We start from the raw sequence: 72089 nt of genomic DNA, 5'->3' as shown, positions 1-72089 counted from the left end.
AATCAAAGTGTGAATTATCTGTGGCAGTCAGTCAGAGGCTATCATTACAGGTGAAATTTTAGGTTAGAAAAACCAAAATTAATATTCCATTATTCTATTTATACTTAGGGACAGAAATTATTACGCCCATGAAATTACTACCTGCGAATGGATTTACATTTGAACACATTTCAGTTGTACAGAGGTACTATTAAATTAACAAAACAGGTGATCTTTATCATTCTTTTGAACTGTTTCTACTGAATATAAATTGTACAAGATAGCTAATAATTATCTGCGGTACTTGCTGTGTCTAAACAAAAGTACAACGAATTACATTTCTCCAGTTGTGTGGTTTACACATAATTCAAACTATTTGTAAAGTAGCACAAAGCATACATCAGGAAGAGGGAAGCTCAGAGATTCATGGCTCTACTATAGGGTTTTAAGAAATATACTTTATTCCTTTAATTGACATGGATAAAGGGAGAAGCATTCAGATTTATTCATTATTTATTGCATATCTGAGAGGCATTTGAAAACTTACCATCGAATTTAACCTCAGAGCAGCTGCCTTTTATTATCATTTTTTCTAATTAGAGGGAATGCCAAATCATGACTAGTAAAGTTAAACAGAATTGGCAAGATCCAATTTGTGGTTCAAATGTAGTTGTATTATTTAGATAATCATTTACCAAACACAGTTATTGGGAGAATTTACCCTTGTAAATACTCTGTATTAGTCAGCAGATGGCATACATTGTACATTAACCATTCCACCCTGTTATCGCACGTACTTCAGAACAGAAAGCATCTGGTTTTCTCAAAAAGACACATTATTCCCTCATTTGTAGTTTAGGGTTAATTTGTGAGCTATTTACTGATAATCAGAGAAGGTGATATGTCATCTTCATTTAGTTTGTATAGCAGATTCAGTCAAGTATAAGATGGGGTAAAAATACACGAGCAGTTCCTTAGCAAGCTTCAGCATCTAGAAAAAACAATCCTGAGCAATTGTTTTCCTGCTTTGGCTAGAGGCCTACACAGGAGGACAAAAGCCTTCTGGATGCAATTTGAGTGCCTTCCATGAATTTCAGGAATATAAAAAACATTTCCTGCTGCGTATGAATAACCACATAAATTCAAAATCCAAGAAACAAGTAAGTCAACAAAAACGGGCAACTAAATTTACTTCCAAGTCATCTATTTAAGTTAACACTGGAATAGCCTAATTGGAAAATCTCTTTATGTATAAAAGCATGCATGTGTTCGCAGGCTTCCCTTTGAGTGGTTTCAAAGGAGAATTTGGCTGGTAACGCTCTAACCTAACATAGCCTATAGCATATTTCTTGTCAAACTGATAACCATCTGTCAGCCTGGCCTGATGCCGATCCCCAAGGCATTGGGTCACTCTTTGCAGGGTCTGAGTTGTGTCTGTTAAAATTATCGCCAGGGAGCTAAGTTCTATAATATATAAGAGAGTAAAGACACAGAGAAAGAGAAACAGGAACTGCATACACCTCACCAGTCAAAATGGAGAGAACAGACATTTGCCTCCCTTCACACTAGAGTTTTTTTATACGTTAAACATAGAATGACCCTCTTAGGTTGGGACTGATGCCCTTTTAACGTTGAACTTGCTTAAAGTTCTATTGTCTTGGGGGGAAGCAGAGTAACTACGTAATATTAGAGTCCCTTATTCCTAAAGTTAGATATTGATTAAAGAACCATTGAAAAGGAAAACAAAACCAAAAACAAACTTAACATTTTTCTTTAGATTACAGAAATAAATTGAAATATATTCCCCTGAGGAAGTAGCACATATATCTCTGTCTCCATCTCTTAGTTCTTGTATCCCTTAACAGTTTAGATCTATGTTTCATTTGAAGGAATATTTCCATTTTCAAAGAAGAGTAAGATATTTCAAATAACAAACATTACTTTGGTGCTAAAGGGCTTTGGGGTTTGATTAATTCAGTGTCTGTGTTTAGAGTTGTAGGAGATCAAGGACATTAATGAACATGTTACTTATTCAACTTATTGATATGCTTCAAAAGACTTTAGAGATGTTAAATAATCGACCAAGAAGAAAAAGCTTCTCGATCTTACTGTGTAGGTAGGAGCCTGGGTATGCACGTGGGAGTTCTGAGTGGGACTAGCTGCTGGCTTCCAAAGACGCTAAAAGTTGCTCAGTGGTGGCTGTTATTGATAGATGACGGTATTTTGCTGTCCATTCCTTCCGTACTGTGGACTGCCAGGAGCATTTTGTTGGGCGGGGTATTCCCCTTTTATCGATTTCTTAAGGAAAACAGAGGAATATACAGGAAAGGAGGCGATATGTATGGACCAGGCAAAACTGTAGCTGTTCTGTGTACCTAAAAGAATTGGGAGAAATCTGTATTGTAAAATGAGCTCTCTGTACTTGAGGGTTTAGCCCTGAGTCTCTCTTTGTTGATTGGCTTGCATTCCAAGTTTCCTCTGGCCTAAGGCTGCACTGATTCAACAGCTTGAGAAGAAATTACGTCCATATTTTGAAGGAATTTGTCCCATACAGGGCCATTGAGGTTACTGGCGCCTTCAGGAAAACCTGTTTTCATTGGCAAGTAAACTGACATGGTTTTAAAAAAAAAGTCACCAGTTCCTTCTCCTAATGACAGGAAATGGATGCCGTAAGCGCTGTGAGTCTGTTTCATTGTAATGACAAGAGATACAAAAATCAAATTGCCACTCCTGCCTGGTGGCTGTAGGTAGCCTGTAGGTGCCAGATACTCCAGGGTTTGGCATCAGGCCCATGTTATGCTCTGAAGCCAGCTGGCTGGGCACTAGGGAAAAACAAGGAAATTTCAGCTAATTGGGGGTTAAAATATGGCTGTATAAAAGATGCATTAAAAAGCAACGTGTCTTTTCTAACTAAATATAATCATTTGGATTAAGAGAATAAACAAACATCAAATGCGTGAACTCACTCCTCATTTCTCACATTCTCCCCTATCTCATCATCAAGGCACTAAGCAGCGTGTAATCATGTCACTCTGTCACCAAGTCTCCTTCTCAATGAAATCCAGGTGTCTAAATAGAAAGGAGTGAGGGCAGATTTTTCCCCTCTTTCAGCAGAAAGCCAAGGAAATGCTTTCAGAAAGATGAAAACTACACTTTTGTGTCATCACAAGTCATCTGTATAACACTTGGTGCACAAATATTGAACCTCTTTGTGTCAGCTGTTTATTGCTTGGGTTAGGACAGGAATACATTTTCTATGTCAGTACTTGATTAGGTGAAAAATTCCCTGCAGGTAGAAGCTGAGTTACTTGTGAAGAAATGGGCTGTACTAAAGACAGAACAGAAGCCCTTGTGAGATAATTAATATTATTTGCTTAAGAAAAATCAGTATTTCATAAGAAAATGGTATTAACAGACTTGAAGTTTATATTTAATATGCTTTTCAAAAACTTCAAATCTTTTAAATAATCACTTAGACAATTGGCCTGTGACAAATGTGGATCAAGAAATATCCTTATTAATGGATGAAGATACAAGTGTTACAATAAAACTAATTTAATGCTCACCTTCTATGCATGTGCCAGGCATTTTTACATTCTATGAAAATTCTGATACTATCCCAATCATGCAAGTTCTTCCCATTCTGGAAATGATTAACCCGGAAGCAGAATCTGATTCAAATTTAGGAATCCCTAGTTCAACCCCCAGGTACCGTCTTTAATATCAAAACCAGATATCGTTCGTCCACATTTATGTTAGTCTTTAACATGCAACCTTTGCTAGTATCCTAAATCCAATTTATATGCTTTAAAATTTGAGGTCTGTGTGCAGCTTTGATTGAATTCTCCGTCTCTGTGATCACTGTCATAGCTTAATTTACTGCTAGAGTTGGTAAAATATCTACTAGGACATCTGCTGGAATGTTGCCATTGGAATGTACTAGTATTTTTTCCAACTGCCCAGAAAAATATATTGTTTGCTTTACTATGGAACCTTAAGGCAATGGAGTGACTTTATTTACACGTAAATAAAATTGCCATACTGCATTCTGCATTTGGTCTTAAGAAGGCTGGCAGGTAACAGCATCTTGACAGTAAGGGAATTACTATTAATGGGTGACAGTCTTTGAAATACTGAGACTTTCACTGAATTTTTTATTTAAAAACAACAAATGCGTACCATTAAAAATTGATAATTAGGTCATATGAACTCCAAATACCATAGATTCCCATCAGAGTTTTCACAACTCTGCCTGCCAGGCTGACATCTGTTAAGACAGAGCAAAAGCCATATCGGAACCCCTACACTATGAAGGGATCCGTCACAGAAGACCTGCGGCATATTAAGAAATGAGTAACGAAAACCTTTAAAGAGCGTGGGAAGTTTTGGATCACGGACCTGGAGGGGCAGATACAGTATAGAGGTGTGAAGCTTCCTTTAAGTTAAAGGATCCATAAAGTGTTAGAATTTGCAAAAATGTCTTGATAGTGGCATATCTTCTTCCCTCTTGGATCGGTTGTAAGTTTAAGGTAGACAGAGACAGACTTTTTTAAAGAAAAATTACCAATGCTGTCTCTACATAAAAAACAAAGGTCAATATGAAATACGCTTTAGCTTGGCATTCAAGTTCACCTATCATTTGCTAACACTATCCTTAGCAGGAAAAGCATAATATACGCACTTACTACTTTTTAGCTCCAGATTTACTCTCTATTCTACCATATTTATACCATTTATTTTTTCCAAACCTAACAAGTACAGTCTTGCTTCCTTCTCTGCAGTGCTACTGCCATTTGTCTGACATGCCCTACCCACTGTCCCACTCCCTCCTCCTTTCCATCTGTTAAAATGTCCCCAATCTTCAAAAGCCATCTCTTCTAAAGAGCCTTTGTGGATGTCTCCACGAGCTGTGTATGTTCACTTTTTCCTGCTTTGATCTCTCATATGTACAAATTATCTGTATGTCTATATAATGACAAATCCTAGTATTTTTGCCTTTGGCATTATGGTTCCTAGATTCTATGATCTTTCTTTTTTCCCGAAAATTAAGGTGATTTTCTTTTTCTTATGTTTCCTGGCACCTTTCCTATTTTTCTATTAAAAAAAAAAAAGTCTCAAAAGTTACATTTGCTGGGTTTGCTAGTTCTTTCTATGCTCTGGGAATTGTTTATGTATCCTGTGTGAGTTGAATTTGTTCTCTCTGGTCACCTCTCATGGACTTCAAGTATCTCTGGACCATGTTTGTTTTATTCTTTTTAGCTTGAAGATCATGATCCTTGATAGCAAAGATTCAATCAAAATAAATGTTGAGAGGTTCTGCATTCTCAGATAAAACTGCCTGCTTCCAGACACCATGCTTTTTTGTGGATTCATAGAGTCCTCTTTCTTGCCCCTAATATTGTAAGTTGAACAAATTGTGAGCTTTAACTTTCCCAGATAGCTTTTATCCTTTAGTATGTACCTTCTGTTTGTAATCTCCAGCCAGTACAATGCAGTGGCTTTTACCCTGAATTTTCTAGAAGCTGTTTTCTTGTGGTGTATAGCCCATTTCGGGCTCGGTACATTCCCTTAATTTCCGTCGGAAATTTTCATCTGACCCGTCACTTTCTCCCAGAGTTTTAGCTCTTCTACTTCATCCTCAATTTTCTAGTGGGTGGAAATGAGCGTGTTTGCATGCCGTCTCTTCAGTTGGCAGAGTAATGGAATTATCAGCACTGAAAGTCACAAATTTATTGTATAATCTGCACTTAACAGAATGTGACTTCTGGCAGATGACCAGATGCTGCTATGTTGTGTCTCTCTGACAGTTTTAAAATGTGCATTAATGAGAGACTGTCTTTGTTCCCACTTGGAGGTTAAGGGAAATCACAATAAGTATTAGATTTTAGTCCATTCCTTCTCTTCAGGAATCATCTCCATTCCCCTGTTAGATCTGCTCTCCTCTCCCTTGTCTACTTTCTCTCTATATACTGAATGCTTCCTCTGCTTAAAACATATTCAGAAACTGTCACATCTAGAGCACATGTCCCATAATAAGCAGTGTCCAACTTCTCTCCTTCCTTTTCAACCAGGCTTCCCAATGAGATAGGTTATATTTATCGTCTTGGCAATAAAGGTGGCTTTTGTTCTCACCTTTCTTAGAAAAATGTCCAACAAATCACTTAATCCAGTGACTTTTCTGTTCTTATTTCCCTTAAAAATGTTTCTTTCTCAGATTTCTGTGAGACTACTCATCTTTGTTTTCTTTATATCTATCTGCCAGTGATTTTATTTCCCAATGTGAGTTTCTCTTCCTCTAAGCTCAATTTTAATTGTACCTAAGGCAAAATCCTATCTTTTAGATACTGCCTAAATCCTATGTATTCATCCTGTGTATTCTTCCAGGGTAACCTCCCCCTTACCCATGGCTTCAGCTCATTTGTAAATGCTGTTGAATTCCTAATGAATCTTCTAACCTAGAATTCATTTCTGAGCTCCAGGTACCTATAGCCCCTGTCTACTTGCTTTGCCTCTTCCGAAGGCTCCACAAATTGCTACAGACAGAATCTTAGTTTGGTTAGTCACTGCCCTCATGTTCTCCTTTCCCAGTCTTATCTCTTGCCTGTCATGCTATCTAGTTTTAGATCTTTGCCTAGATCTGTCTCCCCTCCATCCAAATCCTAATTTCAGTTCTCTTTTGAGGATACTGGTGTTGCCTTTAAGTGGGAGCCTCATGCCTTCTGAGGGTGTGGAGGCCATGGCGGTACATGGAAGAGTAGAGGATGGGAGGATGGAGAGCATACAATATTGATTCGGTGCTGGTAAACATAATTATTTTCCCACATACTGGATATTACCTCGTACTAAATATTTCCCTTCCCTTGTCTCTTGTAACCATGTGATAGATTTAAATAATTTTGGTTAGTTTTAGTCACTATGTGTCATATATGTGACAGGCAATTATTTAATTCTTTCAACAACCATAAACAGGAGATCACTGTTGTAAAGATTAACAAACAAACAAACAAGAACAAAAGAAGAGAAAAGAAACTCAGAGAGGTTAGTTAGCTTTCCTAAAGACAAATAGGATTCAAACCCAGGTATTTGGATTCCACTGTCCACCCTCTTTCCATTTGAGCACATAGCTTATTTATAGGTTTTGACAAGAAACCTTGTAGGCAACTCTTTTGTTTGTTAATGGATTCAACTGTTGGCATAATTACGAGAGAGACACACAGTCATTAACCTAAAAATTTTTAAATAATCTATGTCCTCAGACCAATGTCAATATCTGTAATTATGCTTAGAATCACCTAGTGGTATAACCCATGGAGTAACTTTACTTTGAGCTCTGCGATGAGACAATCTTTAAGGAGATGATGCCCAAGTAAAGCTTTTATTTGGGGATATGTTTGATTTGCTCCGGGAAGGTTAATGATTTTTCCACTATAACTGTACAAGAGTGAGTATTACCTAAGTTTGGCTATAATTAAATGCTGACAGAAATGGAGCTTTGAAATCCCTTGCAGATTATTAAGTATCTCAAACATGATTTGAAATCAGCAGGTTTCCTCATGAGGGACAAGACAATCGTTTGGAGAAAAGACAGAAATTAAAACAGCATTTTAAGATGTAGTTTAAAAAAATTCAGAGTAAAAAAACCCACATATTTTGAAAACAGACGCATTAACTTTGTACTAAATGTTTCACTGAAACAAAAGAATTAAGCAAATATTACAGTTTGAAGACAAAAGAAGGACGGTTTTCTTTATTTTATTTTTTGCGGTACGTGGGCCTCTCACTGTGGTGGCCTCTCCCGTTGCGGAGCGCAGGCTCCGGACGCGCAGGCTCAGTGGCCACGGCTCACGGGCCCAGCCGCTCCGCGGCATGTGGGATCTTCCCGGACCGGGGCACGAACCCGTGTCCTCTGCATCGGCAGGCGGACTCTCAACCACCGCGCCACCAGGGAAGCCCGGTTGTCTTTATTTTTGTGGCAGATGATTAGTGTGTGTGTATCCTCCTAACACAGCCAGTTAATGATTAATAGCATCAATCGTGCAATGAATTGTTCAGTTTATGTCTAAAATCAAATCATTATTGTGAAATACATTGCAACTTGGTGAAGAGAGAGTATTTCCTAGTGCTTTGGGGAAGCTGGTATGGTTATTTCTCCAACAAAGATTTTAGCATTTCACAGATTGAATTAGAGTCACATTTGACCTGCTATGAAGGAAAGATGCTCTTGATGGCAGTAGAATTCTTGTCATCGACTAGCCAAGTGCATGGCATTATTTCAGTTTCAGCTTTTCATAGTATCTACCTATGCCGTGTGGGCAGCCGAACAACACCTCACCTATAAGATTGGTCTCTATTAGGAGAGCATCTAGATTGAAGCTGCAGCTTAGAACAGTAACAATTGATAAACTTCAGTTGTACGAAGCAGTGTCAGCGTATCTTTATTTTAATAATGTTGAAAGGGTGGCATTCACATTTCTATTTCTGGGTGTACTCACTCCAAGCCCACCCTCACACACAGAATTCCTCTAAATAAACTCAATGCTGGTAATCATCTGACTCATTAGCAAGTGTTTCTTCCTCCTTGAAACTAAGTGGGTGCAGTGGAGGATAGATTAATCTTTAAATCCCATGGAATACACATCTGCTCTCTTTGCTTTCTGATTTTTTTTTTATGTCAGTAGCATAATTAAAAATAAAAATGTATGGTTATGACAGTAGAGACAAGCTGGTTAATATACTAGAAAAGGAATATAATCATCCAGTAGTTAATAATCATACTGGTGAAATATTTTGATATTTATGGAGAATTTATGCTTTAGATAGAAGGAAGAACATCTACCTAGAAACTCAGAAAAGTTCCTTAAATTTTTATCTTTCTCTCTGCCTAGATTTGTTCTACCCCTTTTCATTGCTTATTTGTCACTGTTTTCAAGACAACTCTTCAGGAATCCCCAGACCACAGTTATGTATCTCTCCTCTGAGCTTGTAGCTTCTTAAATATACCACCCATGTGGTACTTGTTTAAATAAATACAGCCTTAAGTGAATCGTATTATTTTTCATTTTTATAAAATAGTCCATTATAGAAATTCTCATTTATTTGGCTTAAATCCCCAACTAAATTATTATTTCACTGTAGGTGAGGGTCTGTGTTTTGTTATTCTTATCCAACTCCTTCACATGGTTCATCCTCAAGGGTTCTTTGGAAATTTATATTTCAAAAACCATGGCACACATTATATTTCAATCGAATGACATCATAATATCACTTACCAAAATATTAGATCACTAGAATTACTAAATGATGCCCTTTAATTTCCTTATATCAGTGATAGAAGAAACAAGGTTACCCCTCATTACCCTGACTCTCATCCCCACGTGACTCTGTACATCCCCTAGGCTATCCTCATATCCTAAAGCCCACCTCCCCCAATCCTTTCCACTGGTCTCTGGAGCTCATGTTATTTCTGCATCAGAAAAAAATTCCATATGTCATAACTCTGTATACCCTAATTCCCCCCCCCCCCTTTTTTTTTTTTTTTTTTGCAGTACGCAGGCCTCTCACTGTTGTGGCCTCTCCTGTTGCAGAGCACAGGCTACGGACGCACAGGCTCAGCGGCCATGGCTCACGGGCCCAGCCGCTCCGTGGCATGTGGGATCTTCCCAGACAGGGGCATGAACCCGTGTCCCCTGCATCGGCAGGCGGACTCTCAACCACTGCGCCACCAGGGAAGCCCCTAATTCCCTTTTTATTTTTAACTTTTATTGGAGTATAGTTGATTTACAATGTTGTGTTAGTTTCCGCTATGCAGCAAAGTGAATCAGTTATACAGATACTAAGTCTCTTTCTAAAACTGTCCTTTCATCTTCTTACTCTATCCCAAGCCTGACTTTTCCCTGAGAACATACTTCCTCTGCAACTTCCTTCTTTACTGCTCTGTTATTTCACAAACCCCATGCTTGTACCATGGTCCTAGAGATGGGTACCCTCCTTGTTCCTCACTGGTGCTTCCAAAGTACCCCTCCACCATCCTCCCTGACAACTTTCCCCCTCCCCCCACATGTGCTCCTCCCAATCTCAAGTTGAGTTGCTTTGGCCCCAAACCTTAGAGGGAGTTTTGATTTTCACTCTTTCTCTCTCAACTCCTCAGCAAATACTGTTGGTTCTATTTTCAAAATATGTCCAGAATTCAACCTTTTCCCACCACTTCCACTGCTGCCACCCTAGTCCAGTCATCACCATCTCTCACACAGATTATTACACTTTCAGAAATGGTCTCGGGGCTTCCCTGGTTAAGAATCTGCCTGCCAATGCAGGGGACACGGGTTCAAGCCCTGGTCCGGGAAGATCCCACATGCCGCGGAGCAACTAAGCCCATGCACCACAACTACTGAGCCTGTGCTCTAGAGCCCGTGAGCCACAACTACTGAGCCTGCGTGCCACAACTACTGAAGCCCGTGCACCTAGAGCCCGTGCTCTGCAACAAGAGAAGCCACTGCAATGAGAAGCCCGCGCACTGCAACAAAAAGTAGCCCCCGCTCGCCACAACTAGAGAAAGCCCGCGCACAGCAATGAAGACCTAACACAGCCAAAAATAAATAAATAAAATAAATAAATTTAAAAAAAAAAAAGAAATGGACTCCCTGCTAAGCCGCCTGTCCACAAACGACTTATTTATGACTCAAGAGGCCGGAGTGATACTTTTGAAACATGTCAATCCTTTTCAATTATGTCACTCATTTTCTCTTTGTCGTCCAATGGCTTTTCCATTTCATTCAGAGCTAATACAAATCTCATACAGTGGCCTAGGGCTTGCTCTTGATCTAGTCTTCTGCTCTCTGTTATTGTCCTACTACTACCAACCTTGCTGCCTCCACTTCTCCCCCATTGGCATCCTTGCTCTTATTGGAACACATCACACAGGGGTTTTGTACCTCACCTCCCGATGCATGGAACAGCCAGTGATCCTCTTGGCTCTCTGCTGCACTTCCTGCAGGTCACTGCTCAATTCGCGTGATCGATGAAGGGTTTGCCAATAACCTTCTATGAAGTAACAGTTTCCTTCACCAGCATTCTCTAGCCAATGCATCCTAATGCCTATTTCTCCCTAGCACTTATCACATTTGACACATTGCATATTTATTTATTTTTCTTTCATTTCCACTGGAATGTAAACTCCGGGAGGACGGGGACTATATCATTCCTATTCACTCTTCTACATGGAGTCCAAGGAGTCCCTGACATATAATAAACATTCAATAAATACTGTTGAATAAGTGAAAAGTATATTCAACTATGTTATTTATTTTTCACTAAGCACTATTGTGTCCCACATCCATTTAATGAACTAGTTATACTTGTATAGAATTTGCTTCTGAAGTGATCTTGGAATTTCAGAAACTTATTAGTCAGTACTCCCTAGCTTCACTTTGTCAAAATAAGTGTGATTTTTTTACAATGGAGAAAACCCAGTTGGATATTCACTTGATATATCTACTTTCAAATAAAAATAAAGCATACGTAGAGTATAAATCTCCCAACTGTTCTATCAGGCCCTAATGCCAGCAAAACAGTTTACAGCATCTCAGTATACGTGCAGCTATTTAATTATGCTTTATATACACATGTAATATAATAGTGTACGCATTTTTGGAAAAACACCAAAAAAGAAATGGAAAAGAAGGTAATCATCAACTTAACATTATTTTAAATAATGTTGTCACTAATGTACATAAAAAGCTTTTTATTACCAATTATAGAGGTTTGTTTTCATGTTCTAGATGCTTAGTATTTTAGTATCTTATAATTTTTTATGGCTTGAAAGATTTATTAGTTAATATCTCAAGGCAAATTATACCTTCAGGTCAGAGGTCACTGTGAACAGTAATGAACGTAAATTCATTCTTCTAATAGTATTCTCCAGGATTTCTGTTTTTTAAAACTTTGATCAGAAACAATTGACGTTGTTTTCCTTCCTATCTCAGACGAGAAACCCTTGCTAGAGGTGCCAGCTCTGCCACTTTATTGTTCTTTGCTTGTGCTTGAATTTTTCATATCTTCACTCTAATGTTACTTTTCAGATATCTTACTAGGTCACATCCATTTTCAAAGGGTTAGATTGGTTAAAACTAGACAAAATAATCAATGAATCTTAACTAGGCACACAAAAGCTACAGATTGTCTCAAGATGCTTTAGATGAACAGAGGTGGGAGGGCATGGCTACTATAATCCCTCTCATTATGGAACTCTACCATTGCCCTCAAAGTAGTTCACATACCAGCTGTGACATGTGACCAATATAGGGTGACAAAATTACTCAAATTAATCTAAAAATATCAATAAAGCTTAATTTCTTATTTTTAGAATTAAAATAAATAGCAATATAAACTGCATTTTCACAAAGTGAGTATCTTGCAAGCCTGCTGGATTACACACAATCCACTTTGGAGAACAAAAGTATCATTTAATGTGGTTGTATTAAGGTGTTGTGTTAAAGTCCAAGTGGATCAATAGATATTTGAACAGTTATCTAACATAAATAAAACTTTAAAGAAGTTAGTGTATATCAGCCTAATTGTTGTGTCATTAAAATGCCATGAAGAGTAAGATGTCTGGATGGAATTGTAGAAATCTAGTGAACACTTTTGAGGTGGGTATGAAGTATATTCTGGGCATGGGGAAGGGAACAGTAAATATCTTTTCATCAGTTGAACTAATTCATATCTTTTGTTCTTCGGAAATGAGAGTAACAGATGTCCACTAATACTTAGGGGCTCTGCACTGACCCTCCGTAAGGTTTTGAAATCTTTCCTCTGTGTGGAACCCAGAATTGTATACAAATAAAAGGTCCTTAAGCTGATTCACTGCTGCTGATGGCAGATTCTGCTCATACCCAAGTACACAGGAATTAAATATCTCTAGTAACATTTTTATGTTTCTACTAACATTCTCTATTGGCTTGTATAGCATTCCAAACACATTTTATTTTCTAACCACTACATCAATGATAAACATTCTGTTATGGATTGAATTGTGTCCCACCACAAATTTATATGTTGAAGTCCTAACCTCTAGTGCCTCATAATGTGACCTTATTTGGAGATATGGTCTTTACAAAGATAAGCAAATTAAAATGAGGATATTAGGGTAGGCTGTGGTCAAAGATGACTGGTGTTCTTATAGTAAGAGGAAATTTGGACACAGACATGTATAGAGGGAAGATGATGTGAAGAGAGACAGGCAGAAGATGGCCATCTAAAAACCCAGGAGAGGGCCTGGAACAAATCCTTCCCTCACATCCCGCAGAAGGAACCAATCCTGCTGATTCCTTGATTTCAACTTCCAGCCTCCAGAACTGTGAGATAATAAATTTCAGTTGTTTAAGCCACCCACTCTGTGGTACTTGATTATGGCAGCCCAAGCAAACTAATACACAATCTTAGAGTAGTTTCAAGGTCTCATATCTACTTTATGTTCTTGCCATCCTCTCCCCAACCTGCCATACAAATCTTCATTGGCGTAACTGGTTTGTTTTCTGCTTTGCATCTCAGAACTGTCTCTTCCTTAATATTTTCTGACATTGTGGTATTCTCTCTCTTTCTATATACATCACCACAGTTGCTCCTTGCTTCCAAACTTGGTTCAAACCCAATCCACATTTAACCACTCACTGTACTTAATGTAATTACTGATATATTTGGGTTTGAATCAACTATCAAACCATATACTTTCTAATTTCCCCCACCTCTTCTTCATTCCTTTCTCCTCCTTTTGGTTTTTTAAACATAGCCCGTTTCCCCTGTATCAGCTTATACATATGTTAAACTTCGTTGAGTATTAATTTTAGCGATTACAATATCGATCACTGATTCATTAGAGTCTATCACAAATTAGTACTTTAATCACTTCCAGAACGACACAAAGACCATAGAATACTTTAACTCCTTTCACTATCCTCTCATATTTTGTTACCATTTTTATGTAATTTTATAATTTATATATATTTTAGACCACACACCACAGTATTTAAATTTTATTTCTTAAATGGCCACTATTGATTTAATTTTTTGGTAACACTTTATTTCTTCCTGCTTCCATATGAGTTCATTTTGATCTGCCTAAGTATTTCCCTTAATATTTTTATTGTTGCATATCCTGTAGAGATGATTCCACTCACTTTTCGTATCTCTGAGAATGTCTTTATCTTACCTTACTATTTGAAGGACAGTTTTTTCTGGGTATAAAGTTCTCTGCTTGCAGTTTTTTCTTTCACATTTTGAAGACTCATTGCACTGTCTTCTGGCTTTGACTGTTAATGTTGAGATGTTAGCTGTTAGTCCTAGTTTTGCCCCTTTAAAGGCACCGTGTCTTTGACCCTCTTGTTGCTTTTATGATTTTACTATTTTTTGGAATTTTTACTATGATAAAACTTGGAGTGATTTTCTTTGTATTTTTCCTTCTTGGTGTTTGGGGTGTTTCTTGAATCTGTGGCTTGATGTCCATGAATTTGGGGAAATTCTTAGTCATTATTTATTCATATATTGCTCTTGTCCCTTTCTGTCTCTTTCTGAGATTTCTGTTACTCACGTGTCAGACCGTTTCCCCCGTGTCCTTTATGATTCTTATGATTTCATCTGTATTTCCTACCCCTCGTCTCTCTCCATTCTTCTGCATGCATTTTTTCCCACTGATCTATCTTCCTGTTTGCCAAACCTTTTTTATCAACTGTATCTAATGTGCTGTTAAACATGTTCATGGAGTTCTTGATTTCATGTTTTGCCTTTTCTAGTTCTAGAGATTTTTTTTTCATAGTGTGCTGTTCTTTGCTGAAACTCTCTGTCAACTATTTTCTTGAACATATTAATTACAGTCATTTTAAAGTCAACCTCTTACAACCTCAATATCTGGATCTCCTGGGTTCTGCTTCATTTGTCCTCTTGCTTTTTTGTTCATTTGGCCTAGTTTTCATATGCCTGTTTATTTTTATGGATTGCAGGACATTATATAGAAAATGCAGTAGAAATAATTTGAATCAGTGAATGGTTTCCTCCTGAGAGAACTTGCTTTAGGTTCCAGCACATGTGATGTTTGGGGCAAGTAAACGAACAATCTTAAATCCTGCTGATTCGTAACAGATCTTTAGTATTTGTACAGGCTACTCTATTTCTATGTCACTCTTAGTTCTTTGGCCATCACAACTGTATGTCTGGAGTTATTGTCAGGGACCCTCATCCTTTGTGGGCCGCAACCTCAGTTTTTGCCCTGTTAGCTATATAAAACCACTAGAAGCTCTGCTCACCTTCCCAGCCTCTCAGTCACTGCTTCCTGCTTGGCTTCTCAGTTAGGAAATGCAGCATGGGATTTGAGGCTTCCTACTCTGGATTTCCTTCTCTCTGGTGTCTTAACCCTTGAGGTCCTCACTGCCTTGGTATTTCTCTGATGTCTTCAAGCAGAGACCTAGAGATGTGTTTCCTTCCCTATGTTTATTATAGTTGTTCTAAAATAATACAGTTAATTACCCTCAGGGATAAGCATACTTCCTATTTTGCAAGTAAGATTAAAAACCTCATATAGAGATAAAGGGAATGGTATTTATGTCTCATATTTACTTTCACTCAAAGTTCTGAAGAATAATATAGCAAGTTAAGGGGTAATATCAGATCTTGAGTGAGTTCTCAAAATATTCATCCTTCTTATGTCAGTGGAAATTAAAATTACTATTGTGAAAAAGACACCATTTGAGACTAGCTTACACAAATGTTAAATTAGAGCCATTTTAGTATGGTAATCAAAATTGCATAGCATGGATAAATTTAGAGGGCTTTTTATTTGCTATCAGTCTTTTTTTAATATTAGTATTTTCCTCAGTATTCTTTCCTACTAAATGGATATTTTGTATTGTCTTAAAAGATGATTTTTAGTTAATTCCTTATATGCATGCTTGATTGGAAAAAATATTGATTTCATGATTTTGTATAAGGAAAAACAAATGCAAAATGAAATGAGAAAGAAATGGTCTGATAATAAAAGGCTTCATAAATATAAATTATGTTAAAGAAAAAGAATTCAAAGCTATCTCAGAAGCACTAATTTTTATAGTTATATTTTAAGATACTTATCTGGTCTTCTTAACATTAAGTCCCTTTATTTAAGTTCATCTTCTAGTTTTCTACCAGATTAATTATCTAAAAACTTCTTATCTTCAAATTGCTGTCAGTTTCCTGGTGAATAAACATACACTCCTCCAGTTCCATACAGAAACACATTTCTTTGCAGTGTAATTCTCTCCTATCTCTATCTGTAACCCTCTCTACTATCATTTTCCCCTAAAAACGCTATGTTTTAACTTCGCCCCAAGTTTCTACATTTCATAATCCTGTTGCTTCTTTTGAATTGCCTTTATCCCACTCTTTACTCAGGAACCTCCTACTCATTTGTATGCCCCAACAATACATCACCTTGCCTAATTTTCCAAGAAAAGTTTAGTTATCCACCTCTCTTTTACATTCATGGCACTAGATAGAATTGCTAATATTTTTAGCATTTCCTATATGGTAGTCAGTGGCAAATGATTTACATAGCAGTCACAGGATTTGCAATATTGTCTTGTGATAGACTTATATCTGTCCACATCACTAGATATTCATAAGTTTTTGTGTTGTTTCCTGTGCATGCTCAGTGAAGAGAAAGACAAATTAAGAGACAGAAAGACATATTAATTTCAGAAGTAGTAATACCAAGATTTCAAAGTTTTAATCTTGTGTGATAGGATTAGAAATCATTTTCTTTCCTTTTTTTTCTAAATTTTCTTCTATGGACGTCATTTTTAAAAAAATCTTAGCAGGAAGCCAGTGGATTTTTAAAAAATAAACTGCTCACAAGAAAGACTATAATATCAGTTATTTGGATGTTAGTGTAAATTTATATCAACTTGTAACAATCTTTAGGAGCAGAGAGCTTTACCTCTTAATATGTAATTAAAGGCTTTGATCCTTTTAGAAGAATTTTGGGTGTCAGAAAGCAAGTGGGTTTTTGTTTGTGTTAATAGACTCCTTGAAACTATCAGATTCTATTTTTACTCTTCTATAGATCAAATTCCTTGTAAACATATATGGCGTCTTTTATCTCATTTTGATTTTTCCACAAGCAACCAGAACCCATCCTAAGAATGATGCTGACCAACCTCTCCATTTATTACCTATTTTGTATCTGAGTGCTTTACAATTTGAAATTGTTCCCTAAGGAGCTTCCTTTCTCTTGCACTTTTAACTCTTAGGAGAGTTATGCATAACTTTTAAGGTCTATAAGACCCTTGTAATTCCAATTACTTCTCTAAACCCAAAAGACTCTAGCGCATCATCAAAAGCTATTCTGAAGTCTGATACCTGGATAACATTCTTTTCTCTGTTAATGCACTTGTCAGAGATAATTTGTGAATGTCATTTGAAGTCATTCAATTTAGTGGTTAAATAGGACACCCTCAAAATTTAAAGAAGGCAGATTTGGAAACACATAATCAATCCACTCAGGATCTCTTTATGTGGATAATGCAACAGAATATAGGAAAACCAAACCTTCCCAGGCAGTTTGCTGTGTATGATTTTTCTAATTTAAGAGAGGAATGAATCCGTAGGTTGAGCAGTTACAAATGACTTGTGTAGACAATTTATTGACATACATTCATATTTGTTTTTCTGAGAAAAACAGTGCAACCAAACGTGTAGATAGGAAGTGGACAGGTGAAACCTTTTTTCATTATGGTTAGAGAGTAGCACAGCATAGGTATGAATGGAAATGTTTAAAGGCAGAGCGTGTTTATTTATATGTGCTGTAGGTATCAGGAATACAACCTCAAAGACGCAGACCTTGCTTTCTACTCCTCAGTGGAGTTCAAAATCGAGAGGGAGAGACCAACAGAAAAAGAAGAACTTGTAAATGATCCAAGAAGTGCCATGATAGAAGCTCACAAGGAAAACAAAGGGAGCTGGGGGTATATGCCCTCCAGAACCATGACAGGTGAGGTAGCGAGGCGTCCAGGCAGAGGCCAGGCCCTAGGCTAGAACTCTTTCATGATAAATTTGATTTTGATTTTGTTTGATTCCAAAATTATGAAAGCACAGTATATAATCGAATCTGGAAGATGCAGAAAACATAAGAAAATATAAATAACCCATGATTTTACCACCTAAAGCCACATATTAGTATTAGTTTCAAATATTTCTTTGCAGATTTTTGCATATATTTTAAATAGTTTTGTGCTTATTGTGTATACATAATTTTTAAAATTTAACTTTAAAATATAAAATAAACAAGTACAAACAAGAAAATATCAGATAGTACTATTTATGTAGAAAATTAGATCATGGTGATATGACTGAAAGTCACTGAATGGAATTTTATTTTGAGGTTTATTTTTAATTTTTATACAATTTTTAAAGGTTACTTTGCATTTACACTTACTACAAAATCATTGGCTATATTCCCCATGGTGTACAATACATCTTTGAGCCTATCTTACACCCCACAGTTTGCACCTCCCACTCCCCTACATAGCCACCCCCCCACCCCCACTGGTAACCACTAGTTTGTTCTCTATATCTGTGGGTCTGCTGCTTTTTGTTACATTCACTAGTTTGTTGTATTTTTAAGATTCCACATATAAGTGATATCACACAGTATTTATCTTTCTCTGTCTGACTTATCTGAATGGAATTTTAGATGGGGTGGTCAAGGAAGGCTCTTTGGGGAGGTGATATGAAACCTTAGAATATATGGCAGGTACTATAATCAGTTGCATAAAGAGCAAGGAAAAATCACTGGAAGCAATGGAAACATCAGTGCACAGACCTCCTGACAGAACTAAGCTTGGCATGTTTAAGGAAAAGGAGAAAAGCCAGTGTGGCTGAATCATAGTGGAAGGTTCAAGAGAAGCAGGAGATGAGATTGGAGAAGTAGGTGGAAACGAGATCACACATGGCCTTTATAGGCCTTTATTCAGAGCTAGGGAGTTTTGTAAATGAGCAGTGGTGGAAAGGGAACACTTCAGTAGCCATTACAGTAACCTAGGTGAGGGGCCATGCTGGCTTGGCTTGTTATGGCTACAGGTAAGAGCTAAAAAGTGGTGAGTCCAGGAGATGTGTTCATGGTAGAGGCGTCAAGATGTACTGATAATTTAGAGTTGGAGAATTAAGGGTAAGGAAGACTCAAGGTTGACTCCTAGGTAGTAATTTCAACAATTACATGGATGACGGTTTAAGGTGCCTGGTATGCCTGGCACTTTCTCGGTTTTAACACTGAAAGTTCTGTGTCCTGGGAGGCTCCTCAGTCCTAGGCAAATTGGGAGGGTTGGTCAAACTAAGTATGATTTGATGTGGAGTAGGCTTTATTATTATGGGTGGGAGCAGCAAGAATCAACAATTATATTTTGCTCTTTTGATGGCTGTGATGCCTTTATACACCAAAGTTGAAGGGGGAGCATTAATCGGACTGGAATAAGAACAATGAAATATCATTTAAATAATATCAGAAAACAATAATGGAGGGAAGTATCCAGTTCAAATATCTTGTATTTCAATTGTTTTGTATTGCTGGAACTACCACATCATCATAATCTGCTTAAGAAATTCAGATGTGTATTGTTAACTTATGGATATTGGTATATTATACCAACTCCTCTGCTTCCTGCATAACATATTCAAGTAGCTGAATTGTTATTGAATAACTCAAAATATTTCTGTTTAAACTAAGTGCTAATGGTATCAGATTCAGAGTACCAGAGTTACTGATTCAATGAAAAAATTGTGTACATCTACATAAACATTACATATTCATTAAATGTCAAGAATTTCAAGTATCTCTCTTAGTTATAGCTACTCTTCCTTTATATCTCATATGGTTTGTCTTCAGTGTGTCCTGATCTTTTCTTCACAAAGTCCTCAAGCACTTTGGATGTCAATTTACATAACTTATTCCAAGGTAGAGAACTGAAGCAAGACCTACTTAATGTTTAGTTTCAACCACTGATTAAGTACTCTAAATGTGAAAGAGGTACCAGTAAAGGAGGGGGGAAATAAACTAGGGATTCTGTGATAGTAAAATTCTTCAAAGAGCAAATCTGGCCTTATGGTATCTTGTTACACTGGCATTTATTTTGTTTATTGAAGAATAGAAAAACACAACTTAGCAAAGCAGATGAAAACTTTTAGAGGCATAGGGTACAGATGAACGTTCTATTTGAATTGGTATGTACACACACATTCATATTGAAGAAATTCTACGTATGTAGTCATTAAATCTTCTCTACATCCTTAGTAAACACTTAATTGATCATTTTGTTGGAATAAAACTTTTTAAAAATTTTTATTGGAGTATAGTTGATTTTCAATGTTATGTTAGTTTCTGCTGTACAGCAAAGTGAATCAGTTATACATATACATATATCTACTCTTTTTTAGATTCTGTTCCCATATAGGTCATTACAGAGTACTGAGTAGAGTTCCCTGTGCTATACAGTAGGTTCTTCTTAGTTATCTATTTTATATATAGTAGTGTGTATATGTCAATCCCAATCCCCCAATTTATCCCTCGCCCCCCCCCCTTGATAACCATAAGTTTGTTTTCTACATCTGTGACTCTCTGTTTTGTAAATAGGTTCATTTGTAACATTTTTTTAGATTCCACATAAAAGTGATATCATATATTTGATATATTAATTAATATCCTCTATAAATCAACTCTAATTTCTAACTTTTGTCTATTTGATAACATTATCTCAATCACTTTCATTTGTATCATTTTTAAAAATTAGATTCCACATATGAGTGATATCATATGATATTTATCTGTCTCTATCTGACTTACTTCACTCAGTATGACGATCTCTAGGTCCATCCATGTCGCTGCAAATGGTATTCATTGTTTTATGGCTGAATAATATTGCATTGTATATACGTACCACGTCTTCTTTATCCTATTCCTCTGTTGATGGACATTTAGGTTGTTTCCATGTCCTGGCTATTGTATATAGTGCTGCTATGAACATAGGGGTACATGTATCTTTTTGAATTATGGTTTTCTCTGGATATATGCCCAGGAGTGGGATTGCTGGATGATATGGTAGCTCTATTTTTAGGTTTGTAAGGAACCTCCATACTCTTCTCCATAGTGGCTGTACCAATTTACATTCCCACCAACAGTGTAGGCATCCCTTTTCTTCACACCCTCTCCAGCATTTATTGTTTGTAGATTTTTTGATGACAGCCATTCTGACTGGTGTGAGGTGATACCTCATTGTAGTTTTGATTTGTATTTCTCTGATAATTAGTGATGTTGAGCATCTTTACATTTGCCTCTTGGCCATCTGTATGTCTTCTTTGGAGAAGTGTCTATTTAGATCTTCCGCCCATTTTTTGATTGGGTTTTGTTTTTTTTGATAGAGTTGCAGGAGCTTTTTGTATATTTTGGAGATTAATTCCCTGTTGGTCACTTCATCTGCAAAATTTTCTTCCATTCTGTGGGTTGTCTTTTCGTCTTGTTTATCGTTTCCTTTGCTGTGCAAAAAATCTTTTGAGTTTACTTAGGTCCCATTTGTTTATTTTTGTTTTTATTTTCATTACTCTAGGAGGTGGTTCAAAAAAGATCTTGCTGCAATTTATGTCAGGGAGTGTGTTCTGCCTATGTTTTCTTCTAAGAGTTTTATAGTGTCTGGCCTTACGTTTAGGTCCTTAATCCATTTTGAGTTTATTTTTGTGTATGGTGTTAGGGAGTGTTCTGATTTCACTCTTTTACATGTAGCTGTCCAGTTTTCCCAGCACCACTTATTGAAGAGGCTGTCTTTTCTCCATGTATATTCTTGCCTCCTTTGTCATAGATTATGTGACCATAGGTGCGTGGGTTTATCAGTGGACTTTCTGTCCTGTTCCATTGATCTATATTTCTGTTTTTGTGCCAGTACCATACTGTTTTGATGACTGTAGCTTTGTAGTATAGTCTGAAGTCAGGGAGCCTGATTCCTCCAGCTTTGTTTTTCTTTCTCAAGATTGCTTTGGCTATTCAGGGTCTTTTGTGTTTCCACACAAATCGTAAAATTTTTTGTCCTAATTCTGGGAAGAACACTCTTGAAGCTAATCTTATTCATAAGCATGCCCTTATTGATGTGAATGGAGGGATTCTGAAATGTGAATGGAGGGATCCTGAAAATTTCCTTAAGCCCCAAATATTTCCTCCCTCCCAGTCCTTCAGGTGAATCTATGATTTTTTTACATGGTTGTGTACTTGGATTCTTTTAGTATAGTCATTGAAGACTGTTTAAAATTAAATTGTTACTAGTATGGACAGCATAGTAATGAATAATCTTCAGCATATTATCTAAAAAAAAATTAGTCATTATCTCTATAGAGACCTGAATAGTCAAGGCAGAGGACAAACATCCTTTTGATTAGGGCTGGAAATCAGTAAAAGACAATTTCATAAAGTGCTGCTCCCTCAGTAAATAAAAGCTTGAATATCCTACTACTGTAGGGTTTGCTAGTCACTGAGAACAGCAAGAAAGATATGGAACACAGATTTTCCCAGGACATGCTGGTATCAATGCTTATGGATTTGAATGGAATGACAAATAATGTAGAGACTGCCACAGGATCATATGTGGTAGGGCATGTTATTTACCTTCTAACCTATTTCCTGAAATGGGATATTAACATATGTTGCTGTAGCCCTTCTTAGGTCCTGATCAAAACAAAGATAGGACAATAGTAAACTGGTAAGATGGGAAAAAGAGGCAGACACTATTAGAATAGAAACACATTGGTGTTATATTATTAAATTATCAGTTTTACCAAGAAAAATATTTGTGATTTTTTTTCATTATACCATTTTATTCATCCCTGCCTCCTCATTCACATTCTGAAACCCCTTACCCGAGTTGGGCAATGAGATTGAACCAAGAGTTTAACAAGAAAAGGAAGCTGGGCCTGTGAGGATGGAAGGGATCTGAGAAGACGCAAGGAAATATGATGGAATAAAGTGGAGGGAATGAGACCACTGGGTGGTCCAATCTGATGGGGATTCATAAGGACAAGAGGAAGAGACTTGGGGGAATGAAGTAAATTAATGGCCTGGGTTATATGTGACCTTAATCATCAAAGAAAAAGAAAAAAACGTTTGCTTCTAAGTAATGGCAGCTCTTTCCATGATATTCCCAGTATATATATCTTTAAAAATATGTGGTTCAACTTTTTCACTTCAGAGATGAGTAAATTGAGGTTTATGGAATTTAAGAAGCCTGCCAACAATTACTAGTTAATTAAATTTGCATTCCTCAAGAACTGATTTTTTTTTTTTCCATCTATGCTATAGTGTTTTAGTGACTATCATTCAGAAAGATAACTGTAAGGGAAGAGAGCAGCTTTCTGAGATTGGGACAAACCTGAAAACAATATTCAAATCTTATATAGACCTCTATCCTGTAACATGCTTAGACATATTACTGGGGACTAGATGACCCCCAAATCCAACATTATCATCATCATTATTATCATTTAGGAATGAAAGTATAGGAAAATTTTTTAGGGTATTTCGTAAGATGTCTTGTTTCAGACAAAGATTCTTAGGAATTTTTTTCTAAAATGAAAAAAAATGTAAAAGGATAGAATATGATTTTCTGTAATGGGAGATGAGAGAATGAGACCCGCTCTTGTGTCCTTATGAGTGCCTATTCCAATTACTAGGTTTATATGAACCTAGGAGTAGGGTAGGTACCTTGTACCACTGTTTGGATGGATATCCATTTTAAAGGGATAACTAATTTGTATTTGTAGTGTGAATAAAAGCTAATTCAGTGACAGCTCCTCAGAAGTGAGAACATACCAGATAAGGTTCATGGTCGTTTAAGTATTCTTCTCTGAGCAACAACACTCTTTTATTAAGAAAGGTTGCCTGAATTTGGTCTACTAGAATCAAAACAGGTCAAGAATATGATAAAGTTAAATATGGTAATTTTGAAAAGGGGAAAGCTAGGCAACAGTTAGAAAATATATAATAAAATATTTAATTGACCAAGACTGGAAATAAAAAGTGAGCATAGGGAGAATATGTGATAGGAAACTTAAAGAAAGGCATTTAAAATAGATAGCAGGTACTGTTTAGTTAAAGAATATTTGAATGACCAAAAAGAAAGACACATATGTATGCATACACTTAGCATCTTTACTCTTTAAGGGAGGAAAGTAAATGCAAAAACAAACAAACAATAAAGAAAGAAAAATAAAAATAAGACAGAAAAAACCCACTTCAGTTCCCCAGGAAAAAACTCTAGTCTGGTTCTGGTTAAGGTAAATTTAAATTCGGGGTAAAAGTTATTTTATCTGTACTTCAACCACATTTAGACACAAGTAATAAATACGTCATGGACAGTGGCCTTCTTTTCATTGTTTAAATCAGTTTGGCAAGCTTGTGGTTTTAGGATAAGCCAGGCTTGCATTTCACTCATTATGGAAATGGGTTATGGAAATGGACATACTATGTGTTTATTTAAAAACTTTTTTTAAATTGAAGTAGAGTTGAGTTACAATATTATATTACTTTCAGGTGTAACAACATAGTGATACAAAATTTTTATACATTATACTCCACTTAAACTTAATACAAAACATTTGCTATATTTCCCTGTGCTGTACAATATATCCTTGCTGCTTATCTACTTTATACATCGTAGATTGCATCTCTTAATTGCATACCCCTTTCTTGATGCTTCCCCCTTTCCTCTCCCCACTGGCAGCCACTAGATTGTTGTTCTCCATATCTGTGAGTCTGTTTCTGTTTTGTTATATGCATTCCTTTGTTTTACTTTTTAGATTCCACATAAAAGTGATAACATACAGTGTTTGTCTTTCTCTGTCTGACTTACTTCATTAAGCATGATACAGTTCAGGTCCATCCACACTGTTGTAAGTGGCAGAATTTTATTCTTTTTAATGGCTGAGTAACATTCCATTGTATACATATATGCACCATGTCATCTTTATCCATTCGTCTGTTAATGGGGATTTAGGTTGCTTCTGTATTGTGGCTATTGTAAATAATACTGCTGTGAACATTGGGGTGCATCAATCTTTTCAAATGAGTATTTTCATTTTCTTCAGATATATACCCAGCATTGAAATTGCTGGATCACATGAAAGTTCTTTTCTTAGTTTTCTGAGGAAACTCCACACTGTTTTCCACAGCGTCCACACCAATTTACAATCCCACCAACAGTGTACTAGGGTTGCTTTTTCTCCACAACCTCGGCAATATTTGTTATTTGTATTCTTTTTGATGACAGCCATTCTGACAGATGTGAGGTGATATTTCATTGTGGTTTTGATTTGCATTTCTCTGATGATTAGTGATGTTGAGCATTTTTTCATGTGCCTGATGAACATCTGTATATCTTCTTTGGAAAAATGTCTATTCAGGTCTTCTGCCCAGTTTTTAATTGGGTTGTTTGTTTTTTTGATATTGAGATGTATGAGCTGTTTATATATTTTGGATATTAACCCCTTATCGGTCATATCATTTGCAAACATTTTCTCCCATTCAGTAGGCTGTCTTTTCATTTCGTCATTGGTTTCCTTTGATGTGCAAATGCTTTTAAGTTTAATTAGGTTCCATTTGTTTATATTTCTTTTGCCTTAGATCCAAAAAAATATTCCTGTGATTTATGTCATAGAGTGTTCTGCCTATGTTCTCTTCTAGGAGTTGTATGGTTTCAAGTCTTACATTTAAGTCTTTAATCCATTTTGGGTTTATTTTTGTATATGGTGTTACAGAATGTTCTAATGTCATTCTTTTACATGTAGATGTCCAGTTTTCCCAGCACCACTTATTGAAGAGACTGTCTTTTCTCCATTGTATATTCTTGCCTCCTTTGTTGTCCATTAATTTATGTAATTTATTTCTGGGCTCTCTATTCTGTTCCATTGATCTATGTGTCTGTTTTTGTGCCAGTACCATGCTGTTAATGATTACTGTGGCTTTGTAGTATAGTCTGAAGAAGTCAGGGAGCTAGATACCTCCAGCTTTGTTCAATGTTCTGAGCATTGCTTTGGCAATTCGGGGTCTTTTGTAGTTCCATATAAACTTTAGGATTTTTTTTTCTAGAACTGTGAAAAATGTCGTGGGTATTTTAGAGGTATTTTAGAGATAGAGATTGCATTAACTATGTAGAGTGCTTTTTAACAATACTAATTCTTCTAATCCAAGAGCACGAGACAGCTTTCCTTTTTCTTTTTTATCATTTTCAAATTCCTTCATCATTGTTTAATAGTCCTCAGAGTATAGGTCTTCCACCTCCTTGGTTAAGTTTATTCCTAGGTATTTTATTCTTTTTGATGCAATTTTAAACCGGATTGGGTTTTTGGTTTTGTATTTTTTTGCTTTTTCTTTCTGATAGTTCATTTTTAGTCTTAGAAAAGCAACAGATTTCTGTATAAATCTTGTATCCTGAAACTTTATTGAATTCATTTATTCCAATAATTTCTGATGGAGAATTTAGGGTTATATGTATATAGTATAATGTCATCTGCAAATAGTGACAGTTTTACTTCTTTCCCTCCACTTTGGATGCTTTTATTTCTTTTCCTTGTCTGACTGCTATGGCTAGGACTTCCAACACTATGTTAAATAGAAGCAGTGAGAGTGGGCATCCTGTCTTTTTCCTGATTTTAGAGGAACAGCTTTCAGCTTTTCACTGTTGAATAGGATGTTACCTGTGGATTTATCATAAATGGGCTTTTCATTACGTTTATATGTTCCATCAATGCCAACTTTTTTTTTTTTTTTTTTTGCGGTACGTGGGCCTCTCGCTGATGTGGCCCCTCCCGTGGCGGAGCACAGGCTCCAGACACGTGGGCTCAGCAGCCGTGGCTCACGGGCCCAGCCGCTCCGTGGCATGTGGGATCCTCCTGCACCGGGGCACGAACCCGTGTCCCCTGCACCGGCAGGCGGATTCTCAACCGCTGCGCCGCCAGGGAAGCCCCATCAATGCCAACTTTGATGAGAGTTTTTATCATGAATGGATCTTGAATTTTGTCACATGCTTTTTCTGTGTGTATCAACATGACCTTGTGATATTTTTGTTAATGTAGTGTTTCACACTGATTGATTTGCAATATTGAACGGTCCTTGCATCCCTGAAGTAAATCCCACTTGATCATGGTGTATGATCCTTTATATATATTATTGAATTCAATTTACTAATATTTTGTTGAGGATTTTTGCATCTATATTCATCACAAATACATGCCTGCAGTTTTCTTTTTTTGTAGTGTCTTTGGTTTTGACGTCAAGGTAATGGTGGCCTCATAATATGAATTTGGGAGTGTTCCTTTCTCTTTAATTTTCTAGAATAGTTTGTGAAGGACACGTATTAGCTATTCTTTATATGTTTGGTAGAATTCCCCTGTGAAGCCATCCAATCCTGAACTTTTGTTTGCTGGCAGTATTTTTTTGTTTTTTTAAATTACAAATTCAGTTTCAGTACTAGTGATCTGTTGTTCAGATTGTCTGTTCTTTCCTAATTCAGTCTTGGCAGGTTGTACGTTTCTAGAAATTTGTCCATTTCTTCCAGGTTGTTGGCGTATATAACTGGTCATAGTATTCTCTTAGGATTTTTCGATTCTCTGTGGTATTGGTTGTTATTTCTCCTCTTTCAGCAGTAATGGCTGCCGCCACTCTCCTCAAGATGGTGTTTCAGGTCTGAGTCACTGCTGTATTTCGTAACCGAGTTCTTTCCTCATTCACGGCAGTGCTCACTCCAGCATGGAGCTGTGACATGAAGTACATGGGGCCAGAGTGTTCGCTTGGCTTATGCTTTGGTGTGCACTGGTGCAGTTGTGGGTGACAAGTCAGCTGCCTCCGTGGTTTCAATCTGCCCTCTCTATCTTGCTTCAGGAGAAGCATGCACACATGTGCTTGTTCCCGAGCGGAGTCCAGACTTCCCAGAGCCCTCCTGTTAGTCCCACTGGCCCTCCAAGCAGCCAAGGTGGCTCGTCTTCCCTGTGTTGTATCCCAGGGCGGGGGTGCCCAATATGTGACTTGAAGCACTCACTCCCCAGGGAGGGTGTCCACCTGTGTAATGTCCCCTTTCCTCTGAGTCCACTCTCTGGGGCACAGGTCCCAACCTGATCGCTTCTCTTCCCTTTCTATCTGATGCCATGTGGATCTTTCTTTCAGCCTTGGTTGTATAGGAATCTTTCTGCCAGTTTTCAGTTAGTTTGTAGTGAGAACTATTCCACATGTAGATGTATTTTTGATTTGTTCATGGGGGGAGGTGAGTTCCATGTCCTGTTGCTCCACCATCTTCATCTCCTCTCCATCCTGTGTGTTCATGATGAATGAGAACAAAGCCACTCCAAGTTATTTGACAGTTGAAGCTAAGCAATTATTGGGGTTTTTGCTTCCTTTTCCACCCTACCTTTGACCGGAGAGGCAGAGAAGAGGATGATGGCTAGTGAAACTATAACTGGGACAAATACCTGTCTCAGTCATCTCTCCCCACCTCTAAAATTCTTTACCAGTTGTCTGTGTTACAAATTTGGTACTTACTTTAGAAAACCATTATGCATTTTCTATGTAAATGTCTCCTTCATAAGATGGAAACTACCTGAGGGCAAGGACTTTGTGTCAGTTATTTTGTAACCCTCCCACACTCATCACACAGCCAGAGATCCCACAAGCTGGTCCTTTGTTTACTCTCAGTGAAATCCATACTTGGTGACACAGAGCTAATAATATCTCCCTTTTATCACAAGCTGGAAATTTTTCTCTTCTGTTATCTAGCATCAGGTACATTAGTAACAATCCAGAAATGTTTTGTATTTTGTGAATTTTAAAAAACGTCAATAATTTGATGCTAACACCCCACATCTAGAAGCAGAAAACAATCTTGAATTGTCTGGATTGGTACCCATAGAAAACTTTGCTAAATTTCCTCCAGAAACCAAAAAACCTTTAGGTCACGTGAAGTCATTTAAAAAGTGGTAACCCACTGGTTGTTGAAAGGGGCTTCCAGATGATGCATGGCTCACTTACTTGGGGTAAAATGTGGAGACAAGCCTTCAGTTCCATTCTTGACCACAGGCATGGAAGTAAATAATTTAAACGTGTCAGAAAAATGATCTGCTGTATTTTAAGGTACGGTTTCATGCACTGTCTTACCTTCTACCTGGCTACTTATAGGGGTTAAAAAAAAAAGAGGCCAGGAAATATGTATCCTTGGAACCAAACTCAAAATGCAAACTCAGCTTCCAGTGTCCTCAGTGAGCCTGGGGTTTAGCTTGAGTGACAGTGGAATCCCCCGCCAGCCAATTAGAGTGTGGTTGAATTGGAGGAAGACTGAAAGATGCAAGAAACAAAGTCACATGAGAATGTATGGGAGGGTGAGGAGTGTTTGGAAGTGCATCGTGGCCAGCAGAAGTGATTAGGTTTGATTTAAATTGAGTTTTCTAACACTGGTACTGGAGCAGGGAGCGGCCAGATTTATATGGAATGGATGGACTTTTTCTGAACAGTAGCTGCCATAAAGGCAGAGTCAGAAATTAGTATGATACAAACCATTGGGAAGGGCTCATTAGCTACATTTCAGTTTTATTACAGTCTGTAAATGGCATCCCATATAGCTTTTGCCTGGGTTTCTTTCAACCTGAAATCAGGGTTTCTGTGAGTTGTAAATGTGCAACTAATGTACCTTTTTATAATTGGTCTGAAAGAAGAGTATTTTTAAGGCAGTTAATATTTCTGAGAATTTGTGCAGTTTGTAGTAAGTAAATATCAGTGCTAAAACCTAGTATGTGTCTTTTTTTTTTTTTAAACCACATTAGCTATCGTTTTCACGTTTTTTCTCTAGTATGGTTTATAAAATCAAAGATGACCAATATGAGGGAATTCTGTCCTTGGATAAAGAAAGAAGTATGTAATTTTTTTTTATTATTCTAAGTACTGAGTCGCTAAAATATGTGGACAGAGATTTGATTTTTGATTAAGTAGTTCACATTCCTATTTTACAAAGCACATCCCTCCTCTGCTTTCTATAAGCAGCCTCTTTAAGGTAGTACGTGAGAGTGGGATGTTTCTTCTCTGAAATGTTTGTATGGTAGGTCTCTGTAATTAATCCAACTGTTATTGACTTGTCTAATAAAGATGCTATTTTAATGATCTCAGTGGCAGTCTTCTATAGCAACAGGAGCTGTGATAGTTAAATTGTAAAGCACCGTAAGTAACATACTTTCCGTTTAAATAGAGGTTATAATGCAGTTACTGTATTTTAGAATATAAAATATTATTTTTTATTATTTTTTTTGCGGTACGCGGGCTTCTCACTGTTGTGGCCTCTCCCGTTGCGGAGCGCAGGCTCAGGGGCCACGGCTCACGGGCCCAGCCACTCCGCGGCATGTGGGATCTTCCCGGACCGGGGCACGAACCCGTGTCCCCTGCATCGGCAGGCAGACTCTCAACCACTGCGCCACCAGGGAAGCCCAAAAATATTATTTTTATATGCCTCTTGAAGGTGTCTTATTTTAAAACTTGCTAATAATTTCCTTAAAAAAACAGATTCATGTCATCGCAAAATTGATGTTAACCAACTATTATTTTTTCTCTGAAAAACATAATCAAACTTGTCCTCTCATCATGATTAGTACAGTAACACATTATAGATTTTCCATTGACTCCTTGGTGCCAGTAGCTGAGAGATAAGGTGAAGATGTTACAGCTGTTCAGACATTTATTCTGTACAACCCATGGAACATACTGAACAGAAGCTCAAACTTCAACTGCAAAAAGTAGAAGAAAACCCAACAATATGGTACGCATCTTTTAAATTTAATCAATTATATACTGTTTGTTAGTGTATGCTAAGGATATTACAAATAATACCAAAAATAACACATGGATGCATTAGCAATATATGGTGCGTATGTATCTAGGTAGGTAGATAGAGTTATGGGATAAATAGGCTTACTAAATTTGGGAACCATCTGATTCTAACATGATATTCAAAACTAATTAGTTTTAAAGTACATCTAAACCTTCTTGTTTTCTACATTTTGTTTGTATACTTTAATTAATCTCTATTTTGCATATATTGACCAAAATCACACATTGGAAACCTACTTCATTTAAATGGATACTGCTGTTTATGCTCAGAGCACATGTATCTTTTTTTCTTCCTTGTTTCAACTATCAAGTGTATATTTCCTGTTTTATTCTATATTTAAGGGATAGATTTACGAACAGAGTTGGGAAGCCAACTAACTTACTTGGTTCAAATCCTAGCTCTGCAACTTTATGTTAATTAACTTACCCAAAGACACTAATTTTGCCTCAGTTTACACCTCATCTGAAAAATGAGAATAATATGCAGACTCTTTTAGACTGCTATGAAAAACTATTAATTAAATACATATGATATTGCTTCAACTATATTAGCACTTACTAATTAGGCCTGGGTTTTAGATGCAGCATCTCCCTAATAGCCCACAAACATATCTTTGAAGTTACAGTGCAAAAAAAAGTGCCTAGTACTGAAAAGTAGTGTTAAGCACTAATGTATTAACAATGTAAGAGCAGTTACAACTAAGTAAACATTCTTAAGTAAACATTCTTAAGAATTCTTTAAAATTTCAATATCATTTCCATATGACCCAGAAATCCACATCTAGTTACTTACCTGAGAGAAAAGAAAATATATGTCTAGTCAGCTGTTCACAGACTCTTTATACTTAATAGTGAAAACCTGGAAACAATCCAAATGTCCATCAAGAGTGGAATACATAAATTGTGGTATGTCTATACAATGGAATACTACTTAGCAGTAAGAAAGAACTACTGATAACGTGTAATAACATGGATGAATCTGAAGACATTTAACTGAATGAACAAGGCCAGGCACAAGAGATAATGTATTGTATGATTGATTCTATTTATATGAAATTCTAGAAATGACAAATCTAAATTACAGAGTTGTAAAGCATCAGTGGTTTTCTGAGGCTGAGGATGGGATGTAAACAATTCTTTGTGTTAAATTCCATCTGTTTGTTTTAAATGCTTAATGTGATCGCTATTTTCCTGACTGGATCCTGCCTGAGGAAACAACTTTGTCAAGACATTTGAAAAAGAACAGCATATTTATTATGCACAAATAAAGTAAAATAAAAAGGAATTATAAAGATACTAGAAATTAGTAAAATAGAAAATTATAGAGAACATGAAGGCAAAAGATAGATAGTCCTTTGAATAATCTATTGGGAAGATTAAGTTAAATGACTAAAGGCTTCTCTCAAAGAAAACTCCAGGTATACATTACTTCACAGATAAATTCTTCTAAACATTTAAGGAAAAAAGACATCAAGCTTATATAAATTCTACCAGAGAACAACAACAACAACAAAAAAACGAGGAATGACTTCCCAACTTTTTATGACTTCAGCATAACTTGAACTTGGAAGACTTGAAGATATTATGGAAAAGGAAAATTACAGGCAAATCTCATAAACATAGGTACAAAAATCCTAAATGAAAAATTAGCATATTAAATCCAGCAATATATACAATAAAATGTATCATGGTTAAGTAGCTTGATAAGGAGTGGATTCATGTTTGAAAATCGATTAATGCCATTTTGCACACTAACAAATGAAATACAAAATCACATGATCATATCAGTAGATGTAGGAAAAGCATTTGATGAAATACAATGTCCAAATATGACTTACCAACAAAAAAAAAAACTCTTAGAAAACTAGGAATTGGCGACAGCCTTCTTAATCTGATGATAAAGATTTTCTACAAAAGCAAAACAAAACTATCAGAGACACTGTACTTAACAGCAAAATGCTGAAAACTTTCCTTCCATGATAAGGAATAGAAAGATGTATTCTGCAGATGGCCAATAGGCACATGAAAAGATGCTCAACATGGCTAATTATTGAAGAAATGCAAATCAAAACTACAATGAGGTAGCACGTCACACTGGTCAGAATGGCCATCACTAAAAAGTCTACAAATGCTGGAGAGAGTGTGAAGAAAAGGGAACCCTTCTACACTGTTGGTGGGAATGCGAGTTGGTGCAGCCAGGGTGGAAAAAAGTACGAAGGTTACTCAGAAAACTAAAATTAGAATTATATGATCCAGCAATCCCACTCCCGGGCATATATCCAGACAAAACCATAATTCAAAAAAATACATGCACCCTATGTTCATAGCAGCACTATTCACAGTAGCCAAGACATGGAAACAACCTAAATGTCCATTGACTGACAGATGAATGGATAAAGAAGATGTGGTACACATATACAATGGAATACTACTCAGCCATGAAAAAGAACGAAATAATGCCATTTGCAGCAACATGGATGGGCCTAGAGATTATCACACTAAGTCAGTCAGACAGAGAAAGACAAATACCATACCAGATCACTTACACGTGGAATCTAAAATATGACACGAATGAACCTATCTGTGAAACAAACAGACACAGAATCACAGACATAGGACATAGAGAACAGCCTAGTGGTTGCTGAGGGGGAGGGGTTGGTGGAGGGATGGAGTGGGAGGTTGGGGTTAGCAGATGTAAACTATTTTATATGTAGAATGGATAAACAACACGGTCATACTGTATAGCATAGGGAACTATATTCAATATCCTGTGATAAACCATAATGGAAAAGAATATGAAAAAGAATGTATATATGTGTGCAACTGAGTCACTCTGCTGTACAGCAGAAATTAACACATTGTAAATCAGCTATACTTCAATAAAAAATATTGATAAAAATAAAAAAGATGTATTCTATAATCACTTCTATTCATCACTGAATGTGAGTTCCCAACAGTGCAAACATGCAATAAAAATGAATAAAAGTATATAGATTTTTAAAGGAAGAAATAAAACTAATTCTCCTATGACATCATCATCTATTTAGAAAATGTAAAATAATCAACAGAGACTAGAAGGGTATCAGCAAGCTCATAATATGTAAGGTCAACATATAAAAATCAATTATATTTCTATGTACCAGCAAAACTGGAACATGAAATGTTAAAAAATATTACCATTTATAATAGCGTAAACCCCACATATCTTCTCAAAATAAAGGTGAACAGAAAAACATACTAGGATATTTATAGCAGGTTTATTCAAAATTGCCAAAATAAGAAACAATCCAATGTCCATCAGTAAAATGGGTAAATAAATTAATAATATAATGAAGTATTATGTAGCCGTGGTTGATATACTTTTTTGATATCAGGAAACCCATGCACTCTAACAAAAGGTTGATGATATTAAAAAGCCTTTATTCCAATGGCTTTATTCCACAGAACTAGAACAAAAGCCTTAAAATTTGTATGTAGACACAAAAGGTCCTGAATAGCAAAAGCAATCTTGAGAAAGAAAAATGGAGCTGGAAGAATCAGCTCCCTGACTGACTTCAGACTATCCTACAAAGCTACAGTCATTAAAGCAGCATGGTACTGGCATAAAAACAGAAATATAGATCAATGCAACAGGATAGAAAGCCCAGAGATAAACCCACGCACCTATGGTCACCTAATCTATGACAGAGGAGGCAAGAATATACATGGAGAAAAGACAGTCTCTTCAATAAGTGGTTCTTGGAAAACTGGACAGCTACATGTAAAAATATGAAATTAGAACATTCTTTACCACCGTACACAAAAATAAACTCAAAATGGATTAAAGATCTAAATGTAAGACCGGACACTATAAAACTCTTAGAGGAAAGCATAGGCAGAACACTCTTTGACATAAACTGCAGCAATATCTTTCTAAATCTGTCTCCTAGAGTAATGGAAATAAAAACAAAAATAAACAAATGGGACCTAATTAAACTCAAAAGCTTTTGCACAGCAAAGGAAACCATAAACAAGACGAAAAGACAACCCACAGAATGGAAGAAAATATTTGCAAATGATACAACTGACAAGGGATTAAGCTCCAAAATATACAAACAGCTCATGCAGCTCAATACCAAAAGAACAAACAACCCAATCAAAAAATGGGCAGAAGAGCTAAATAGACATTTCTCCAAAGAAGACATACAGATGCTCAACATGGCTAATTATTGAAGAAATGCAAATCAAAACTACAATGAGGTAGCACATCACACTGGTCAGAATGGCCATCATCAAGAAGTCTACAAACGATAAATGCTGGAGAGGGTGTGCAGGAAACAGACCCCTCCTACACTGTTGGTGGGAATGTAAATTGGTACAGCCACTATGGAGAACAGTATGGAGGTTCCTTAAAACAGTAAACATAGAGCTACCATATGATCCAGCAATCCCACTCCTGGGCATGTATACAGAGAAAAACATGGTTTGAAAGGATACAAGCACCCCAATGTTCACTGCAGTGCTGTTTACAATAGCCAGGACATGGAAGCAACCTACATGGCCATCAACAGAAGAATGGATAAAGAAGATGTGGTACACATATACAATGGAATGTTACTCAGCCGTAAAAAAGAATGAAATAATGCCATTTGCAACAACACAGATGGACCTAGAGATTATCATACTGAGTGAAGTAAGTCAGACAGAGGAAAGACAAATACCATATGAGATAGCTTATATGTAGAATCAAAAAAATGATACAAATGCACTTATTTACAAAACAGAAACAGACTCACGGACTTATGTAATGAACTTACGGTTATTGGCAGGGAATGTTAAGGGGGAGGGACAAATTGGGAGTTTGGGATTGACATGTGCACACTGCTATATTTAAATTAGATAATCAACAAGGACCTACTGTATAACACAGGGAACTCTGCTCAATAACCTAAATGGAAAAAGAACTTGAAAAAGAATAGATACAGGTATATGTATAACTGAATCACTTTGCTGTATACCTGAAACTAACACAACATTGTTAATCAACTATACTCCAATATAAAATAATTTTTTTTAAAAATTAGAGTATCAGGCCTTACACTTGTTGAGAGAATAAAAAGCCTATATGTGTGTTATATCTATCAATATGTACAGTATTAAAACTGAAACTGAGATATAGTTTAATAAACTGTTTAGAGCTGTGATGCCTCTGAGCTTTTACAAGTTAGCCTGCCACAGTTTTGTGGATGCTGGCAAAAGAGAAATGAGAAAGGAAATTACTCACATTAATAGTGGTCAGAGTACTGTAATTTTCTTTTACCAATTCTGAGCGCCACTTCCCACAGGGCAACATGAAGAGTGCCAGATGACATGAGCACATGCAATGTGAGTCATGTTACAGGAGAGGAACCTTGAGTTTAGGAGCCCGGGTTTTTTAAATAATGGACAGTAAGCATAACTGCTCTTTGCAATTGAGGAAGACATTCTCTCTGTCTCCCAGGCTGTTTACTACATAAACATCCTTGAAAAAGTAGTCCAGAGCAAAGGGAGTGAGTGCCTCCACTCACAAGAAAGTGCAGAAACATGACAAACCCATAGGTAAATATCTTCCAACCCATTCATGTTAACATAAATAACTCACTTTATGAAAAATAACTTTTCTGAAACAAAATTAGAAGAGTGTTTTACAATTTGATTTACAATTTTGCAGATCTATTTAACACCTGGTTTAATAAAAGGAGCAACCTAGATGTCTGATAGTAGATGGCAAGTTAAATTAAGATACAATACTGGAAGTAAATAAATTCTTTTAAGACTGAGGTAGATCTATATGTGTTGATATGACAAAATACTCAAAATATATCAAGTATACGTGTGTGTGTGTGTATAATGCATGGTTTGGAAACTAATGCACATATATGTGTATGTCTATGTGTCTACTTGTAAAGAAACAAAAGAATTACCAACAGTAGTATTTTTGTGGTTGAAGACCAGAAAAGGAGGGGATCTTTTTTTTGTTTTTAGTTTAACCTTCTTTGCTTTGATTTCTGTTATAATGATCATGTAGAGTTTTTATAACTGAAAAATGCAAATCTGTTCCCTCATTGTCCAAATCCCTTCAGTGCATTTTCTTTGCCCATAAGATAAAGGCCTTACTCCTTATCCGAGGTCCACCATGATGCTGCTACCCCAATCTCTGCATCCTTGGCTGTACCACTTTCTGCCCCTGTGTTTTACTCCTCTTTCAGAACTACTTTCTAACTCCTTCCACTAGAATGCAAGCTCCACACAGGCAGGGACTATATCATCAATTGTAATATCTCCCCCCACCCCCAAAATAGTGCCTAGAACATAGAAGGTACTCAAATGTGTGTTGTGTGAACAAATTCATCGATTAATCAACTGTTCCAGTTCTCCATCAGTTTAATAGGGCAGGGCCTTCTTTTTAAATAGAACACTTTCCACTTTACTCCGTGTAACTGTCGCTTTCACATCTTAATGGCCTCAGCTTCAATATTTATGTTAGGAAGACTTCCTGACATTGCAAATCTGGCTAGGTCTGTCTGGCTTTATGCTCCTACAATATCCTCTATTTATCCCTCTTAACACTCAGTGCAGTCATAATCCTGTAATTACAACCCTGACTACCACCACCACCAATCCTTCCAGCTCACTCTGTACCCTCACCATCACTCCTTAACTACATCTAAACCTCTACTCTATTTGTATTATGTATTTCTGTACCCACCATCACACCCCTCATACTCATCCCTCAAGTAAGTGCACTTCCCCTCTTATCCAGCATAGTTTCCAGAGTCCTTCATTATAACAAATTCCTTACCGTCACTAATTCACTTGCTCCTCGGTACTTCTACTGCACTTGCTTGGCAAAATGCTACACCCTACACATGATCTCTTGACCCGTTCGCACTTGGCTTTCTAAACAATTTTCTTCTTGAAAGAAGACACTCTTTCTCCCGTGTCATCAGTTATTTCTTCCCTAATATATAGGTATAGAAAACTTTACCAAAAGTTATCTATAGTTGCTGTCTCAACCTCCTCACCTTCTGTTCTTCCCCAAATCCATTCCATCAAGGCTTTTCTGTCTCTTCTACTTCACTGAAACTGTTGTTATCAAGGTCAACAACAATCTCCATGTTCCTAGTCCTCACTAAGCGACATTTCACCAAAATATTAACTCTTCCATTTCTGAAATACTTTCTCCTTTTGGCTTCTAAGAGCCTTTCCTCCCCACTAACAGGCAGGTTCTTTGATTCTGCTACTGAATCTTCAAATGTTGGTTTGGTTGCTCCATGACTTGGTCTTGACCTCCCTTGTCATTCTTACCTACTCTCCCTTCTTAGATTATTTAACTCAGTCCCAAGACTTTAAATACCATTTCCCCAAATACATGTCTACAACCCTGACTTGTCCCTGGACAAAACATTTGTATATCAAACTGTCTATTTACCGTTTACTACTTTTAAGGTTTTCTTTTTGATTTTCAAAAACTCTTAACTGTAACATATTCTTGATTACTGGAGCATACCCCAAGATCAACCTGCTGTCTGCACAATCCCTCCCCTTATCACTCAGCCAGAGGTACAACCATCCACCCAGTTGCTCAAGTGACAACATCTAGAAATTATTCATGCTTCTCATTCCCTCACATTAGAAAGTTTTATTCATTCCACCTCCAAAATATATCCCCAATTTGTTCAGTTTTCTCCATCTTCTTTTCAGTTCAAATATACTATCATCTCTAGCCTGGAATAGAATGATTGATAGTCTCTTGATTGTTTCACTCTTGCCTCTGGTAACTTCCATTAACTACATAGCACCCAAATCAATCCTCTTGCAAATACAAATAACATTATGTTACACCACAGAATCAAATTCTCTGTGTTTCCCAATATAATTAGAATATATTCCAAAATCTTTGCCCAGTCATATAAGGCTCTATATTATTCAGTCCTTGTCTATCTCTCTAAAATTATTTCTTCATACTCCCCCAATGCTTCCCACATTCCAGCCACACCTTGTTTCCATTTCTCTAGCATGCTAACCTTCTGATGTCTCAGCACAACCTCTATAGTTTCTATTTCCTGAAAATTCCATGGCTGATTCATTCTCGTTTTGAATTCTTATCTAAGCCAATTATGGTTTATGAAAGAAGAACCCAGATCACTGGGTTCCTAGCTAACCCAGTGATCTCTATCACAATACTGTTTTCTTCCTAACACTTATCCATGCCTGAAATTTCAATTTCATTTTTTACTCTGCCTCCCCCACCATAAGTAAAGACTTTTTATGTCTTCTTCAGTATATTTTTTAGCACACACAACAATGCTTGACGTACCAAATAAACGATGGATGTATCAATTCAATGATTGTTTTCCTGCTAGATCCTAAGGTCTATTTTGACAGGATTGTTTCTCATTTGCTCAGAGCTGTATCCTCAAAACCTAACATAAACTTATGCACCTAATGGGTGCTTAATAATATGTGTTGAATTGATACATAAATAAATGAAAAGTTTAAAGATGTGGCTCTTAACAAGATCTTGCCTTTGTTAATGCTTCAGTTTTATTTTGCCATCCCTGTACCAACATGCAGGCCATTATCCTGCTTAAAAAAAACAAAAAACAAACAAAACTTTAATAGAAGGTTTCTACTATTCTAGGAGAAGTTATAACTTTGACCATAGATACAAGGCCTTCCATGAATCATGGCTTTTGATACATTTATAATTTTATTTCTTACAAAAATAGTTCCAGGAAATAATCTCTACCAGGAACGCTTTTCCTCCCTACTTCTCTCTTTCTCTACTTGCTTATCTCTTGATCTTTCTTTAAAAATTGTTAAAGTATACAGTAAATGATTTTATGCCTGGGTCCTTTATTAGAATATGAGTCCATATAGGGCAAGGACGATTTTACATGGCTTTAAAAAAAGGCATCTCCAGGATATGTTATATCAATGTAGATTTTATAGTACTTCACTGGTAAACTTCTATTATGCATAAATTGTTACTCGAAGACTTAATTTGTACTTCAAAATAAAAGACCTGTTTTTACTTATTAAATCATGACATTGCCACAAAGATCCAATCTTTATGTCTTCAGCAATTAGCATAAGGGCTGGCCTGAACTCAGTCTCTCGATAAGCACAGAAGAAAGGGAGAGAGGGAAAGAGAAAACAGAGAAGAATGAAATATTTTACGATCATCTGAAACATATTTTGCAATTATTTTTTATATCAATCATCTTAGTACTCTCAACATTTTCTGACTTTTTCATGTTTTTCTTTTCTCCATTTCAATCCTGACTTCGGCAGATGCCCTCTTCTATTCTGTAAAATGTATCACTCCTCCTTTGAGGAACTCATTCATTTCTTAGTCTAAAGACCCAGTTCAAAGACTCGAATCAAGATAGCAGAGAAGGAGGATGCAGAACTCACCTCCGCCCAAGAACACATCAGAAATACATCTACATGTCACACAATTCTCACTGAGAACTAAGTGAAGACTAGCAGAAAGACCCCTGTACAACCAAGGCTGTAAGAAAGATACACACAGAATTGGGTAGGAAAGGAAGAGAAGTAATCAGGTTGGGACCTGTCCCCTGGGAGGGAAACTCAGAGGAAAAAGGGAGTTACATGGGCAGAAACCCTCCCTGGGTAGTGAGTGGTTTGAGCCACATATTAGGCACTCCAACCCTGGGGTCCTACAAAGGGAAGACAAGCCCCCTTGGCTGGACGGAGGGCTGGTGGGACTGCCAGGAGGGCTATAGGAAGTCTGGTCTCCACTTGTGAGGAGAACATGAATACTTAGTTGCTCCCAAAGCAGGGCAGAAAAGGTAGACTGAAGCCATTCAGGTGGCTGACTGGTTTTCCACAACCATATCGTCATGGAGCCCAGCCTGAACTGACCAAACACTTTAGCAACACTTGCCTCCTGTTGCTGCTCCACACTGGAGCCAGGGTTGCCACAACTGAGAAAAAAACTCAGCTGTGAGATGCTGAGGTGGGCTTAAACCCTAAGCTGCATCTGAGCAGGGAGAGGGCAGCCACTACTGGCAATTGTACAGGTGGCCCATCAGAGGCAGTCCAGATTCCTGACGTTAGCTAGACTGCCACAACCCAAGACCTGACCCTCATCAAACATTAACACCCACTCCTCTTGTTCCAGCACTAAATCCCTCTGGGGCGAGGCTGCCAGTGTTGGGAGGGGGAAAGCACGTGCATAAAGGGAACTGAGCCAGCTTGGACCTGAACATCAGGGCTTCTGCTCAAGCAATGTGGGGACAGACCCCACCCCTGATAGGGCAGTGACAGCCACTGAGCAGAGGGGACGTACTAGCCCCTCCATCTCCTGCCCCACCTCCTAACAAGGTGACAGCTGCTAGCACACCCTTAGGAAAGACATGACTTCTGTTCACTTCAAATACATCTCTCACAAAACTGACCTAAAAGAAAAGTTAAAATGTCTTCTCTAAGTGGAAAAGAAAAGGCTATAACAAGAAGTAAATATCTCTAGGAAAGGAAAAATCCTACTGTTAAAGGCAAATATGCAATAAAGGCTGAGGATCCACCACTTAAATAAGCTAGCATGAAGATTAAAAGAAAAAAAATTGTAAAATCAAGTATAACTAAAGTAATCAGTAAAGAGATAAACATAAAGATGTAAAATATGACATCAAAAACATACATACACTAATATGTATAAAATGGATAACTAATAAGAACCTGCTGTATAAAAAAATAAAATTCAAAAAACCCCCACAAAATGTGGAGGAAGGAAGTAAAAACATAGATCTTTCAGAATGTATTTGAACTTAAAGGACCACCTGTTTAAAACAAATAGGTATAGGCCAACATATATGATGAATTCCATGGTAACCACAAATCAAAAACCTACAATAGATACACAGAAACAAGACAGAAAGGAACACAAACACATCACTAAAGAAAATCATTAAATCACTAGGGAGAAAAAAAAAATCACTAGGGAGGAAACTAAAAGAAGAAAAAAACAGGGAAGAACTACAAAAACAACCAGAAAATAAGTAATAAAACAGCAATAAGTACATATCTATAAATAATTTAAATGTCAAGGGACTAAATGCTCCAATCAAAAGACACAGGTTGGCTGATTGGATTAGAAAACAAGACCTATATATGCTGGTTACAAGAGACTCACTTCAGTGCTAAAGACACAGACTGAAAGTGAGGGGATGGAAAAAGATATTTCAAGCATATGGAAACAATAAGAAAGCTGGGGTAGCAATACTTGTATCAGACAAAATAGACTTTAGAATAAAGATTGTTACGAGAGACAAAGAAAGACAGTACATGATGGTCACCCAATAAGAAGATATAACAATTGTAAATATATATACATCCACCATAGGAGCACCTCAATATAGAAGGCAAACGCCAACAGCCATAACAGGTCAAATCAACAGTAACACAGTAATAGTGGGGGACTTTAATACCCCACTTACATCAATGGACAGATACAGGCAGAAAATCAATAAGTAAACAGTGGCCTTAAATGACACGACAGACCAGTTGGACATAACAGATATCTACAGGACATTCCATCCAACAACAGCAGAATACACATTCTTTTCAAGTGCACATGGAATGTTTTCCAGGATAGATCATATGCTAGGCCACAAAACCAGTCCCAATAAATTTAAGATGATAGCAATTATATTAAGCATCCTTTTCTGACTACAACAGTATGAAACTAAAATCAATTACAGGAAGAAAAATAGGAAAAGCACAAACACATGGAGACTAAACAATATGCTTATAATAAAACCAATGGTTCAGTGAAGAAATCAAGGAGGAAATTGGAAAATACCTAGAGACAAATGAACATGAAAACACAACTTTCCAAAATTTATGGGGTGCAGCAAACAGTTCTAAGAGGGAGTTTACAGCAATATAGGCCTACATAAGAAACAAGAAAAATCTCAAATAATGAAGCTAATCTACCATGTAAAGGAATTAGGAAAAGAACAAATAAAGCCCAAAGTCAGCAGAAGGAAGGAAATAATAAAGATCAGAGAGGCAATAAATAAAATAGCAAAAAAAACCCAAAAACAACAACACAAAAAAGATCAGTGCAACCAAGACCTGGTTTTTTGAAAAGATAAACAAAATGGATAAGCCTTTAGGCAGGCTCATCAAGAAGAAAAGAGAGAGGACCCAAATAGACAAGATAAGAAATGAAAGAGGAGAAATAACAACCAATACCACAGAGAGTCGAAAAATCCTAAGAGAATACTATGACCAATTATATGCCAACAACCTGGAAGAAATGGACAAATTTCTAGAAACATACAACCTGCCAAGACTAAATTAGGAAAGAACAGACAAAATAATAGCTAATACATGTCCTTCTCAAACTACTCTGAAAAATTAAAGAGGATGGAACACTCCCAAATTCATATTATGAGGCCATTATTACCTTGACATCAAAACCAGACAAAGACACTACAAAAAAATTGCAGGCCTGTATTTCTAATGAATACAGATGCAAAAATCCTCAACAAAATATTAGTAAATGGAATTCAATAATATATATAAACGATCACACACCATGATCAAGTGGAATTATCCAGTATCGCAAATCAGTCAATGTGAAGCACTACATTAACAAAAGGAAGTATAAAAATCACGTGATCGGGCTTACCTGGTGGCGCAGTGGTTGAGAGTCCGCCTGCCAATGCAGGGGACACAGGTTCGTGCCCTGGTCCAGGAGGATCCCGTGTGCCGCAGAGTGGCTGGGCCTGTGGGCCATGGCTACTGGGCCTGCACGTCCGGAGCCTGTGCTCTGCAACAGGAGAGGCCACCACACTGAGAGGCCTGCGTGCTGCAAAAAAAAAAAAAAAAAAAAAAATCACATGATCATCTTGATACACACAGGAAAAGCTTTTGACAAAACTCAACAATGAGGTAACAGAAAGAGAAAGCAAAAAATCAATACTGTTTAAAACCACATCAAAAAGAATAAAATACCTAGGAATAAACTTAACCAAGAAGGTAAAAGACCTATACTCTGAAAACTATAAGACATTGATTAAGAAATCTGAAAATGATACAAAGAAGTGGAAAGCTATCTCATGCTCTTGGATTGGAAGAATTAATACTCTTAAAAAGCACTCTACATGGTTAATGTAACCTCTATCAAAATACCCATGACATTTTTCACAGTTCTAGAAAATATGTTAAAATTTATATGGAACCACAAAAGATGCCGAATTGCCAAACCAATGCCCAGAAAAAAGAACAAAGCTGGAGGTATCTAGCTCCCTGACTTCAGACTATACTACAAAGCCACAGTAATCATAACAGCATGGTACTGGCACAAAAACAGACAAATAGATCGTGGAACAGAATAGAGAGCCCAGAAATAAACCCATGCACTTAGGGTCAATTAATGTACAACAAAGAAGGCAAGAATATACAATGGAGAAAAGACAGTCTCTTGAATAAGTGGTGCTGGGAAAACTGGACATCTACATGATTAGAAACATTTACTCACACTATATGCAACATACAAAATAAACTCAAAATGGATTAAAGACTTAAATGTAAGACCTGAAACCGTGAAACTCCTAGAAGAGAACATGACACTCTGTGACATAAATCATAGCAATATTTTTTTTTGGATCTGTCTCCTAAGGCAAAAAAAAGAAAAGCAAATATAAATAAATGGGATGTAATTAAACTTAAAAGCTTTTACACATCAAAGGAAACCACCGACAAAATGAAAAGACAGCCTACTGAATAGGATAAAATATTTTCAAATGATATGACTGATAAGAGGTTAACATCCAAAATATATAAACAGCTCATACAATCCAATATCAAAAAAACAAACAACCCGATTAAAAACTGGGCAGAAGACATGAACAGAAGATATACAGATGTTCGTCAGGCACATGAAAAAATTCTCAACATCACTAATCATCAGAGAAATGCAAATCAAAACCACAATGAGATACCACCTCACATCTGTCAGAATGGCTATCATCAAAAGGAACATAAATAACAAATATTGCTGAGGATGTGGAGAAAAAGCAACCCTAGTACACTATTCGTGGAACTGTAAATTGGTGCGGCCACTATGGAAAACAGTATGGAGTTTCCTCAAAAAAACTATCATGTGATCCAGCAATTTCACCTCTGGCTATATAGCTGAAGAAAACAAAAACACGAATTCAAAAAGATACATGCACCCCAATATTCATAGTGGCATTATTTACAATAGCCAGAATATGTAAGCAGCCTAAATCACCACCAACAGAAGAATGGATAAAGATGGTGTGGTTTGTGTATGTATGTAAGTACGCACACTCACACACACATATATACACAAAGGAAATTACTCAGCCATAAAAAAAGAATGAAATTCTGAAAACTGCCACTACATGAATGGACCTAGAGAGTATTGTGCTTAGTGAAATAAGTCAGACAGAGAAAGACAAATACTGTATATTATGACTTATATGTGGCCTCAAACATAAAACAAATGAATGTATATAACAGAAACTGGATCAGATATAGATAACAAACTAGTGGTTACCAGTGGGGTGAGGGTAGGGGCAAGGGGCAAAATAGGGGTATGGAATTAAGAGGCACAAACTATCATGTATAAACGATGAAATACAGCCATTATTTTGTCATAACTTTAAATCTATAAAAATACTGAATCACTATATTGGACACTTAAAACTAAGATTATGAATCAACTATACTTCAATAAAAAATAAAACATAAAGATCTAGTTCAGTCCCTCTTTCTATATTTGGCAGAATCAGAAATGGACCCACATTTATTCCTGACTAGTAGTCAGAACTTCTTCCATTGTTGCTGTTTATTTTATAGACAGGGAAAATCACATACACCATGTTTGGCTTTTGGCATACCCTCAGATCTATGCTATATCATAAATTTGACTCTGCTGTTTCTTTGTCATGGATATATCTAATCCTGATACAGCTTTAGTGTACAATCCATTAAGATTACTCTTGTTTCATGAAAAGATGCTCAACATCACTAATTTTTGGAGAAATGCAAATCAAAACTACAATGAGGTATCACCTCCCAGTGGTCAGAATGGCTATCATCAAAAAATCTACAAATAATAAATGCTGGAGAGGGTGTGGAGAAAAGGGAACCCTCCTACATTGTTGTGGGAATGTAAATTGGTGCAGCCACTATGGAGAACAGTATGGAGGTTCATTAAAAAACTAAAAATAGAGTTATCATATGATCCAGCAATCCCACTCCTGGGCATATAGCTGGAGAAAACCATTATTCAAGAAGATACGTGCACCCCTATGTTCATAGCAGCACTATTTACGATTGCCAGGACATGGAAACAACCTAAATGTCCATCAATGGAGGAATGGATAAAGAAGATGTGGTACATATATACAATTGAATATTACTCAGCCATAAAAAGGAGCGAAATTGTGCCATTTGCAGAGACGTGGATGGACCTAGAGAGTGTCATAAAGACTGAAGTCAGAAAGAGAAAAACATGTATCGTATAATATCACTTGTATGTGGAATCTAGAAAAATGGTACAGACGAACTTATTTGCAAAGGAGAAATAGAGTCACATATGTAGAGAACAAAGGTAAGGATACCAAGGGGGAAAGGGTGGGGTGGGATGAATTGGGAGATTGGGATTGACATATATACACTACCATGTATAAAATAGATAACTAATGAGAACTTACTGTATAGCACGGGGAACTCTACTCAGTGTTCTGTGGTGACCTAAATGGGAAGGAAATCCAAAAAAGGGGGTATATGTATACGTATAGCTGATTCACTTTGCCGTACAGCAGCAGATACTAACACAACATTCTAAAGCAAATATACTCCCGTAAAAATGAATTAAAAAAAGATTATATGTGTTTGATTATTAAATTATATGTATGTACTCAATGAGAAGATACTACAGGAAAAATTCAAAAATTTCCAAGATAACAAATGGCATATAGCCCACTTATTTTTAATATTCACATACTGTGTCTAAGATTTAGAGTCTGAGCTCTGCTCTTTTTATACTTTGTTGAGTTCACCTCTACTGAAAATAGCAGGGAACTATCCAGTAGCAATTATCAGAGCAGAAACTCTGTACTATTTAAAAAATCCGATAATATAACAGGATATTGGAGGGGGTGATCAACTCATGTGAAATATACAGAGAATGCTTTCCTTTCTTGTAAACTCAGAACCCACCCAATGAATGCCTTTATGATCATGTGGGAATTGGCCTGGAGGCAATAAAAATAGAAAAGGGAACAAAGATTTTAGTCTTATTTACATGGCAGAAAATAATCAGCTATGTAAACGTGGAGTATCCACATTACATGTAAAAGTTTGCTCATGAAACCAGGTTTTGAAAGTGTAGTTCATAGAGTACCACTCAGATAAACTAGATCATGGGCAATACTGTAGTTAGTTCTCAATAAATGAATAATATTTCAACTTTCTTGGTGAAATGAAGAATACAAACAAATAAATAAATAATGTTAAGGCTTGATCAAGTGCTAAAGTAAAGGGTTCAGGCAGTAGATACCCAGGAAATTTGAGCAGAAATCACTGAACTTTAGAAGAAAAGTAGAAGAATGAATTATTCCTTAGGTCAATCAATGATTCAGCAAGTATCTCTTGAGCCTCTACTACATGCAAAGCATTGCCCTAAACACACAATTTGAACCTGTGAGCAGGAGTGAGGCGACAGTACCTCTGGTTAGTCTACCACCCCCCACCCCCCCACCCATTCTTTCATACTCTGCAAGTCTCAGTAAGACAACATTTTCTCCCAGCCAGTTAAATATTTGTCATTATGTTGATAAAGTAGCCTTTAACTGGTCTCCCCACCATCAATCTATCTCCAGAGGAAACAGGTTTTAGTACACAGAATAATGGCCTTCCCCCCAAAGATGTTCACATCTTAATCCCACAACCTATGAATTATTATACTACATGGCAAGGGGGAATTAAGGTTGCTAATTGGCTGTCCTTCAAATAAAGAGATCATTCAGGATCATCTGAGTGGGTCTCATGTAGCCACAAGGGTCATTATAAATGGGGATGAAAGAGGCAGAACAGTCAGAACCAGAGAGATGGCATTGTGAGCAAGTCTTGATTTGCCATTGTTGGCTTTGAAGATGTAAGGGAGCCACAAGCCAAGGAATGTGACTTGCCACTAGAAGCTGGAAAAGGCAAGAAAATGGATTCTCCCTTAGAACCTCTAGAAAGGAGCACAGTCCTGCCTACCTTGATTTTAGCTAATGAGATCCATTTCAGACTTTTGACCACCAAAACTGTAAAATAACAAATTTGTTGTTTCAAGCACCTGAGAGTGTGGCAATTTGTTACAGCAGCAGTAGGAAACTAACACATTCTTCACAAGGTCCTTTTCGAACCACATCCCTTAGAATTGCATTTTTCACAGAACTAGAACAAAAATCTTAAAATTTTAAGTAGACACAAAAGACCCTGAATAGCCAAAGCAATATTGAGAGAGAAAAACGGAGCTGGAGAAATTAGGCTCCCTGATTTCAGACTATACTACAAAGCTATAGTCATCAAGACAGTGTAGTACTGGCACAAAAACGGAAATACAGATCAATGGAACAGGATAGAAAGCCCAGAAATAAACCCACGGGGACTTCCCTGGTGGTCTGGTGGTTAAGACTCCGCACTTCCACTGCAAAGGGTGCGGGTTCGAACATTGGTCGGGGAACTAAGATCCCACATGCCATGAGGTGCAGCCAAAAAAATTTAAAAAAAAACCAACCCACACACCTATGGTCAATTCATCTATGACAAAGGAGGCAAGACTAAACAATGGAGGAAAGTCAGTCTCTTCAATAAATGGTGCTGGGAAAACTGGACAGCTACATTCTTTAACAGCATACACAAAAATAGACTCAAAATGGATTAAAGACCTAAATTAAGACCGTACACTATAAAACTGTTACAGGAAAAGATAGGCAGAACACACTGACATAAATCGCACCAATATTTTTTGACCCCTCTCCCAGAGTAATGGAAAACAAAAATAAACAAATGGGACCTAATTAAACTCAAAAGCCTTTTTGCATAGCAAAGGAAACCATTAACAAAATGAAATGACAACCTGCAGAATGGGAGAAAATACTGCAAATGATGCGAGCAACGTGGGATTAGTCTCCAAAATTTACATCATGCAGCTTAATATCATAAAAACAAACAACCCAATCAAAAAATCGGAAGAAATGGGCAGAAGACCTAAATGGTCAGAAGACCTAAATGGGCAGAAGACCTAAATAGACATTTCTCCAAAGAAGATATACAGATGGCCAAGAGGCACATGAAAAGATGCTCAACATCACTAAATTATTAGAGAAATGCAAGTCAAAACTACAATGAGATATCCCCTCACACCAGTCAGAATGGCCATCATCAAAAACGCTACAAACAATAAATGCTGGAGAGGGTGTACAGAAAAGGGAACCCTCCTACACTGTTGGTGGGAATGTAAATTGGTACAGGCACTGTGGAGAACACTATGGAGGCTCCTTATAAAACTAAAAATAGAGCTACCATATGATCCTGTACTCCCACTCATGGGCATATATCCAGAGAAAAACATGGTCCAAAAGGATACATGCACCCCAAAGTTCATTTCAGCACTGTTTACAATAGCCAAGACATGGAAGCAACCTAAATGTCCATCAACAGGAATAAAGAAGATGTGGTACATATATACAATGGAATATTACCCAGCCATTAAAAAGAATGAAATAATGCCATTTGCAGCAACATGGATGGACCTAGAGATTGTCATACTGAGTGAAGTAAGTCAGAGAAAGACAAATATCCTATGATATTGCCTACATATGTAATCTAAAAACAATTGATACAAATGAACTATTTACAAAACAGAAACAGACTCACAGACTTAGAGAACGAACTTATGGTTACCAGAGGGGAAGGGTGGGGGGAGGGATAGATTGAGAGTTTGGGATTGACATGTACACACTGCTATATTTAAAATAGATAACCAACAAGGACCTACTGTATAGCACAGAGAACTCTGCTCAATATTCTGTAATAACCTAAATGGGAAAAGAACTTGAAAAAGAATAGATACATGTATATGTATAACTGAATCACTTTGCTGTACATCTGAAACTAATACAAATGGTTAACTATATTCCAATATAAAATAAAAAGTTTAAAAAAAAGAATTGAGCCCTTATATAGCCTGTGACTTAGCCACACGGAATTACTTGGGAGTTCCAAGAACATCTCAAACTCTTTTCCACTCTAGTGCTTTTGCACATGGGTCTTCTGTCTAGAATGACTTTCTCTGCCTTCTTTTATCTTCTTTAATTTTTGTTTTATATTGTTGATATTATTATCACTTTGTTTTTTACTTTTTTTCCTATTAGCATGGATTGTACTTTTTCCAGTTTTTTTTCTTTCTGGAAAATTTGATAATTATAAAGAATAAAATAAAAATCTCACCAACCTAATATATCTAGAACTTTTTATTTTGGTCTATATAATTCTAGTTATTTATATTAAACAACATCATAATTTAAACCATTATAAATTACTGTGAATGTTATATTTCACCACTTCTAATAATACTGTAAGATTTTCCTCATTATTATGCTTTGATAATCTAATTGTTGCTCAGTATTCATTGCAATTATAATTAACAATTTAATTGATCAATTTCCTACCATTATTGTATATTTTACTGACCTCATGTAGTAAAACTTTCTGCAATGATCATCCTTATGGTTACATCTTAGAACATTTCTTTTTTTTTTTTTTGTCTGCGTTGGGTCTTCATTGCTGCATGTGGGCTTTCTCTAGTTGTGCCCAGTGGGGGCTACTCTTCCTTGCGGTGCATGGGCTTCTCATTGCGGTGGCTTGTCTTGTGGCACAGCAGGGCTCTAGGCACATGGGCTTCAGTAGTTGTGGCATGCAGGCTCAGTAGTTGTGGCACACGGGCCCTACAGCACATGAGCTTCAGTAGTTGTGGCATGCGGGCTCAGTAGTTGTGGCTCATGGGCTCTAGAGCACAGGCTCAGTAGTTGTGGTGCATGGGCTTAGTTGCTCTGCGGCATGTGGGATCTTCCTACACCAGGGATCGAGCACATGTCCCCTGCCTTGGCAGGTGGATTCTTAACCACTGTGCCACCAGGGGCGTCCTTAGAATATTTCTGATGATTTCCATAGGATAACTTCCCAAAGTTAAATAGCTGAGTTAGGCTCTGAGCAGTTTTGATATGTTTTGGAAAGCAGTTTGATGGAAAGGTTGTACTTTACTCTTTCTTGGTGGTATATACAAGTGCCAACACACTGACTGTCATTACAGTACAAATAAATGAACAAAAAATTTTGGTCAGTGGCGTTTCATTGTTGCTTTAATTTACTTTTCTTGGACACTTTGTGAATTTGCATGTTTATTAATGTTTCTTATTTATTTTTCATTATAAAGTTCCTAGTTCATGTCCTTTTATTAGTTTTAAGTGTTTTTATATAACAATATTATGACCTACTTTGCTGTATAATTGGAGAGTATTTTTCCCAATGTATCTATTTTTGCTCATGTTTATTTTTAAGATAAAGACATTTTAAGTCTTTACATAGTCACGTATACTAGTTAAAAATATATATTTATAAGGGCCTTCATTGACCAGGGATCAAATTAATATTTACCCACATGTTATTATAATTATTTAGTGTGTGTGGTTTTCAACTGCATTTCTGTATTTAATCTACTTGGGATTGATACTGTTGTACAGGTGAACCTATATACTAATTTTATATTTCCAAAAAGAATAATTTATCCAAGACTTACTTATTAAATGACCATTCTTGATCAAATAGTAAGTGCTTAGATAAAGCTTGGTCTGTTTTTGGATTGTGTAAGTTTTTTAAGGATGTCTGTATTCCTGCACATATACACAGTATTATAAAAATTGTCATTTTTAAAATGCATTCCAATACTAGGCACTGGAAATTACCTTATTCTTTCCTTTTAATTTTTTTTGTTCATTCTTCAAAAAACAACTTTGGAATCATCCTGTCAAGTTAAAAAAAAAATCCTAATGGATCCAAAATACATTTATAATTTAAGCAAAGGAGAATTTATGTCTTTATGTGATTCTTTTACATCTAGGAAGAGATTCTCTTTCCACTCACGTATCTCTTTTGTTTATAATTTTTTAAATAGTTTATTTTCCCTAGAGTTCAATTTTTTTATTATTATTTAATTTATTATTGGCTGTGTTGGGTCTTCGTTGCTGTGCACGGGCTTTCTCTAGTTGTGGCAAGTGGGGGCTACTCTTCATTGCAGTTCATGGGCTTCTCATTGCGGTGGCTTCTCTTGTTGCAGAGCATGGGCTCTAGGTGCAAGGGTTTCATTAGTTGTGGCATGCAGGCTCAGTAGTTGTGGCTCACAGGCTCTGGAGCACAGGCTCAGTAGTTGTGGCGCATGGGCTTAGTTGCTCCGTGGCATGTGGGATCTTCTCAGACCAGGGCTCGAATCCATGCCCCCTGCATTGGCAGGCGGATTCTTAACCACTGCACCACCAGGGAAGTCTCGTATCTCTTTTATCTTTTAGTAATTATTTATATTTTTAGATATAAAATCCCATATCATTTAAAATATTTCATTAAGTTTATTATTACCAGGAATTTTATATTTTTGGTTATTAGCAGTTTCTTTTTTCTAACTTGTTATATTAGTAAAGGTTCCTATTGCTAGTCAGGGAAACTTACGCCAGTTAGTTTACACCTACAAAAGGTGGAAGTCATATTTAATGGCAGGATTCGGAGGTATCTCAGTGAACCTTAAAGGCAAGGGTTTTTTCAGGACTCAGGAATGAATTATAAACAAATTCTCCTGGGATTCCTGATTCCTTCTGCACATCTTGTTTGTTACTCTTTGCTTGTCTGCTTGTTTTGTTTTGTTTTTCCCTCTGAGATAGGCTTTCCCTTTTTTTTCCTAGAGAAAAAGAAACGTGGTGGATGATTTGCTGTAAACAACTCATAGTTCCTGACTTTTTGGTTTAGCAAGTGAATCCATTCCTTTTCTCAGCCTGACTTCCAAACTCCCAAGGAAGAGACCCTGATTGAGCCAAGTTGGGTCAGTGGTGTACCCAGGGCTGATCATCTTCCCCTTCCAGGTTCACTAGAAACAAAGTTTCTGTGGAAATTTTACTTTTTTCACTTCCTGTACTTGCCTGTATGCAGCAGTTGTCTGGAATAAGGAGAAGAGGTGAAAGCGTTAGTCTGCAGATTTGAAATGATAGTTAGCTCTCTTGTTATAGGCCTGTTCCTTCCTTGTGTATATTTTTACTGTTTCCAAGGACAAAATATTGCACCTTGAGGTTAATATTTTCTAGGGAGGTATCATTTCTTATGGAGGCTGTCTATTCAGGTTTGGAAAAGGGTGAGTGAAGAAAAATGATGTCTGTCTTGGTTATTTAAAGAGATGACTGAATAAGGTGATGGTACAAGACAGCTGACTTTCAACTTAATCCCAAAGCAGTATGGGATATTTACACCTGTCCTGAAATCATCTTTCTCAGAATTACTTACATTGAACAAAACAAAAAGGCTGTGCCTTCAAGTGCTCTACTAGTCCCAGTGTAGATTCCAACAAGGGGCACATCTCTCAGTAAACAGTGAGCCAATTAGCGCTTCTAAGCTCTCACCCTAAGCTACCCTGGCATCAGGGATGTAATGTCCTCTCTAGTCCCAAATCCATGGTGGGTGCTTCTGCTGCTCAAACCTGTTTCAGAACTGGTTGTCTTTTTCTACCATGATAATGATCTTGGGTATGTCACAAACATCATCACAAAGTGACATAACCTTTGAAACTTAGAAGCAGTATAACAAATTTTGCCTTCTTATCCTCACTTGGTGGACAGATCTGAATCCCAAGCACCTAATTACCAACTGAATCTTTGCTTTTGACCATTTGGCTCCTAAGTCCCTACAGGCTTGATTCTTAGTTTAAGCCTCCTCAGAAGAAAGCCTGTAAGGGGTCCCAGCTTTACTATCTTGAGCCAGAGAAGATTTAAGACAATAATTCCCCAACAAAGTTATATCCCTTCAACTCTGATTACCTGGCAGTACGTTTTGATGCTTCCTTATCTCAGTAATATCTTTCAACCAGGGAGATCAAAATGACCAGAGAGAAATCAAATCTTCACTTTAGATTCTGCCTTCAAAACTAAACTGTTTACTGCACATGAACTAATTAAGCCTCGTGTTTACTCTCACTTTTAGAGAGATAACGGTTGCCTTCCTGTGGTTGTTTATAATGGGTTTTCTGGACAGCTATGAAAGAATTGCTGCCATTGAAATTCCTTTATCTAAAGTAATATACCTGAGAGGTGAGAAGCAAATCACTTAACAATTTTTGAATGATAGAAAACTGCCAAAATTACTTTCTTTAGATGTTTCAGGGATTTCTCATAGTAGGAAATTCTTTTGAATACTGGACCTAAATGCCTAGTGGTCCATATGTTATAAATAAAATCTTCTGCATGTCAAGGTAACCTGTATTTGGTGGAGAAGGAAAAAGGCAAAGGTGCAGAAAAGGCTCCCCCTTCCTGGGATAGCAGTGGTTCCCATAATTTTGGAATGTAACGCAGAGCTCTTTTGATTCATACTTTATAATCCTAAGAAGTACGTGGACTAGAAAAGAGGAAATGCTCATGCTTTCTAAGGGTTAACTTTCCACACAGTACTTTGCCAGAAGCCTGTTTTTTTCTTTTTTTAATTGGGGTATAGTTGTTTGACAGTGTGGTGTTAGTTTCTACTGTACAGCAAAGTGAAGTAGAGTTCCTTGTGAAGTCAGAAAAACAAATATCGTATACTAACGCATATATGTGGAATCTAGAAAAATGGTACAGATGAACTGGTTTGCAAGGCAGAAACAGAGACACAGATGTAGAGAACAAACGTATGGACACCAGAAGCCTGTTTTGATTGGACCAGTACCTCCATCCACTTGCCACTTTTGTCCCCCACTACCTGCTGCCCCACCCCCTTTCAGGTTCAGCCTAACTCTGATTCCTAGGACTGTAGCTTTTACCCTGGTGGTTCATATGAATTGCTTGTGCAGTTTTAAAATGCATAGTTGTCCAGGCCAAAACACGGGATTCTCATTAGATAGTTCTTGGATCTATAACAACAACAAAGATACTCCGAAGATAATTCTGACAGGCAGCCTCAGTGAGACCCGGCTTAACTAGAAGCAGGAGGGATTTAGGAGGCTCCAGCCCATCAAGTCATCCTTTCTTCCAGTAGGTTCTAACATATGCCCCCACATCATAAGCCAAGGTGAGGTTCCCTGTTTGTGAGTTCCTGATTTGGTAACTTTGCTAAAAAATAAAAATGAAAAGAAAAATACCACGTTTATTCCAGCTGGGTGAAATTCTGCCCTTAAACCAAAGACTAATACTTGGAGCACTGTTATCTACTTATAAGATTTCATGATACCCAAATCTGTCAATCCTAATTTCCCAGTATTGACTGTTGTTTCCTCCATTGAGATTGCCATTCACTAGGAAATCAGCACAGTTTGATGTTGGATCCCTCAATAAAGAATTCTCCTAGGGAGTACCATCCCTGCACTTCCATTTTGGTTCCCCTTTTTCCCCTGGGCTTGGATTTGCTATCTAAGCTAACACTTGAGATTAGAATATCCTCTAGAATATCCCTGTTGGAATGGGTATGTCTAGTTTTAGATGCTGGCTCTTCTTAATCTTCTCTGTCTCATTACTGTCAGACCATAAAGCTGAGAGTTCAATCTCACACACACACACACACACACAAACCTAGAAATATTTCATCATTTTACTACCCCAGACCACAAAGGAAGAATGTACAGAAGTTCATAATGAGCTAGTAGAGACTATAGGAATCACTGAGATTTGGGATCAGGATTAAGCAGAGGGATTACTGACAGCCAAAGCACATGGGAGTCTGAGATCGTGACCGTGATACTGGGAAGGGACCAAAAAGTGGTCAGCAGGATCAGGGGAAACTTGTGTCCAGTGAGGATGTGATACCTGGAGCCATGCAGATAGACTTGAGGACATTGGTATCCAATCTGTAATTGGGCTGGCAGTTTACAGCTCTTGCTCAGCATCCAACTTTTTGATTTTAGGAAGCACCAGGTTTAAAAGTCACCAGAGGAGTAGATTTCAAACTATGGTGTTTGGATAGCCTATACAAATGCAGATTCATAGGTTCTACACACCAAATATTCTGTTTCTATAGGTCTCTGATAGGCCAAGGAGTAGCATTTTGGGGGAAAGAAGCCTACGTGATTTTAATACAGCTGGTCAAGGACCATTCCTTGAGGAACTCTGACCACATAAACTATGTCCTAAAATTTGAAGCATAAGATAGGAGGCAAATTGTCATATGTTGGAAGAGCGGAATATAAGCCTGGGGTACCAGGCAGGGCCTGACAACAACTGCCAAATTGGTTACAAGTTTCAGAAAATAAACTAAGGTATATTAAACTTTCAAGTGTTTACTTGAGCAAACATCAATTTCAATCAGGCAGCACCAAAACAGAAGTGGTTAAGAGCACTCCACATACAGGAGCTAGGGCAAGAATTTTATAAGGAAGAGGAGGAAACAAAGCAAAGCAAAGCAATTACTTGACTGGGGATAGCTTAAGTGGCTTCCTTATTTCAAAAAGCCTAGTGGCTGTTTGTGATCGGTTGTTCTGCAGTTTCATTTCAACGCATTTTAGAGTGCGTTGGCTCTCACTTAGGTTTAGGTTAGCTTACACAGACTACCAAGGCATTAGGGCCACCACAGTCTAACAGCATCGTAAACTAAGAATTTTTAGTTTAATATATTTAGAGTAGAAATAGCTAAACTGAATGACCTCAACTGCCCGACCTTCAAGATGGCAGAGGAGTAAGACGTGGAGATCACCTACCTCCCCACAAATACATCAGTAATACATCTGCATGTGGAACAACTCCTACAGAACACCTACTGAACACTGGCAGAAGACCTCAGACTTCCTAAAAGGCAAGAAACTCCCCACGTACCTGGGTAGGGCAATAGAAAAAAGAAAAAACAGAGGCAAAAGAATACGGACGGGACCTGCACCTCTGGTAGGGAGCTGTGAAAGAGGAAAAGTTTCCACACACTAGGAAGCCCCTTCACTGCTGGAAATGGGGTGTTGGCGGGGGGAAGCTTTGGAGCCATGGAGAAGAGCACAGCAACAAGGGTGCAGAGGGCAAAGCAGAGAGATTCCCACACAGAGGATCGGTGCTGACCAGCACTCACCAGCCTGAGAGGCTTGTCTGCTCACCTGCTGGGGTGGGTGGGGGCTGGGAGCTGAGGCTCAGGCTTCGGAGGTCAGACCCCAGGGAGAGGACTGGGGTTGGCTGCGTGAACACTAGCCTGAAGGAGGCTAGTGCACCACAGCTAGGCAGGAGGGAGTCCTGGAAAAAGTCTGGAACTGCCTAAGAGGCAAGAGACCATTGTTTTGGGGTGCACGAGGCGTGGGGATTAAGAATACTGCCTAAATAAGCTCCAGAGATGGGCACGAGCCGCAGCTATCAGTGAGGACACCAGAGACAGGAATGAAACGCTACGGCAGCTGCTACAGCTACCAAGAATCCTGTGTGCAATCACAGGTCACTATCCACACCTCCCCTCCCAGGAATCTGTGCAGCCCGCCATGGCCAGGGTCCTGTGATCCAGGGACAACTTACCCGGGAGAATGCACAGCGCGCCTCAGGCTGGGGCAATGTCACACCGGCCTCTGCCACCACAGGCTCGCCCCGCATTCCATACCCCTCCCTACCCCCGGCCTGGATGAGCCAGAGCCCCCGAGTCAGCCGCTCCTTTAACTCCCTCCTGTCTGGGTGAAGAAGAGATGCCAGAGGGCAACCGACATGCAGAGGCGGGGCCAAATCCAAAGCTGAACCCCAGGAGCTGTGCGAACAAAGAAGAGAAAGGGAAATCTCTCCCAGCAGCCTCAGGAGCAGCAGATTAAATCTCCACAATCAAGTTGATGTACCCTGCATCTGTGGAATACCTGAATAGACAACGAATCATCCCAAAACTGAGGTGGTGGACTTTGGGAGCAACTGTAGACTTGGGGTTTGCTTTCTGCATCTGATTTGTTTCTAGTTTTATATTTATCTTAGTTTAGTATTAAGAGCTTATTATCATTGGTAGATATGTTTATTGGTTTGGTTGCTCAGTTTTTATTTTTAAATTACTTTTTTATGTTTTATTTTAATAATTTCTTATTTTAATAACTTTATTATTTTTTCTTTCTTTCATTCTTTTTTTCTTTTCTCCCTTTTCTTCTGAGCCATGTGGCAGACAGGGTCTAGATGCTCTGGTTGGGTGTCAGGTCTGAGCCTCTGAGTTGGGAGAGCCAAGTTCAGAACACTGGTCCACCAGAGACCTCCGGGCCCCTCATAATATCAAATGACAAAAGCTCTCCCAGAGATCTCCGACTCAACGCTAAGTCTCAGCTCCACTCAATGACCAGCAAGCACCAGTGCTGGACACCCCATGCCAAACAACAAGCAAGACAAGAACACAACCCCACCCATTAGCAGAAAGGCTGCCTAAAATCATAATAAGGACACAGACATCCCAAACACACCACCAGATGCACGCAGTCGTGTCCATCAGAAAGACAAGATCCAACCTCATCCACCAGAACACAGGCACCAGTCTCCTCCACCAGGAAGCTGACACAACCCACTGAACCAACCTTACCCACTGGGGGCAGACACCAAAAACAATGGGAACTATGAACCTGCAGCCTGTGAAAAGGAGACCCCAAACACAGTAAGTTAAGCAAAATGAGAAGACAGAGAAATACACAGCAGATGAAGGAGCAAGGTAAAAACCCACCAGACCAAACAAATGAAGAGGAAATAAGCAGTCTACCTGAAAAGAATTCAGAATACTGATAGTAAAGATGATCCAAAATCTTGGAAATAGAATGGAGAAAACACAAGAAACATTTAACAGGGACCTAGAAGAACTAAAGAGCAAACAAAGAATGAAGAACAACACAATACATGAAATTAAAAATCCTCTAGAAGGAATCAATAGCAGAATAACTGAGGCAGAAAAATTGACAAGTGACCTGGAAGATAAAATAGTGGAAATAACTACCACAGAGCAGAATAAAGAAAAAAGAATGACAAGAATTGACAACAGTCTTACAGACCTCTGGGACAACATTAAACGCACCAACATTTGAATTATAGGGGTCCCAGAAGAAGAAGAGAAAAAGAAAGGGACTGAGAAAATATTTCAAGAGATTATAGTTGAAGACTTCCCCAATATGGTAAAGGAAATAGTCAATAAAGTCCAGGAAGCACAGAGAGTCCCATACAGGATAAATCCAAGGAGAAACAGGCCAAGACACATATTAATAAAACTATCAAAAATTAAATACAAAGAAAAAATATTAAAAGCAGCAAGGAAAAACAACAAATAACACACAAGGGAATCCCCATAAGGTTAACAGCTGATCTTTCAGCAGAAACTCTGCAAGCCAGAAGGGTGTGGCAGGCCATATTAAAGTGATGAAAGGGAAAAACCTACAACCAAGCTCACTCTACCCAGCAAGGATCTCATTCAGATTCGACAGAGAAATTAAAACCTTTACAGACGAGCAAAAGCTAGGAGATTTCAGCACCACCAAACGAGCTTTACAACAAATGCTAAAGGAACGTCTCTAGGCAGGAAACACAAGAGAAGGAAAAGACCTATAATAACAAACCCAAAACAATTAAGAAAATGATAATAGGAACATACATATCAATAATTACCTTAATTGTATATGGATTAAATGCTCCAGCCAAAAGACATAAACTGCCTGAATGGATACAAAAACAAGATGCATATATACGCTGCCTGCAAGAGACCCACTACAGACCTAGGGACACATACAGACTGAAAGTGAGGGGATGGAAAAAGATATTCCATGCAAATGGAAATCAAAAGAAAGCTGGAATAGCAATTCACATATCAGACAAAATAGTCTTTAAACACTATTACAAGACACAAAGAAGAACACTATATAATGATCAAGGGATCAATCCAAGAAGAAGCTATAGCAACTGTAAATACTTATGCACCCAACACAGGAGCACCTCAATACATAAGGCAAATGCTAACAGCCATAAAAAGGGAAATTGACAGTAACACAATCATAGTAGGGGAATTTACCACCCCACTTTCACCAAATGGCAGATCATCCAAAGTGAAAATAAATAAGGAAACACAAGCTTTAAATGACACATTAAACAAGATGGACTTAATTGATATTTATAGGACATTCCATCCAAAAAAAACAGAATACACTTTCTTCTCAAGTGCTCATGGAACATTCTCCAGGATAGATCATATCTTGGGTCACAAATCAAGCCTTGGGAAATTTAAGAAAATTGAAATCATATCAAGTATCTTTTCCAACCAGAACACTGTAAGACTAGATATCAATTACAGGGAAAAAAACGTAAAAAATAAAAACGCATGGAGGCTAAACAATACATTACTAAATAGCTAACAGATCACTGAGGAGATCAAAGAGGAAATCAAAAAATACCTAGACACAAATGACAATGAAACACAATGACCCAAAACCTATGGGAAGAGGCAAAAGCAGTTCTAAGAGGGAAATTTACAGCAATAGAATCCTACCTCAAGAAACAAGAGAAATCTCAAACAACCTAACCTTACACCTAAAGCAATTAGAGAAAGAAGAACAAAAAAAAGCCCTGAAGTCAGCAGAAGGAAAGAAATCATACAGATCAGATCAGAAATAAATGAAAAAGAAATGAAGGAAACGATAGCAAAGATCAAGAAAACTAAAAGCTGGTTCTTTGAGAAGATAAACAAAATGGATAAACCATTAGCCAGACTCATCAAGAAAAAAAGGGAGAAGACTCAAATCAATAGAATTAGAAATGAAACAGGAGAAGTAACAACTGACACTGCAGAAATACAAAGGATCATGAGAAACTACAAGCAACTATATGCCACTAAAATGGACAACCCAGAAGAAATGGACAAATTCTTAGAAAAGCACAACCTTCCAAGACTGAACCAGGAAGAAATAGAAAATATAAACAGACCAATCACAAGCACTGAAATTGAAACTGTGATTAAAAATCTTCCAACAAACAAAAGCCCAGGGTCAGATGGCTTCATAGGCGAATTCTGTCAAACATTTAGAGAAGACCTAACACGTATCCTTCTCAAACTCCTCCAAAATATAGCAGAGGGAGGAACACTCCCAAACCCATTCTATGAGGCTGCCATCACCCAGATACCAAAACCAGAAAAGATGTCACAAAAAAAGAAAACTATAGGCCAATATCACTGATGAACATAGATGCAAATATCCTCAACAAAATACTAGCAAAGAGAATCCAACAGCACATTAAAAGGATCACACACCATGGTCAAGTGGGGTTTATCCCAGGAATGCAAGGATTCTTCAGTATACACTAATCAATCCATGTGATAAACCATATTAACAAACTGAAGGATAAAAACCATATGATCATCTAAATAGATGCAGAAAAAGCTTTCAACAAAATTCAACACCCATTTATGACAACAACCCTCCAGAAAGTAGGCATAGAGGGAACTTACCTCAACATAATAAAGGCCATATATGACAAACCCACAGCCAACATTGTCCTCAATGGTGAAAAACTGAAACTATTTCCACTAAGATCAGGAACAAGACAAGGTTGCCCACTCTCACCACTATTATTCAACATAGTTTCAGAAGTTTTAGCCACAGCAGAGAAGAAAAAGAAATAAAAGGAATCTAAATTGGAAAAGAAGAAGTAAAACTGTCACTGTTTGCAGATGACACGATACTATACATAGAGAATCCTAAAGGTGCTACCAGAAAACTACTAGAGGTAATCAATGAATTTGGTAAAGTAGCAGGATACAAAATTAATGCACAGAAATCTCCGGCATTCCTATACACTAATGATGAAAAATCTGAAAGAGAAATTAAGGACACACTCCCATTTACCACTGCAACAAAAAGAATAAAATACCTAGGAATAAACCTATCTACAGAGGCAAAAGACCTCTATGCAGAAAAATATAAGACACTGATGAAAGAAATTAAAGATGATACAAACACATGGAGAGTTATACCATGTTCTTGGATTGGAAGAATCAACATTGTGAAAATGACTGTACTACCCAAAGCAATCTACAGATTCAATGCAATTTGTATCAAACTACCAATGGCATTTTTCGCAGAAGTAGAACAAAAAATTCCACAATTTGTATGGAAACACGAAAGACTCCGAATAGCCAAAGCAATAATGAGAAAGCAAAACGGAGCTGGAGGAATCAGGCTCCCTGACTTCAGACTATACTACCAAGCTACAGTAATTAAGACAGTATGGTACTGGCACAAAAACAGAAATATAAATCAATGGAACAAGATAGACAGTCCAGAGATAAACCCACGCACATATAGTCACCTTATATTTGATAAATGAGGCAAGAATATACAATGGAGAAAAGACAGCCTCTTCAATAAGTGGTGCTGGGAAAGCTGGACAGCTACATGTAAAAGAAACTCCCTAACACCATACACAAAAATAAACTCAAAATGGCTTAAAGACCTAAGTGTAAGGCCAGACACTATTAAACTCTTAAAGGAAAACATAGGCAGAACACTCTATGACATACATCACAGCAAGTTCCTTTTTGACCCACCTCCTCGAGAAATGGAAGTAAAACCAAAAATAAACAAATGGAACCTAATGAAACTTAAAAGCTTTTGCACAGCAAAGGAAACCATAAACAAGATGAAAAGACAACCCTCAGAATGGGAGAAAATATTTGCAAACGAAGCAACTGACAAAGCATTAATCTCCCAAATATACAAACAATTCATGCAGCTCAGTATGATCAAAACAAACAATCCAATCCAAAAATGGGCAGAAGACCTAAATAAACATTTCTCCAAAGAATATATACAGATTGTCAACAAACACATGAAAGAATACTCAACATCACTAATCATTAGAGACATGCAAATCAAAACTACAATGGGGTATCACCTCACAGTGGTCACAATGCCCATCATCAAAAAGTCTGCAAACAATAAATGCTGGAGAGGGTCTGGGGAAAAGGGAACCCTCCTGCACTGTTGGTGGGAATGTAAATTGATACAGCCCCTATGGAGAACAGTATGGAGGTTCCTTTAAAAATTAACAAAAGAGGGCTTCCCTGGTGGCGCAGTGGTTGAGGGTCCGCCTGCCGATGCAGGGGACGCGGGTTCGTGCCCCGGTCCGGGAGGGTCCCGCGTGCCACAGAGCGGCTGGGCCTGCGGGCCGTGGCCGCTGGGCCTGCGCGTCCAGAGCCTGTGCTCCGCGGCAGGAGGGGCTGTGGCGGTGGGAGGCCCACGTACCGCCAAAAAAAAAATTAACAAAAGAACTACCGTATGACCCAGCAAACTCACTACTGGGCATATACCATGAGAAAACCATAATTCAAAAAGGGTAATGTACCACAGTGCTCACTGCAGCTCTATTTACAATAGCCAGGACATGGAAGCAACCTAAGTGTCCATTGACAGATGCATGGATAAAGAAGATGTGTCACATATATACAATGTAATATTAGCCATAAAAAGAAACAAAATTGAGTTATTTGTAGTGAGGTGGATGGACCTAGAGTCTGTCATACGGAGTGAAGTAAGTCAGAAAGAGAAAAACAAATGCCATATGCTAACACATATATATGGAATCTAAAGAACAGCAACAAAAGTGGTTCTGAAGAACCTAGGGGTAGGACAGGAATAAAGATGCAGTACTTTTACTAGAAGAAGGGGGAAATGGATAACTTACCAGGCAAAAACAGCATTCTTAGTAGTCTCAACATATAGTTACTGTCTCAGTACTCAATGGACAATTTAAATCCTTTTGGCAGTCTTCACTTTCATGTATTATCAACAGTACCTTCCTTTGTGGTGAGGGTACGCACTCATTCACATAGTATATTACCTGTTTGCTAAGTGGAACAATAACAGGTAATGTCTAACAAGCTAAGTAAATGTAGCATCAGCTTGAAGCCTATTTTGTCTTGTAAGTCTTGTTGCCATCTCAAACCTGTAACTCCAGTTGTCCTGTAGCACAGACACTGTCCCACGAGCTTTACGTACAACTTCTTTATTCCTTTTGGAAAATTCTATTAATTTGGTATGAGGCCTGAAAGGCTGCACCATTTACTCATGGATATGAAGGCAAAGTGTAGAAAAATCAGGATCACATCCAGATAGTCCAACACAAGATTCTATACCCTCAGCCAATATGCTTTGCTGGCATATTTGCCCCAGATCACCTTTAATCTCTTTTATGGTAATGATCTCATGTTGTTGCAAAGTTTTTCTCACATCTGAAAAACCAATGTCATCTTATCTTTAGGCCTGAATTTTACTAACTTAGGTCACATCAATGGGAGCTGTTAAAAAAGTGTTTTCTTATTGACTTTTTGATAGGCCTGTTCGCCCTATAATCTGGTGACACACATTTGTTTATGCCAAGTTTTGGAAAACTACTCTATTTCTACCTCCTGCAGCATTAACAAAGTTTGTTCTTTTCTCTTTAATATCTTTCTTACTAGATTTCTTTTCTCTTGACTGAAATTTCTACCCACATAGGCTTAGCTAAAATCCTTTTTTAAGCACTTTTCTTACTACCTGTGAAAGTAATGTGTACTCCCTCTTTCTAACTGGAAACCATCCATCTGGAAGTTTCGAAGCTCGAGTATTTTAATGGTGGAAACTTTTTTACAGTGTAAGCGTATCTTTGCTGATACAGGTGATTGGTTATTTCAGGCACTGATGATTTGAAAAGCAAGTGGTGGAAATAACATTCAACATTTTAAAATGGTACCTTTACCTAATATTTGAATTGTATTTATGAATTCTAACTGTATATTGTAATTAAGGTAAAACAAACATTTCATTATTTTTAATTTAAAAAAAAAACTTTTTAAAGTTTATAAAAATGAAAACCCAAATACCAGGGGTCTCAACAGAAGGGCTAGGAGTAAAATAAAAAATACATTCTTTATTCAACCTAAGTTTATAGGGGAATAAACCACACCCTACTTGTTTACCACAGAACTTTATCACCTACGTTAACCTGAATCAGATTTCAGCTACATGTGATAGTTTTTAAGTTATAAGTAGTAGTAGTAAAGGACCTGTGTAGTCCACAGAAAGTTCTGGGTTGCATTAAAATTGCCTCAAATAAAATCAGAAGATAAACTGTATTGAAATTGTCCTTCTGGATGTCAATTTGACCCATCAGAAAGTGATCATGGATAGTGTGCAAAAGCTAAAAAATCAGCATGTAAAGTAGTTTGGGATCTGGGCGGGGGGGTTTCTTTGTGATACTATTCATTATTCAATAAATATTTATTGAGTAGCTATAGGTGCTCACATAGTAAGGGGGTGACATCAGAGCAAAGTTAAAAAACAGACCTGAGAAAGGGAGAAAATGGGGAAGAGCTAGCCCTGTCTTTGCATTAGAATGAGCCCTGGGTACTATGAATTTAATAAATCACACAGAAAAATGTAGAACCACATCCAGATTTAAGGAAAACACAATGATTGGGCCTTTCCTAAGTAATCGGCAAGATACACCGTGTATTCATTATTTTCAGGGGTGCCTGTCTTTGTCAGTCCAAAGGATACTAAACCATAAGAGACAGTGATGCCTCCAGATAAACTGTAGTTAGAAGATGGGTTCAAGAAGCAATTGCCTGCTTGAAATAGTCATGATTAGAAAGACTATCAATACTTTTAGATTTTTATCTGGACTTCAATGAAACGGGTACAATACTATAAAGGGTATTTCTTTTTTTACTCATAAGACCTTTACTGATGAATTTTTAGTACCAAGGAATTATTCCTTTTCTTGGTAAGCTACTTCTACAGCCTACAATCGATCCAAGGGACATATTTTGCTGATTGGTGCATTATTTTCTCATGTAGTGTTAGATTAAAAAATGCTTTTAAAGGTTTTTCTTTTTTTCCATTATTATTTCATGTTCAATTACATTGCTTTGGGAATATATTTCACAAAAGGATAGTTGATATTCAGAATCTTATTTGTGCATGTAAGAATTTTTACTCCCAGCAGGGCAAAAAAGGAAAATCATTTGTGTAGATATAGCCTGTCAGTGTCATAAACCTGGCACTAGGTGCTATGATAGATTATATATACAGTCTCTGGAGCTAGCCTGCTTGGGTTCAAATTCTAGCACATTAGAAAAGTTATTTTCTCATGACATTTTTCTCATCTGTAAGATCAGGAAAACAATAGTACCTGCCTCATAGGCTTACTTTAAGTAGTCAATACATGTTAGCATTACATAGTACTGTGGCATTTTCTTGTGGTTCTACATTTTTCCAAGTCAATCTTTAAAATTCAGTGGATTAAGTAGGAAAAGATTTATTTCTCATCAGATTAGATCTCCTCTGTGTCATGGCTGTTATATCACATTACTTTTCCTGTTTTGTTTTTAAGGTAGGATAGTTACTTTGACTTTACATTTATTTGGAATAATGTAAAAGTATTCATATTGACAAATGTTAGGTATCTGTTTACATGTAGTGTCCTTTTGGATGTCAATATGATCCAGTAGGGAAGTAGTCGTGGATGGTGTTTGAATGAATATATTCATTCATTTATAAGATCATGCACTGAAATGTGCTAATACTAAGAGGGATGAAAAGAGAGAAAAATGTCCAGAATCTTACTATCTAGTAGAAGAGATAAGAATATTAGGCAAATAACTACTGAAATTATTTTACAGATGATAAACAGTAAAGCTATGATATGTGTATTAATAGCAGTACTTGATAAATATTAATTTATTCTAAAATTTAGAAAATCTTATTTCCATGACAGATTGGAGATTCCGTAATTCATTTGGGAGATAGAGGTTTTATTCTCATCTCAGCGGACTAAAATCAATCTAACATGAGGGTTAGATTTTAAAGTCTGTGAACATGATATCATTTGAAGTCAAAATTACCTGTGATCAATCTCAAGATTGTAAGGGTTGGTTTTGTCTAAACACTCCATCTCATTGACAGTTTTTCATCCAGTTTTAGAAGATCTCTCTTTCCTCAGTTCGGCAACAGATTAAGCAGTTGCCTTATATTTAAAAGTCATACTGTATGAAAAATATGTATTTTTAAACACTGGAATCACTCTCATAACAGAAAGAAGTTTACACAAGTAAAGGAATTCAGAGATGGGGTGAGGTGGATTAAAGGAAGAGCAGATTTATAACTCCTACTACACCTTTATTCTGTGGCACATTTGGATGAATAGAATTACTAAAAGAATCACTGGCACTATCTTTCTCTCTCTCTCATCCCTCAATTCCTCTCAATTGTCCTGAGTGTACATACTTGAATTAGTATGATTTAAATGCATGTTTGTTGTGCTCCAACAGCATAAGGACAAATACACATAGCATGGAATAGATGCACAGCGTGCTGAGGGATTCATCCAGACCAATTGTACTGCCTCAACTTCATAATCCATTTAATTTGCTTTATACACATGAAAGTATATACTACTAAACAAGTATTTACTTCATCGTTTGGATGCAGTGGTAAGCTCTGAAATGTAAATTTCTTCTTCCCCTTCATCATAACACCCCTAAATTCTAGTGCAGGTCTGAAAGAGACCCGAAATCTAGTGGGAAGCCCAGAAATGGCTGAACTAGCCCGATTACACTCCATTGAAGAGAATCCCCTCTTCCTTGCATTAAAATTATTAATTTGGGCATTTCTTAGGAGAACTATGCCAGGGACAGATAGTGAACAACAGAAACTATCCTTACCAATCTGTACACTTAGTTGTATCATGTATGTGAGATATACGTGTGTAGTTTGTCTTAGGCATTTCAATTAATACATGGAGCAGCCAGCCTTTAGCACATTAGCCTTGATCTGTTTCTTTTCTGAGTTACTTAAGAAATATAACAAAGAAATGATGAGACAATATGATAACCATAATTTATGGGGGGAAAGTACATGAATGTACTACTAGATTCTTTAGTTTAGCTAGTTTCATTTAGTTATTATAAATGGCATCTGAAAGTTCATGTTAAGCTTGCAAATTCAGGTCATGGGTATATGGATGTTCCCCATACAGTTCTTTCAATTTACCTGTCTAACTTTTCATAATAAAATACTGAGAAGAAAAGTACTCAAAGCTTAGGCTTTGAAAATAGATCTTTTCATATATTCATTTCATAATCATTTGTAGACTACTTACTACATGTACTTGGATAGGTGCTATGGACAGACTTGAATTCAACATGGTATCTGCCTTTAGGAACTATATCAATTATCTGTTGCTGCCACAATGCTTCATAACCAACTTGGTGGCATGCAACCACAGGCATTTATTTTCATACTCATGGGTACAAAGGTTGATTGCTAATTGGATGCTCTCTCCTGACTGCTTCAAATTGTAAATTCTGCTGGATATGGTTCCTTGCTCCATTTTACTCAATGTATGTTTATTCTGAGATCCAGTCTCTTCTCATCATGATGGCAGAATTGCAGGAAGGTAAGCCCTACCAAAGAAGTATAGATTACATGCCTCTGTTTACATCACTTCTAAAACATACTGACCAAAACAAGTCACGTGGTTGAGCCCAAAGTCAGAGAGAGAGAAAGTAAACTCTGTCTCTAGTGGCAGGAATTGCAGAGTCACAGGGGAAAAGGTGATACAAGGAGAAAAGCATTGTGACCAAACTTAAGTCTGCACCAAGAGGTTTGGAGGTTAGTTCTTAACAAAGCAGACAAAATATTGCACTGCTGGCTAATTGCTCCATTTGTTCAAAGGATAAACGAATACTATTGAGTACTAATCTGTGGGTCCATTTTCCATATTCAGTGATATTCTAACCTTAGATCATTTGAGGGCTGCATATACTAGTCCACCTTATTATCAGACTACATTATAACATAGGATAAAAACAATTCAAGAAGCCCTTGTTATTATTTCTAAGATTCTTTTCTAGACATATGCAAACAGTGATAATTAATGTCTACCTCCCTTCTCTCAATATAGTGAAATGCAAGGATATTTTAATTTTTATATCAACTACTTCTTTAGCAGTATATCTACGAGTCTTAAATTACAGACTTTAATTTCTGAACAATTTTTAGGAATAAGCTGAATTTTCCTTGTGCTTTAATGATTTACATCTATTTAAAATTAAACCCTTGTTGTATAGATCAACATTGAAGGAAATCAACCATAATATTTAATAATTAAAAATAATGCAGGGGGGCTTCCCTGGTGGCGCAGTGGTTGGGAGTCCGCCTGCCAATGCAGGGGACGCGGGTTCGTGCCCCGGTCCAGGAGGATCGCACATGCCGCGGAGCGGCTGGGCCCGTGAGCCATGGCCTCTGAGCCTGCGCGTCCGAAGCCTGTGCTCCGCAACGGGAGAGGCCACAACAGTAAGAGGCCCGCGTACCGCAAAAAAAATAATAATAATAATAATAATGCAGGGGTGTAAGATCTTTATTGCTTGCAGAACTTTAAAAATCTATTAATTTCCCATTAGTTGCAGCATAATGACCCAACTCCTTAAATGAAAAAGAAACTAAACTTCTTGAACCAAATTTTGTGATAGAGACCCAGCATGTGCTATTAAACTGTTTGTCTCAATGATTTTATTTTATGATATAACCAATTCACTGGATTGGAAAAGTAGAAAATGTTTCATTTGGTTCCTAAATAAAGGATAATGGGGCTTCCCTGGTGGCGCAGTGGTTGAGAGTCCACCTGCTGATGCAGGGGACACGGGTTAGTGCCCCGGTCCGGGAAGATCCCACATGCCGCAGAGCGGCTGGGCCCGTGAGCCATGGCCGCTGAGCCTGCGCGTCCGGAGCCTGTACTCCGCAACGGGAGAGGCCAAAAAAGTGAGAGGCCCGCGAACCAAAAAAAAAAAAAAAAAAAAAAAAAGGATAATGAAGGTCATAAAACATTTACTAAAATGAATAAATTGCTATTATGATAAAGCATGTAAATAAGTCACCAACTAAAATCAATCTCTTCATATATATCAAAAGAGGGGGAAAAATATATGTGTATATATAGATCTCTCTCTCACTCTCTCTCTCTCTCTCTATATATATATGAATGCATGCGATTTACAATGACTGATTATTTTATATAATTAATTTACTGCCCCTAACTCATATATAGATTAACCTATTCTTATGTCCTTAAATGTTTAAATGCAAATTTAAATATATATATTTATAAATATAGTATCTTTTACTATATCTTTAAATGCAACTTCAAAGGCAAAAAAGAGTTATAACCATATGCCAATCAGAATGCAGAAAACTAAGATGCCTGACAATTTCAACGACTGTTGAGGCTGTAGAGTAACTGGAGCATTCATATCCTGCGGCTCGGAGTTTATATTGGTACAATTGCTTTGCAGGTCTCCTTGGCACTATCTTCTAGATCTGAACACATGTATACTCTATGACACAGGAATTCAACTCCTAAGTACATAACCCAAAGTAATGTATGTATGTATACAAAGGTGTTCAGAGCAGTATTATTCATATGATCTCTAAATTGGAAGCAATCTAAATGCACATCAACTCTAGAAAGAATAAACAAATTGAGGAATATTCACAACTGAACTCTATATGGCAGTGAGAAGAATTAAATTACTGCCATGTTCCATAACATGCATGAGCATCAACATAATATTTAGCAAAAGAAGCTGGGCAAAGAGTATACACCATATAATTGTAATTATGTAGAGGTCAAGACAAGGCGACACTAAGGTGCTAGAAATCAGGATGTTTACTTTCATAATGGCACTTGGTAGAAGTGGGCATGAGTGGGGCCTCAAAGGTGTTGGTAATGTACTTTTTGATCTGAGTGGTGTTATATGGAGGTGTTTACTTAGTGCAATCGTACCATGCTGTACCATTAAGGTTTGTGTACTTTTCTGCATGTTATATTTTCGATAGCTTATTGAAGTATAATTGATATACAAACTGCACATACTTAATGTTTATAATTTGATAAATTTGGACATAGGCAAACACTTGTGATACCATCAGCACAATCAAGATAATAGATCTATCCAACACCTCCCAGAGTTTTCTTGTGTCTTTTTTGTTTTTTGAGTGTTATATTTTTGCAAAACATTCACTTTTAGAAAGCACATCTGATCTCTCAATATGATGACTTCCTGTCACCCTTATTTTTGACAATTTCTGAAACAGTTGCTTAATGACCCTGACACATTCTTATAACTTCCCATTATTTTTCATGCTTCAAATCATGAAGGAATTATTGTAATCTTTTCAGGTCCCTCATCCAGTTCACTTACTATTAATCCTTTTGTGGGGATCAGACAGGAGACCTTAGGGAATTTATAGAGCCTCTTTTCATTCTTCTATCTGCTAAAAGAAACTTTACGTCACAAACCTTGATTACTGATTCTCTCCATGACATTTAAAATGATGTATTTCACAGGAACTTTGTCGGCTACCACCTTTCTGCCCAAAGTAATTTACAGCAGCCTTACAGCAGCCATGGAAATTTTGATAGATTGGAGACCTTCTGTCCCAAACCACATGCTTCTTGAAACGGACGGAATTTTAAATAGTGTGAGGTTATTCCTAATCCTGGCAATAATACCTAAGAATAACGAAAGGCTTAATGGGTTGATCTATTAAGTTCATTTTTCCAATCAAAGGTTAAATTTTTTTTTTCTTTCCTTGAGAAATCAAGGTTAGGTCTGTCTCCAGGCATGCATTAAGCAATTAACATGAGTTCCTAGGAATGGAAGGCCTCCTAAGGTAAGCACAGGGCAGACTCATTCACTTGGAAAGCCCTTTAACAAAGGAATTGCTTCCTCATGAGCAGTATTAAAGCAACCTCCCAATACTAAAGCATGTTAAGCTACCTTGTGGGCATTTTGCCAAATCTTTAAGCTGCATTACAGGCTTTTTGTATAAAATGTGTTTTTCTCTGAAATAGCTCAAACACTCTCTTCTCTCTCGCTTTTTTTTTTCTCTATTCCTTACACATGCCAT

Source organism: Aethalodelphis obliquidens, unplaced genomic scaffold (assembly GCF_003676395.1).
Source record: "Aethalodelphis obliquidens isolate GAN/ISIS:26980383/991018 unplaced genomic scaffold, ASM367639v1 scaffold107, whole genome shotgun sequence".
NCBI lineage: Eukaryota > Metazoa > Chordata > Mammalia > Artiodactyla > Delphinidae > Aethalodelphis > Aethalodelphis obliquidens.
The sequence above is the reverse complement of the archived record's forward strand: the minus strand, read 5'-3'. Positions refer to the sequence as shown.